At 34.9% G+C, this 72,089-nt stretch overlaps 5 protein-coding genes, 1 long non-coding RNA gene and 1 pseudogene across 6 annotated transcripts; 4 read left to right on the forward strand and 3 right to left on the reverse strand.

Annotated features, from left to right (window-relative positions):
• Window positions 1–2,742: 2,742 nt before the first annotated feature.
• On the reverse strand, window positions 2,743–5,792 carry LOC125216744 (uncharacterized). Its single transcript, XM_048118510.2, has 5 exons — window positions 5,567–5,792; window positions 5,414–5,491; window positions 5,216–5,298; window positions 4,709–4,911; window positions 2,743–2,928 (listed from the first exon to the last, which is right to left on the reverse strand). Exons 1-5 carry the CDS (start codon window positions 5,743–5,745, stop codon window positions 2,860–2,862), a joined length of 612 nt encoding a protein of 203 aa, XP_047974467.1. The 5' UTR covers window positions 5,746–5,792; the 3' UTR covers window positions 2,743–2,859.
• Window positions 5,793–13,245: 7,453 nt separating this feature from the next.
• On the forward strand, window positions 13,246–20,843 carry LOC148931172 (aspartic proteinase CDR1-like; annotated as a pseudogene).
• A 5,327-nt stretch (window positions 20,844–26,170) lies between these two features.
• Window positions 26,171–28,193, reverse strand: LOC125216145 (transcription factor bHLH94-like). Its single transcript, XM_048117779.1, has 3 exons — window positions 27,842–28,193; window positions 26,631–26,978; window positions 26,171–26,496 (listed from the first exon to the last, which is right to left on the reverse strand). Exons 1-3 carry the CDS (start codon window positions 28,172–28,174, stop codon window positions 26,407–26,409), a joined length of 771 nt encoding a protein of 256 aa, XP_047973736.1. The 5' UTR covers window positions 28,175–28,193; the 3' UTR covers window positions 26,171–26,406.
• An 8,851-nt stretch (window positions 28,194–37,044) lies between these two features.
• LOC125210185 (ENTH/ANTH/VHS superfamily protein) lies at window positions 37,045–38,363 on the reverse strand. Its single transcript, XM_048109756.1, has one exon. The coding sequence runs from the start codon at window positions 38,277–38,279 to the stop codon at window positions 37,233–37,235; it is 1,047 nt and encodes a 348-aa protein (XP_047965713.1). The 5' UTR covers window positions 38,280–38,363; the 3' UTR covers window positions 37,045–37,232.
• Window positions 38,364–43,745: 5,382 nt separating this feature from the next.
• On the forward strand, window positions 43,746–45,443 carry LOC148931173 (uncharacterized). The gene is made up of 2 exons (XR_016136501.1): window positions 43,746–43,873; window positions 44,907–45,443. It is a non-coding gene; the product is annotated as an uncharacterized LOC148931173 (long non-coding RNA).
• Window positions 45,444–56,514: 11,071 nt separating this feature from the next.
• LOC125211108 (salviol synthase-like) lies at window positions 56,515–58,961 on the forward strand. Its single transcript, XM_048110806.2, has 2 exons — window positions 56,515–57,399; window positions 58,335–58,961. The coding sequence occupies exons 1-2, from the start codon at window positions 56,515–56,517 to the stop codon at window positions 58,959–58,961; spliced, it is 1,512 nt and encodes a 503-aa protein (XP_047966763.2).
• A 7,149-nt stretch (window positions 58,962–66,110) lies between these two features.
• On the forward strand, window positions 66,111–66,877 carry LOC125210488 (protein MIZU-KUSSEI 1-like). The gene has a single exon (XM_048110038.2). It carries the CDS (start codon window positions 66,111–66,113, stop codon window positions 66,756–66,758), a length of 648 nt encoding a protein of 215 aa, XP_047965995.1. The 3' UTR covers window positions 66,759–66,877.
• Window positions 66,878–72,089: the final 5,212 nt, after the last annotated feature.

Here is a 72,089-nt window from a genome sequence, read left to right on the forward strand (position 1 = left end):
AGTATTTTTAATTTAAAAACTCGCAGTATTTCTTTTTTTTATGCCAAATAGTATATGATTTATTGTCAACTGATCAGGTGATAAAAAATTTGGAACGCTTTAAGAGTGTCCACAGTGGGAGGGCCGCGGCCCTTGGCCCGGAGTCGGCCCAGGCGCGGCCCCCCAACTACCGAGGCGAGAGATGGAGTCGGCCCGGGGGGGTGGATGAGAGAGAGCCGAGCTCTCGGCCAGGCCGAAGCCCTTGGGCGCGCGGCTCGGCTCGCCACTGCAGGGGCCGAGAGCCGCGGCCCTTGGACCTCCGATTTTTTTTTTTTTTTTAATTTCGAAAATTGTTTTATAAATATTACTTCCTCCCATTTTTTTTGTTTGTATATACTCTTTCCATCCATTTTTCACTTCACACTCATTTTTACACTCTAAATTTTATTCTCTCCAATTTTCATACTATAAAAAATGCAAATTAAGGCCAAAAACTAAAACAAGTTACAGCGAGACCCCCCGTTTGGCTAGCGGTAAACAATAATGATTCAAGGCATCCTAACAAGTGTTTTTTAAAACATATCGTTGTATAATTTTCCCCTACCTATAATACGACAATAATTTGATTTCAATTCACTCAATTTTAAAGTATGCATTTTTTAAAATTATTATAGGCATATAATTTTTATTCTAGCTAAATGAAAATATAACAAAAAATGTAAGAAAATAATTTTAATTGGTGGCCCGGAGGGCCACCATTGTGGTGGCCAAGTTTTCATGGGCAGGGCCAAGTTTGTTGGGCATGCCCAAGAAATGGTGGCTTGGGCATGCCCAAAAGGGCCACCACTGTGGACACTCTTAAGAAAATCACCTAATAAAATACTTCTTTCGTCTCATAAAAATATATTATGCACTTTCAATTTTTGTCAGTTCTATAAAAATATGGGCATTTCAATTTATGGAAAGTTATCCCAATTTATTATTCATATACATCAAGTTATTTACAACTTATATCACTGTTAAAACATTAATAATAATGGGGTCTCACTATCCACTAACACTATTTTAAGTTAACTACCCTTCTTCTCCTCTCTCACACTTCACCAATTTTATCTTAATTTCCATCTCATATCAAATGTCCATATTTTTATGGGACAAATATAGTACTAATTTAGTAAACTAAGGTATTATAGTAAAATCCACTCTCAGTTTTTTAGTCTAGCATCTTGGATTCAACTCTGCATTATTAATAAATAATTCATCTTAATTTGACATTTAGATGGTGTTTGGTTTTCTAGATAAAATATTTCTAAGATATAATCCAAGATTGAGCTGTGAGATTATTTATGTCACAAAAGGTTAGCTATCACATGATTATCCATCTAGGATTGAGTTGTGGGATTGAATCTCATGAACCAAACACACTACATATTTAATCGCATGATACAATCTTGCAAACCGAACACCCACTTAATTATTGCACAAATGCATTATATGCAGACATGATTTGCTTCCTTAGGGTCCATTCGTAACTTCGATGCACGAAATTGGAATTGAAATTAGAAATCTACGGAATGTAATTGGAAGATATTGAATTGTAATCCAATTCTAAATCATTTATTCGGTAAAAATGATATGTGATTGATATGAATTGTGTGTAGCGTGTGTTTATCCGTGCAATGTGTAGTGTATGTAGTGTGTTTAGTATGTGTAGTGTGTGTGCAATGTGTGTGTAAGCAGTGTGATATTATCTCCCATTCTTGCTTGAATTCGTGTCTACATCTAAATGCAACATCAAAAAATAAAAAAATATCTTTCATTAAAGTGTAATGGATTAGGTTGTCCAAACACAGGCATAATTAATCAGGCACAATCCCTACTTCTTTTTGTCTCCTCGTCCAACTCAAAAGTAAAACTAAAGAAATAAAGCTTTTAAAAAGATCTTAGCCTCAAATTCAATGCACGAATTTAGTGTCACCATATTTTCCAAAAATGAGCAAGAAGATGTCCTCTACTTTGATATAGTGTGTAGGGGCATGTCAAATAATTAGGCAACTAATATCTCTTGCCATGTGAAGGACTCTGCCATCACTTTCAACTTTGCTTAGTGTCGCCATTTCCACTATCAATGGTAGGTTGCAGAGCAAAGGATATTGATTTTTTAATTGTACAAAAATCTTAATCCCATGGACAAGGAAATTATAAAATAAGACAGACAATATGCACAAGATAATATAAGGTGAAAAGCCCCCCTCTCTTATCCCAATTATGCTATCAAGAAATAATTCTCAAAACATATAACATTATAATGTGAATTAATATCGTATTCTTAACTTGCCTAACTTAAAGATATTACTAAGCAGTCAAAAAGAAAATACTTAGATGGCATAAGTAAAATTCAACGGTCATGAATCCATAGTGTGAGTTTGGGCTCAAAGACTTGGGCCACATAAATTAAATGAAGTGGGCCGATAGAATATGGTGCATAATATCACACAATGGGAATTTCTAGTAACACATTGGGTTTATATTAGGATAAACATAAATCCCTTTTTTATATTTTAGTAGGTAGAGTCTTTTAAGTTTGAGGGAATAGTTAGTGTAAACTCACTATTAATGTCACTGTTCTTATAAAATGAGTTTGAATTTAGTATACATAGTTAAAAATGTTTTAAAATGTTAGGATGAAGACTATGAGGTTTAGGGAATTACATCCGGAAAGGAGGGAATTGGGATTTTGTTGTGATATTGCACAAGTTAAAATTGTTTCATACTATTGTTTAAAATTTGGAGAATAATTCACCATTATACCCAGTGATAACCATAAATAAAAAGGAAAAGAATTATCAAATCGTTTTATATATCGAACCGTTTTTGGGTCTATTCATTGGCTTGATCTTTACCGGCTTTTATCAAGCTTGCTTCCAACTCTTCTTCGACCAGTTTCACCTGCAAAATAATAAGTGCACAAAAATCTTTCATAAGATTCAACATTTTCCTTTATAATTTATCCAATAAAACATTTCACGGTTTTACAAAAGTTTCCTCTTATAATAAAGTATATTTATATTAGTGTAAGAGAGAACTTTTTTCAAAAAAGGAAATGTGATATTATTTGTGAGAAAATTAAAAAGGAAAGTGTGACATCTATAATGGGATTAAGAGAGTATATAAAAGTATATTTTCTTTATCAAAGTAATTCATAAAACATTACCTCTTAAATTCCACGACGCTACCCAAATATAACATCTAACTCGGAATGGAGGTAGTAGATGTGTATTAATATGTTGATTTAATAAACTAATCTAATCCCCATTTTGTGAGTGGCTGCGAATTACACTACAAACAAAAGTTTGACAAACATGTATACGTCCTCAAATTAAATTCGCACTAATTGGCATAACTAAATAGAACTACGTTGTGGTAAAACTATTTGAAGGAATAGGTAGTTGAGACTTGGGAGCCTTTAGTTATAACTCACTCACATAGTCCATGAAGACTCATATAATTGTTCGTTTTTTTATTTTACACTTAAAATGCGTGATATGCATGCTGTGTGGTACAAAGTATTACTCCCTCCATCTCACATTTGAAGTCACTTATTGTTATGGTTCGGGTTTTAAGAAAAAGTTGAAGTGTGTAATAAATAAAGTGAGATGGTGGAGTGTGTAATAAATGAAGTGAGATGATAGAGTTGGTTGAAGGTGGGTCTCTTTTGACTTTTGATTTTTGTTTTGGTTTATTTTAATGTAGACAATGACATTTTGATGTAATTTTGATGAAGGATGGGGTAAAATTGTATGACCAAATATGAAAAATTCTAAAAGTGACTTTTAAACTGGGACAGACTTTTATGGCAAAAAGTGACTCTTAATCTGGGAGGGGGTATATTATAAGTATACTCATTTCTTTTCCACGTTACTTGAGTCACTTCTGTTTTACACATGTTTGAAAAAAATTACTAAAAATAGTTAAAGTGAAGAGAGAGGGGAACACTCTTTTTTACATTATTCTTTCATGACTTTCTTTACTTTCTCTTCATTTTAACTACTTCATTTGTCCCAAGATAGTTGAGTCATTTACTTTTTTGGAAAATACTTTATTCCCTCTCTTACTTTACTTTCTCTTCATCCTTCTTACTTACTCTCTCCACTTTAATATTTAAAACATTAATTTCTTAAATTTCGTTCCCAAAAAAAATGCCCCAACTACCCTGGGAACAGATGAAATATTTTTATCACTTTTTCAAAACGAGTGTAAAAAGAAGTGACTCAAATAATATGTGAAAAATGAAGTATTACATAGTAAGTACTGTAGCAATTAAAAGCTGATCATGTTCAACAAATAATTTTAGTTGTGCAGATTTAGTGACAATTGCTTCGTCCATTCTCTTATAGTTGGGGCTAAAACTTTCAACATATAATTTTAGAAAAATGAATGTTTATTGTTTTTAGTAGATAGATAAACAGGTAAGAAAAAAAAATGAAATAGAAAAGAGTAGAGAGAATAGATTAGAAAGTGAATAACGTAGATAGAATAAAATAAAATAGAGTAAAGTAAGTGTGAGAAACATTGTAAATTATTACTACTATAGATGAAAATTACTCAACTATGAGAAAACTTTCTAAAATGAAAAACTGACTCAACTATAAAGGAACTGAAGGAATAATTAAATTGTGGAGTAATTAAATGAAGAAGTCAAGAACATGAGAAGTGATTTATATGATACCTTGTGTACAACATCTTCCGCCTTCTTAGCTTCATTGGCTGCCTTTTTAGCTAGTGCATCGAATGACTCTAGTGCCTCCCTCAGCTTCGAATCATCCGGAAGCTTCTCCTCCACCTCCTCCACGAGCTTCTCGGCCTGCTCTGCCACCTCCTCCACCACCTCCGCCACCTCTTCCACTACCTCCACAGCTTTGTCGATCTTACCTATTTATATATATCATCCATAGTGTTATTAATAATTATTGTACATAATTAAATAAATTAAAAATATACTATCTCCATCCTACGCTATTAGCACTTTTTTGTTTCGGCACGTCTCAAAGTTTTTGTACTATAAGTACTTTAAGTAAGAATTAAAATATTTAATTAAGATATTAGAGTCCATAAGTGTTTTCTTATTATACTTACTAATTTGGTTAAACTAACTACTCAATCCCAAAATGAAAAGTACGAATAGGATGGGACGGAGAGAGTAGTATATAAGATTGCCAGAAAAATATTGCCCAACTTTTAAGGAGTGCAAATAGCCCTCCTTTGTATCCTACAGCTGGTAGAATTACTGTGACTAGTAATCCAATCACCCATTTTGGCCTGCAAATTAACACATAAAAATAAAGAATAAAACAAATAGATGAAAAATTTTGGGTTTTGTTAGTTCAAACATACTAAGTAAATTTATAAAAATGAAATAGAGATGATGAAGCACCATGAAGACGAATTATTGTTTGGAGAAGCTGAAGCTTTGACATATACAGTACCGCGTGTGCTTGGCCTCAAAATAGCTCTGAATTTAATCCATAAATTACTATGTATGGTATATGTAAAATTATGAAGAAATTCAACAAGAATGACATCTTACGTTGAAATGATGCCATAATTAGCGGTAGACTTGAAGAAAACACGAGCGAGATCAAGTTTGTCGGCACGTTCGATTGAAGGGAGGGGATGAAAGTGTGATAGATTTCGAGTATTTCTGCGACTGCCTTGGCTGCTGAAGCAATAGTAGCTTGGTGATGAACATAAAATTTTTGATGACATTTTCTCTGTATTGTGTTGAATATGATTGATTCATCTCTTTATTCATTAGGTTTGTTGAATAGAAAATGTGATGAAATTATTGGTTATGGAGTTGGTTGTGCACATTAATTGACTGTCTAGCTATGATAGGGGACATATTAAATTCTGTCAATGCTCTTGGTTAGTTGAATGTTCATTTTATATCGATCTGAACGAATTGTTGTCAGTAATAACATGTTTTTTTGGTGGTGTGAATCTTGAATTAATTAATTAGTAATGGTTGGATCAATACTGAAATAAATATAATATATCATCCGTTCCTTAAAAATAGACAACATTTGAGACGATACGAATTTTAATGTATAATTGTTACAATAAGAGAGATAGAAAGAAAAAGTGATTGAAAAATTATTAGTGGAGAATGAATCACCTCATTAGACAGAAAAATGTATCCTTAAATAAAATTGATCTATTTTTAAGGGACATCCCAAAATAGCAAATGTGATCTATTTTAAGGGACGGAGGGATTAAAAAATATCTACTATTATGTAATTGTTGGCATACAAACATGTTATACATTATATGAGTGGGGATAGATGAAAGCTATATACATAGTGTTAGCTAACTTCAACTAGTTTGAGGCATTTTAAGAGTGACACAAAACAACTTTTTGTGGGCATGCTTGACCCAAAGTGGATAATATCAAATTAATGTGCATTTGAAGATCCTAACATGTGGTATTAGAGCCGAGATGGCTTGGGTCGGGTTTGGATACCCATGTTCGAGTTGGGCCGAAGACGACTCAAGTTCGAGTCGGGCCTGTAATGTTTCAATGTGTCGACTAAGTTCCCCATGTGGTCTCGGATTGAGGGAGACTTGTTGGATTACAAACCCATTCCACATCGGATGAGTGAGAGAAGTCGGAAGCAATTAGTTTGAGGTCTCTTAGGAGTGACCTAAAAATGAATCCATGCAGGCGGATTTAACCCATTTTCCCCTTACTCATTCCACTCACATGCTATTATAAAACTAATATAAAAAATATAAAACTAATATAAAAAAATGAATCGCACATTTCACTATCTTTTTTCACCCACTTTTCTTTATATTTCTTTAAACCTCGTGCTGAACTCAAATGAGACCTCTTATGGCAGACGAATGGAGTAATATTTTAAAAATCAAATCAATGTTTTGGGGTTACGCAATAGAAATACGCAAAAAGCAAATGGATCGTTAAGGATCTATGTAGCTTATAATGTGATTAAATCAATTTTTATACAAATTACATAGATTTGTGTTAAACACAGTAAAATCACAATAATGACATGAATTTAACGTATTTGGGATTTTTACCTTATGACCCTCCGAAGGATCAACTTGGCTTGCACCTTCTCCACCTATCGTGTCAGTTCTCGACCTTGAATCTTCCAATCTATTCTCAATCTCTATATTAGCCATCAGCGTGAGCAAATCCTAGCCAATCTCAATATATCTAAATAGAATCACATGAAGACAAGAAAGCTAAATGTGTCTCGTTAAACACAGAGAATTAGATCTAGATCTGCACGAGTGATACGCTCGAATTTTGTACAATTTTAATGCTTATATTTGGACTGTTTTAAGTGTCAAACTTAAAAATCATGTCCATTTATATTTTATTCATTCTGGTGTTTTGACGTTTTGTGAGTTATGTGCAAAATAGAGCTTAAAAAGGACAGAAAAAGGTCAAATTCTGGAAACTGAAGAAACTGCACCACCCAGCGGTCAGCTGAGTCATAGTTAGTGGCCACTGAGCAAACCAGCGGTCGGTTAAGAGCCAACAATCACTGAGAAGAGTGCCGAGAGTCCAGGAAGAAGTCAACGACTCGCTCATCAGCGGTCCGCTGAATTTATGTGGAGATGAACCAGTTCAAGCCCATTTTGTCGGTGAGTTTGAAAGAGCATCGTGTGGGTACCTTGAACATCTCAAATGCATTTATGAGGAGAAAGTTATGACCATTTTACAAACGCATTGCAGTGCAGTCAAAGCTTACAGAAATTTAGGCGGAAATTCAAGGAAGGGAAGAAAATATTACCATGTGAAGCCAAATCTTTTTCATTTTTTTTCAAGCCTATAAATACCTTATAAACTAACTCATATTATAACCATTCATAGCCTCTAAAATTGGGGAGCCTGCTCTTCCCTCTCTACTTCGTACCATAATTCTTCTATCATTCTTGGAGATTGAAGCAAGATAAGAGGAGACTAAAGACTTCAAGATTCAACCTTGGGTTTTGTTTATTATTTTATGTCTTGTGCTTTAATTATTGTTTTAGTTCGTTTGTCTATGGACAGATAAACAATAGTATAATTTTGAGGATCAATAATAATTGACTTTTATGTAATTCTTTTTGTGTATAATATTTAGAACTCGTTGCGCTTGATTATATCCTGAGCTTATGTTCAATTGATTGGATGTTACCTTGATTATTGTAAATCACTGATCGGTGATAGCTTTGATTGGTTTATCTTATGTGTTCGTACAAGATTTGTGACATGACTATTGATGCATGATAGGGAGATTGTAGTAAAACTTGAGTCGGATGAAGGTAGAGCTAATTAGAATAACTAAAGAGTTAGTGAAATCATTATCCTTGAAATTCCACTATTTGTCTAATTCTATCTTATTTGTTTTGTACTCTGTTTCTTTTACTTTATTTATTTCTATTTAGTGTCATAATTTTAATCCTAAAATTCTATGTCTCTATATAGTATATGACGCTTAGTACATTATAGTCAGTTGCAGTTCTATTCCATGTGTTCGATATCCCCGACCTTTAGCTATACTATTTCTTCCTTGTACAGTTAAAATGTATACTTACAAGTAGTTGTAATGCTAAATTAATTCTTTTGTCAGCTATAGACTTGAATTAAATTTATTATATTTTCCAAAAAGTTATCTAGTTTGAAATTCTATTTATTGTTCATGAAATTAAATTCCAACTGGCTAATTTACTAAATAATAAATCCTTTTTCCAAACACCTCTCGGAAATATTACCATACCATGCATGCACACAAATCAATGTAATAGCATTACCGATATATGCTACCCACTTATCATGTTTTTGAGTTACGAAAAACATGCACATAAGTCAAAGTAGCGTATGATGAAATTACATAAATTCTATGTTATATATACTAAACTTCCAAGATCATATCTTTCATTAAATAGCAAAACTGATATAGTGCTACTTTAGATCATATTCAAAGCTTTACCAGACCAGTGTCGTTAGTTTTCTGTAGAAGAAAAATTTATCGGAGTGACATTGCATCCTTTCACGATAGGTAGTCAAAACTTATCTAGATCGTGAAAAAGTTTTTCTTCTGCAAGGGACAAGTTGAGTCACGTAATGCGGACCTATTCTACTACTCAGCCAACAATGCAGAAGCCTTTGACCTATTTATTTAATGCATGAAATATTATTAAATAAGCCATTATATTGATATCCCAATTTAGGGATAGAAATGGATCTAGGGTATTGTATACACGCATTTGAGTGATTGTATCACTACACATATGCTTGAAGCTATTTTTAGTATTCAAACTCTAACAATCTTCACTTATATTTAAAGTATGATTTCGAGTATATCATATTGCTTGCTAACACCTAACCATTTCTTCCACTTATACTTAAAGCAGAATTTGGCCATCTTATACACCCAACTAGTATAATCCAAGAACAAAAAACGATCAAGAAAAATCAAAGAACATCCAAGTCGTAATCAGACAAGAACTGAAAAAAAAGTCAAGCATGTTTTAAAATGAACAAAAAACCAAGAACAACTTCTAAATCGAAAAACAACCAAGAACTTATAAAATTTAGCATGATAAAAAAGAAGAATTAAAAAATCAACCAAAAAAGAGAGATTTATATTTTTTGTTTGTGCGAGGTTTAGAAATCGATCAAATTAATTACCACATTAATCGCACATGAACGAGAACAGAGAAACCAAGATCAATCACATGCATATTTCAATCTCGAATGATACGATCATGGAGGCCGTGCGTCAAGGATTTCAGCTACAGCTGGATTCAATCGAAAACCGTCCTATCGAGATGATATCCGAAAGCTATGAAACTGCCACCATTGTCTTTGTCTTGGAAACGGCTTCGCGTGGGTATCTTGCACATCCCAATCGGAGTCCGAATGAGGGAGTTATGACGGTTTTACGGAAGTCGCGCAGAGAAGGCCGGGAGCTTCGGGAAATTTACTGTGCAAAACGCCCGGGCCGGGCATTTTGGCATGTGAAAAACGCCCGACCGGGCGATTATGCCGATTTTTAGATTTTGTTGGCCAACTTTCTATTTTTGGAACCATAGTATAAATACCTCTTGATGTCATCTCTTTTCCTTAGGTTTTTGCTGAATTATATGCTTGAGAGCTTTGTTTCCTCTTGGAGAGGGTTTCTATCCAATTCCTAGATTTAGATTGCTTGAATCCATCAATTGCTAGTTCAAGTATGGGATTTCCATCAATTGCTAGTTCAAGCATGGATCAAGTAGAGGTATGCTTTGAGGTTTGTGGTTCCCTTGAAGATCTAGCCACGGATGCATGTTAGTATGTTGTAAGTGTCTTAGCTTGCCTCATCACTGACTATGTATCACAATTTCCACTCTATCTTACTTCTTGTTTTGATCATCTTAGTTTCCTAAATTCTTGTTGGGTTGCCATTATTGATACAATAGAAAATCTACTTCACAAAAATATTAGATCAATCACCTACAAATTGGGTAAATCCTTGGGAAATGGATCACAAAATACATGGATCCACATCATTTGGTATCTAGAGCCTAGTACCCACTAGGTGTTTGATCTATTGTTGTTTTGGGTTGGGTTATTTTTTCTTTTGTCTTTTGTTTTTGCTCTGTTTTGTTGGGATGATCGGATTGATCAATCTATGTTATGTGACCTACGTACCTGCAAAATTTCATCAAAAAATTCGTTCGTTTGCCTAGTTAACCGTGGAGATTAACATCATTGCCCTGTTTTGGCATAGTTGGGGAAAACCATACAAAACATATCCAATCATCAAATCTGACTATATATGGCCATTTTAGCCTTGATCTAGACTTGTTTGAGAATCTATCCACCAAAATTCATCCAAATTGGGCGCGGGAATCTATACCAAAAAAAAATCATAAAGATCAGCCAAATTTCAGCAAAAGTGTCACCCCTTGTTTGTTTTTCTTTGACTTGCATCTTGCTAATATGTGTTTATGGCTTTGTCTTCTTGATTTTGTTGACCAAGGAGTATACCTTGATTGATCCACCTCAAACACTTAAATCTTGGAATTGGAGTTGTAAGTGTGAGTGAATCCACCTTTCTCACAATATTCTAAGCCTTTGACGAGAGTTATTGGGGAGTGATTTGAGGGGGGTTTGGGACATCAAGGTTGAGTTCATCTTCTTAAATTCTACTTTCTTTTATTACTAACCTCTAGGACTAGTTCCTAGTGTTTGTTTGATTTGTAGGTACTTACTCTATGCCTCCTCGCACCCGGTCCAACAAAATGGCGGGGACAAGTGCGGAAGGGGAGGAAACAAGCATGACTCACCCTATACCCGATGGGGACCTTGTGAGCATGATGACCCGCATGATGAAGGAATTCAAACAAGAGATGATGATCCAAATGGATGTGCGAGCAAAAGAATCCATTGCTCAATCAAAAGAATCCGAAGCCCGCATGCTTGCCGCCCAAAACACATTATTTGAGGAGTTCAACACCTTGAAGGGAGGCCGCACATCTAGGACTCCTACTTCTAGGGGTAACCATCTACCTAATGTTGCCCCGGAGGAGATGATGGAAGAAGTGGTGTATGAGGGATGGCAACGGGGGAATGATAGAAATAGAGTCAATCACATGGAGAATGACCGGTTTAGGGGAAGAAATGGTGCTCATGGCCATTTTAAAGGTGACTATGAATCAAGGTACCATGGAGATGGGCTTGATAGAGGATATAGTGGGAAACGAGCTCCCAAGTCTCATGGATAGTGGCATTCTAAAAGGGTGAGAGATCATGTTAGCCATAATGGGTTTGAGAGGCCAATTGAAGAAGAAGTCTCATATAAAGCTCGGTTGAGGCCTACCTACCCACATGGTGGAGGTAACTCATCAAGTAATTTGACTACATCCTCTTCTTTCCATATCTCACATAAGTCTCTTGATGTATATGAAAATATCTCCTCTTCGATGAGCTTAATCCAAATTAGTAGAGAAAAAGAACGAGAGAGAGAGAAAAGGCTTGAGATTGAATGTGAGTCTAAAAAGCCAAGAGAGCGTGACAAAAGACAAGAGTGTGAGGTGCAAAAGTCAAGAGAGAGTGGTGGGGGTGAGAGAAAAGAAAAATATCAAATGAGAGAAAAACCACAAGCACAAGTGAGTAAAGGGTGCTTGTTAGATTCTAAGGTCAACCTTGGGTGGGCACAAAATGATCCTTTGCCTCTTGCCCTTGGTGAGGAAACTAAACACTCACCCACTAACACTTCTTCTATGTCTTTTTGTGTTCATGAATTTGTAGGAAATTTAATTGAAGGCATGGAAGTGAGGCATCATGTTGTACATGGCTTGGAAACTACTCACCCGGAGAAGGAACAAGAGGAACGAGGGCAAGTGGATGAACTCCTTGCCCAAGGTTCAAGTGCACTATCCTTATCTCCTTGTGATGTTTCATTGAATGAGATTATATTAGAGAAGCCCCTTTGTGTTGATAAATTTGTTATTGATGTCTTGTGTAAAAAGTGGTCTCATGAGCTTGAAACTTTGAATGCTAAATCTACCTTTGCACCATATATTGATCCTTTCTTGGTAAAATCAAGCATTGAGAGACATGACATTTCTCTTGTGGCTTCTACCTTGAATGTTGGAGTGACTTCCTTGTATGCTAAGATGCCTAAGCTTTCATTTGTTGGTAATTTTGAGCTTCATGTGTATGTGGGTGAGGATAGTAAGACCAAGAAGAGTAACGTGGATAATGACTTTAGAACTTGGTGTTTGCTATGTCTTCATTGCAAAGTGGTTAAACCCTTCAATGGGATTGGAGTGTTCTATGGCCGTTTTGTGAAGGATTTTTCCACTCATATGTCTCTTGTGGATGGTGTTGTGATTAATGACATAAAGTTGCATCGTTCTCATGTTTGTGGTATTATTTTAAAATTGTTGGAGCATTTGTGTGGGGGTAATTTGGAAACATTTCTCTTGATACTTGATGTTGCTTCTCATAAGTTCCCCATGCATGATGTTGTTCTTACTCTACATGTTGTGCATGAAGGTATATGGATGCATTGCTCATATATTTTTGATCATTTCTTGAAATTGTTGGGACAATTGAGTGAGATCCCTTGTAATAAACTTGGTTTGTTGGTTGAGACACTTTCTTGCAAACTTAATGTGAATTATCATAAACCTCCTCTATATCCTGACCTAGAGTTTGTCAATTTATGGAAGAGAACTTCTTATTTGAGCAAGAATGGTGTGGTAATGATTGAAAATGATTGTTCGTTGCATGAGCGTGAGAATAAGATTTTTGTGCTCAGGCCTCTCTTGATAACTTTCCATTTTGCACCATATGAGGACCCTTTCTTGTATATGCCTTGTCTTGATGAGAATGCCAAATCTTTTGCGAAGATGTTGAAGGACATGGGTATAGATAATGTGGAAATGTTTGAGGGAAAAAGAGTCAAATTGTGTGAAGCTTGTGTCTGGCATAATACTTGTTTTCATTGCATGACAATCAAGCCGTTTAGTGGGGTTGGTATCTTTTATTGTCATTTTGTCAAAGACTATGCATCACATGGTTTTGTTTGGGACTTCAGTGCAAAAGATTGCCTGGGTATTTGTTTCAACATAGCTTATGTATTAGTTAAGCTTGTTAGAGTGTGTCCACCGTCGTGGTATGGTGACTTCTATTAGAGTCGTTAGTGGTCTTAATCTCAATCATCCTACATGGATATTTGATTTGATCTCGTGCTATTTTATAGGTGTACGGGATCCGGATTTGAGGGCAAATCCTTTCCAAGAAGGGGAGAATGATATGACCACGGGTGCTCGACGTCAAGGGTCCTCCCTTCGGCATGAACCATGGGTTGATTGGGGCCCAAGGATGAAAGAGAAGACATGCCAAGGATCCAATAAAGCTAGAGGGCCTCCCGAGGGTGCGAGGAATAGAGAAGACTCGGATTTGAGGACAAATCTTTTCCAAGAAGGGGAGGATGATACGATCATGGAGGCCGTGCGTCAAGGATTTCAGCTACAGCTGGATTCAACCGAAAACCGTCCTATCGAGATGATATCCGAAAGCTATGAAACTGCCACCATTGTCTTCGTCTTGGAAACGGCTTCGCGTGGGTATCTTGCACATCCCAATCGGAGTCCGTATGAGGGAGTTATGACGGTTTTACGGAAGTCGCGCAGAGAAGGCCGGGAGCTTCGGGAAAAACGCCCGGCCGGGCGTTTTTTACTGTGCAAAACGCCCGGGGACAGGGAAAACGCACGGGCCGGGCATTTTGGCATGTGAAAAACGCCCGACCGGGCGATTATGCCGATTTTTAGATTTTATGGGCCAACTTTCTATTTTTGGACCCATAGTATAAATACCTCTTGATGTCATTTCTTTTCCTTAGGTTTTTGCTGAATTATATGCTTGAGAGCTTTGTTTCCTCTTGGAGAGGGTTTCTATCCAATTCCTAGATTTAGGTTGCTTGAATCCATCAATTGCTAGTTCAAGCATGGGATTTCCATCAATTGCTAGTTCAAGCATGGATCAAGTAGAGGTATGCTTTGAGGTTTGTGGTTCCCTTGAAGATCTAGCCATGGATGCATGTTAGTATGTTGTAAGTGTCTTAGCTTGCCTCATCAATGACTATGTATCACAATTTCCACTATATCCAATGTTACTTCTTGTTTTGATCATCTTAGTTTCCTAAATTCTTGTTGGGTTGCCATTATTGATACAATAGAAAATCTACTTCACAAAAATATTAGCTCAATCACCTACAAATTGGGTAAATCCTTGGGAAATGGATCACAAAATACATGGATCCACATCATCGAAGAAAAAAAATCACCTAAACAACAGGTGCGTAGGAACGTTGTTAGAGCACATAGTACATACGAAAGCCCAATAATAAGAGCAAATTAAATTTGAAATCTAGAGCGAGGACTGGAATTAATACAAATTAAAATGAAAAGAAAACATTAAATGTGTCGCAATATGTACCAATTACCATCGTAAGAGCTTAGAGAAACATGATGATGTTCGCAATGGTGCATGCGCCGAGTCGGAGCAAGAAATTTTACGGTGGGGCCCAAACTACTATTAAAATTTATTGAGTATGTTCAATGTTAACGACACAAAAATAGCTTGGATGTGAGCAATATATAAAGCCACGCGTGAAAAGTGGATGATGAGAAAAATAATTACTGAATAAATTTTTTAGAGTATAGCACCAATTTTACTAATAATACCATATTTATTACATCAAAGAGTTATCTTCTATTCAATATATTTTGTAATAAGGGGCGTCACATTAAAATTGATTTTATTAATATCATATATTCCCTCCGTCCCACAAAGATTCTCTCATTTTTCCATTTCGGTCCCTTCCACAAAGTTTGTCTCATTTCACTTTTTACCATTTTTGGTAGTGGACCTCATATTCCACTAACTCATTCCTACTCACATTTTATTATAAAACTAATATATAAAAGCAGGACCCACATTTATTGTTAGTGGACCTCATATTCAACTCACTTTACATTACATTTCTTAAAACCCGTGCCCGGTCAAAGTGGGACAATCTTTATGGGACAGAGAGAGTAATATTTTAAATTCTTATGCAATCAAAAAATTATTGTCTATTCTTAAATTATAAAAATCATTTTTTATAATAAAAAGATTTATACTCCCTCCGTCCCATAAAAGTTGAGACAAAACTTTTGGGCACGGAGATTAAGAATTTATATTAAATAAATAGGAGAGATGAAAAAAGTAGGAAAGATAAGAGAGAGTAAAGTAAATGATGGAATAAAGTAAGAGTGATTAGATGTTTTGTCTTTTGTTAAAAAAGGAAATGACTCAACTTTGTTGGGACGGACTAAAAAGGAATACGACTCAACTTTTATGGGACGGAGGGAGTACAAAATTACTAGTAAAACAAAATCAATAGAAGTTTCTAATGTGAGAAAATCCATGAAATATAAACAAATATGAGAAAATAAAAAAAAAATTACTAATTTGAAAAGAAAAAATTAAGTAAATGAACTGCGAGACTAGCTTTAAAATCAATTTTACTAATATTATATATCTAATAAAATATAAATCTATAAAACATAAATAAATTCAAAATAGAAGGAACAAATTCCTAAATAATAGAATGCACCAAGAGGGGATCAAGCTCAGTACCTCATACACATGAGGCCGAAATTCATACCAACTGCACTAGCTCTTAACAAGTTCAAAATTGTATACATATAATATATATAGAAATTACGCAAACGGGTGAGGGACCCAAGGGGCTCCCTAGCCCCACCGTAGCTCCGCCAGTGGCGCCGATTGATCCTTAATGATTTTAGCTTTAGTTTTGGCGCTTGCCCCGACACATCGGCATATTAGGGAGTGGGAAACCATCCACGATAACTTTGACTGGGGAAGAGCACTATATGAATCAAACTATTGATCACTTTTCTCCCTACATAATTTCGATATCTATCTGTCTTCCAAATTGTTTAATTGTTGTGGTTGTTGACGCTTGAGATATAAAATGCGCTCAATTCTGATTGAAAAGATAATAATGTTTTGTTTTGTTTTTACTTAAGGTTTGTGTAAAGAAAATGGAAGAGAGATAAATGAGTCTAGGTGAATAGAAAAATTGTTTTGGGATTATTTTTTGTTTTTTATTTAATTATTTTTATTTTTAAGTTAGAATGATATTTACTCATTAATCGTCAAAATATGACTAACTGTCAATTTTTAGTGAAGCTGTTAATTATAGATTAAAACAAACTTATGCTCCCTCCGTCTCAGCATTTGAGACATTTTTATTTTGGCACGAGATTTTGAGGGGTATAACCAAATACTAACTAACTTTTGCTAATTAATCAACACATTATATTAAAAATATCAATACAATAATATGAGTATGTCAACACAAATTGTCTTCGTGTTGACATTTAAATATAAACATCAACACAAAAACAAAGTATGTCAATCTAAATTTCTGTAGACATACTTATGTAATTATATTTGATATTTTTATTAAAATGTGTTACTTATTTAATTAGCTAAGTTAGCAAATTAAACTTATTATTATAAGTGACACTTATATTCTAGTAATTTTGTTAATATTTCTTAAAATGTGCAAGTCAAAGTAGGATTATAAACTAGGGATGGAGGAAGTATAATTTTAATGAACAATTAAATATCCAAAATCTTGAAAATATTTTACAACTGAAAATATATATGTATTGCCCGACAATAATCTTCAAAAAGCCTTCAATATTTTATTACGAATATATACTGTCCAATTAAATACATTCTCCACGATATTAAATATATTAGAATTACAAATCATACAACCCTACGTACATCTCTAAGCTCTTTGTATGTATTATTATTAGAATTACAAATTTGTGACAGGCTGGCCCTTCTTCAATTGTTAATAGAGTGTGCAACACTTTCACTAATTCTATTTTGCTTTTATATGGAAATAAAAATACGTTTGGATAACTGCTTTCCTTTTTTTTTTTTTTTTTTTTGATAATATAAAGTTGTTATCTTCGACTAAAATGTAAAGCTTTTTTGCCAAATTCTATAAAAAAATCATAGGTCTTATCGGCTTATCCAATGTTATTTATCAATGTCTAAATGGCCTTATTTGTGGAGGAAAACTAAACAAATTTATTTCATCTTAGATATTGGTCTTATTAACTCGCTGAATCGCTGGCAATCGAAAAGAAAAAGAGTTTACCATATGACATAAAAATTCACAAATTTATTTGTTAAAAATATGAGTTTAACATTAAAATTACGTCGTATAAGTATGATCTACTGAGCAATGTGGCGCTTGAATTCTTTATTTTAAGGGCGTGTTTTATAGATGGGTTTAGGGTAGATTGGATTATTTAATCAACTTAAAACTAATGTTTTATAGTCTGGATTATTTTTTAAGAAGCCCGACGGGCCTTCCAAAATTATCCCGGCCCGACGCAAATAGTGCCCATTTTCACTGTTTGAGCTAGAGATATAGTCCAACAAAATTTGAGGGTTTATTTACTGTTTCTGCAGGATTTCCTTCATCGCTCTCGTTTCCATTCCCTTCCTTCTCTCTCTACGGGACTCCATCCTCTCTCTGCAACAATGCAACAAGCCATTCTGTATGCCATAGCCGCCGGCGATTTTGCCATGGATTTCGTCGTCCGGTAGCCGGCGATAATGGTGCCTCTATTCACAAACCTTCTATGCGCTCTCTCTCTCTCTATCTCCGAGCACCCTTCTCTGTCTAATTTCTGGCTCGTTCATGTCTCTCGCCAGTTACTCTCTTTGCACCATGACGGCCACCATTGTCGAAGTGGTAGTGGTGTCGCCCGAGATTTTTCAAAAATCGACATTGGCGAAGGGGATCTAAGTCGATTAGCACCACGGCCGCTGTCGATTTCTGGATTTAGGCATCAATTAGGGGTGATGAATTCAACCTCTTTGTTGTTTAGTTCAGTGGAATCGATTTCTCCACCGGCATTCTTCTTAATTTTGAACTCAAAATTCATCTTTGTTTAATTTGTGGAATCGATTCTATGTTTCATCCATTTTGGGATTCTTCAGTTTGGACTCAAATTTCATCTTTGTGTAATTTTTTGAATTTACTGGATCTGATTACTATGTTTCGTCCACTTTGAATCTTCTTCATTTCGGACTCATAATTCCAACTACATAATTTGGGATTCTTCGTTATTTGGGAATCAAAATTCATCTCAAACATATGCGAATGTGATACAATATCCTGATGAATTATTCAATCTATAAAACATCATCTTAAAATCTTTATCCATACACTATCCTACCTTTGGCCCGAAAATTTTATCCTAAGTTAACTATCATGTTATATCCTATCCACGTTATAAAACGGGTCCTAAGTAGATTAAAACGGGACAGTGATTTGAAAACTTGGTCCCAAACCTGAATATTTATGAGTGTACGTAACATGAAGGTAATAACGGCAAATTTCTCTTTCAAACTTAATTGATAACATAATTGCATTCGAAGCTCAACCTCACTAATTGTTCTTTGCACCAAGTAAGGAACAAAATCATACTTTGGTCATATTTTTTCAGTAATTCATTCAAGATTTGAAAGATTTTCCCTAATTAACCATGCATTTCATTTCTTCATGCAACGAACTAATGAATCATTGCAATAATTATTACTACCTTCATTCTCCAAATATTGACACACTTTGACCCGACACGGGTTTTAAGAAATGTAATGGAAAATGAGTTGAAAAAGTTGGTGGGATGTGAGTCCTATTTTTAAAGTATTAGTTTTATAATAAAATGAGAGTATGAATGAGTTAGTGGAATATGAGGTCCACTACAAAAAATAGTAAAAAGTGAAGTGTGTCAAACTTTCAGGGACGGTCCAAAATAGTAAACTGTGTCAAACTTTCAGGGATGGAGGTAGTATATTTAAAAAATATATATATATGCACATTTTAACCAAATATTTTCCTATAAATAGTGTTAATCACTCTTGCAATTCCATTATCACAAATTCTTTCAATTGCATTTACACAACACTCAAGTCCATGTCTGCATTTCTGCGCTCTCTTCTGATTTATTCCCTCTGCTTGACATACTAAGTTGAATCCTCTGGCAGCATCACCCTCGACTTCTTCCACCGCGACTCGATCCATTCGCCTTTGTACGACCCCTCCAACACGCGTTTCCAGCGCCTAAGAGACGAGGTCAACCGCTCCTTCTCAAGAAAATCCTCGTTGACGGCCTTGCATTCAACATCATCGATAGAGGCCATAGTCGCTCCGATCAGCCCTTCGAACTATGAGTACGTGATGAAGATAAATATCGGGACGCCCCCGGTCGAGCAGCTAGTTATCGCTGACATGGGAAGCGACCTAACATGGACCCAATGCAAACCGTGCACAGAGTGCTTCAACCAAACTCTCCCACTCTTCGACCCATCTCAGTCATCGTCTTACCGTCCGGTCCAGTGCGAGTCCCACCAATGCACCACACCCGAATTAAGACCGTCGTGCAGCAGCGACGAAAACGCGTTCCAATACGAGGTCTCTTACGGCGACGTTCATACGGCATAGGCGAACTTGCAATGGAAACCTTAACCTTCGATGGAGGCGTGTCCTTCCCTAACTTCGCCTTTGGCTGTGGCTTCAATAGCGGCGTCACTTTCAGCGACACCGCGTTGGGGATGGCCGGCCTTGGCGGCGGCCCGATCTCCATCATAAACCAGCTAAACAACTCCATAGGGGGCAAGTTCTCTTACTGCTTGACATTGCCAGATTCCAATGCCACCAGCAAGATCAGCTTCGGCAGCAGCCGGGCCTAAAGTCGTCTCCACACCACTAGTAAGGAAAGAACCAGACACATACTACTACCTCACATTGGAAGGACTCAGCGTTGGGATGGAGAGGATCGCCGCCAACGCTGAGTTGCTACCCTCGTTGGACTCCAACGAGGGAAACATGATCATTGACACAGGGACAACACTGTCGTTCGTCCCTGATGAGATGTACGACAGGGTGGACGCGATGCTCAATGGTGCGGTCAAGGGTGAGCGCGTAGAGGAAAGGCCGTTCAGGATGTGCTATAAGAAGGGGGATGGGTTCTGGTCACCAGCGATCACAGCTCATTTCAAGAATGCAGACTTGGTTTTGGAACAAGAGAGTATTTTTTTGGAGGTGGAGAAAGGGATTGTTTGTTTGACGCTGATGCCATCGGAGGGGTATTTGGGTATCTTTGGGAATTTGCATCAGGTGAATTATCGGATTGGGTATGATCTTGTCAAGGGACAAGTGAGCTTTCTGCCTACATATTGCACCAATCCACAATGAAATAGTAACTACAAAAATCTCGCGAAATAGTAGCGGAATTTAGCTGCGGATTAAAATCCGATACTGTCACTAGCGATCAGTAATGGAATGGCCGTTGCAAATTTTAGTAAGGCAATTAGTAGCGGATATTCAATAATTTTTGGCGATATAATAGTGCGCCATATATAGTGGCGGATTTAGTAACAGAACAACTCAACACTCAAATCTGTTGCTATTAAATAATTGTTTATTACAAAAACAAATTTATAAAAATAAATAAATTTAGCAATGTGTTCGTGTTCGCTTTTAAATAGTAGCAAAGATAATCCGTTACAAAATCTTATTTATAAACATAAAAAATGGAATATAGGAAAACAGTATTTATAGGAGACCAATCTATTACTAATCCATTGTTAGGGTTTAATGAGGTTATTAATTAATACAGTACTAAGTAATATTATTCGCTCCTCACGTATCACACACGATTACACTTAATATATAAATAATGATAAATAACTTTAGTAGCAAAATATATCTGCTGGAATTCTACTTTAATAAATTACTTTAATAAATTTCAGCTACTAATCATCTAGTATTAACAACGGATATATCTGTTGCTAAGTTTAATTATTTTTGTTTCTAATCTGATTTCAACATTTAGTAGCGTATTTACACTGTTGGAAATTCTTGGTATGATCAGTTAGGTTTACTTTCTTCCAATTATTGCTTTTGCACATTCCGTTTTGTTAGTTGAATTTGAAGAAAAATACTTCCTCCATCCCAACTTAAGTAATTGATTTCTTTTTGTCAGTTATTTTGGGCACATGATAATAAATAATTATAGTTGAGAGAAAGTAAAGTAAAAGAGAGAATAATATAGAAGATAGCTTCATCAACATTATTCTCTCTATTACTTTACTTTCTCTCCCCTTTAAGTATTTATTATCATTTTTTTCTCAAACACGTGACGAAAAGCAAGCAATCAACCATGCGATAGTATTTTCACGAATTAGGGAATAATTCCTTAGCATGAAATATGTGTTCTAGCATGCAATTTTTGTGTTTAACATGAGACTTATTAATCCTATAATTGGTCAAATAGATCTATATGTCTGATTTATTTATATTACAAGTCTTCAATTGTGCAAGGGGTACCAAAACCCTAACTTTATCATCCATGCTCTTAGTAGTGAGCCGACCCTTAACTATTCATGGGTCCCACACCAATTTTTTAAATTTATATTCCATCCCTTAAATATCCAAATATTATAGACAAATTAGGAGGCATTGGAGGGGGTGGAGCTTGGGGGCGTTTTGGCTTCGTTTGTCCTCGCCTTTGGCTATCTTTCGTTGCCTTCGTCTCAATTGGATAACGCCATGAACCAGCTCCGAACCCAGTCATACTAGAGTCGGAACCACCCAAATTAGCTCCAACGAGCTGGCCTACAACCCCGTCCTCGTCGTGATTGGCTTGTGATCTTGACCGTTTGGAGGTGGAGTGATGTGAATCCAGAAAGCGCCAAACCGAGAGAAGGAGAAGTAAAGACTCGACAAGGAGCCAAGTCAGAGCTGGGGTTTGTTTCTAGTGTTCTGCCTATCAAGATAACGTCCAAATTCTCTTATCCTACTACCATTATCTTTTTATGCAAAAGAGCTTCACTGGAGCACCTTGCATGCCTCAATCGGAGTCCGGATGGAAGAGATATGGCCGTTCTACGGAAACTGCATAGAGGCAGTGCAGAATCGGCGACTTGCTGAGTGGCAATTCTATGAGTAGCCGAGACCGATCAATTTTCCAGAACAGTTCTAGCAACCCAGCGACTGGCCAAGACGCCCGGGCGGGTTGTATTTGTGTTTTTCACCATTTTTGTGATATTTTTAGCCTCTGGTATAAATACTTGACTAGGGGTTGTGAGAAATCAGCTTTGAACATTGTAAAACTTCCAAGACTCCATTTGAGAGCATTCCACTTCATCTTTGAATATTTGTCCAAAATCCCTTATGGTTGCATTTTAATCTATTGTCGGGCTTAAATTGAATGTTAAAGTATACAATTCTAGTTCTTGTGTTGTTATTTTTGGGGAGCCATTAGATTCTTACTTTGGTAAAAGTTATCTTGAGTTGTCTTCATTATTTTGTAGAAGGTCCATAAGTTCCAAGCATCTATCTAAATCATAACACTTTTATCTTCTTCCTTTTCCACCATTTTTATTGTTTCAATTCTTGTTGGGTTATTTGGGTATTTGAAATATTTACAAGATCAAGTCCAAGGCAAACATATGTGTCTTGAATCCCTAAGATTTATATTATGGACCCCGAGGAGTATTAGGTGTCACCCGCCCAATTATCTAGATTTCGAACCTTCTTCCAAGTGGTGATATATTTGAAGGCTATGTGGATGTATTCTTAGAAGATAAGCATGGCCGAAGCCATAACGTTGGCTTCGCTCGATCCGCTACTGCTTCGCCTTATTTCATTGACACAGATGTCGCTGAACTTTTAGATATCTTTGCTTGCTCGTCTGAAATGATTGTGAAGCATCTTTAGCTTGAAGACAACAGTTCCATACGGCTAGGCCGCATTGTATCTTTCAGTGACCCGCTCCCAAAACCTCTTCGCGTTTTCATTAGTTCCCACAATCGGATCTTCCGAAGTGGCAACCCACAGTTCTAACAATTTATCCATCTCGCGACGGTTGCAGACATTGAACTCCGGAACATTGTCTGCTTGAGTGTTATTCTCTTGAAGTTGGGACAAAGACTGAGTCGGGATGTAGTTCAGCCTTGTGTCGACCATCCACCCGAATGGTGCGCTGGTATGCTGCATGTCTTCTCTGATTAATGTCGGTAGACAACAGGCCGCTATTTGCACATTTTGCGCGTCGTCGATCCTTGAGTACCCGATGTCGGGTAATCTGACATCGGCATGCTCCATTGGCTCCAGCTCTAGCTCGGGTTCGATAGTGGTTGATTGTCGAATATATTTGCACAATTGTTGATGAAAAATGTGGAGAGAAAATTAGAGAACAAAGACACAGATAACTCAGATAATGTAAAGAAGAAAGAGAAGAAAGTCAAAAGTGATATGGGCCTTTTACATAAATATATTAAGAAAATTAAAAGCGATATAAGCCTTATACATAACTAAATATATTTGGGCCATAATTTAAAACTTAACATGGGCCGCAAATTTACTGTCAATTAATTGGTTTAATGAACAATGCCGATTTGATTTTCCATCTCTAGCTATTTTGTTTAGAGATAATTATTAGTAATATTAATTCATTATTGCGTCTAGATTTTAGAAATAAAATAATTAGAACATATGAGGTTAATATAAATGGGGTTTCCCGAAAAATTTCGGTTATTTAGATTTGGGTTTAGTTGAATAAATTATTATTTTATCCTAGTTTTTATATAGAACTTAATCTGGTGGTAATAGGATTTACTTGTCGGCGACAGAACAATAGAATTGTAAATATTATAAATTGTAATAGATGTATAATAGTTGAAAAGTATAAAATATATAAGTACATAATTTGTTTTAAATAAAACATAATACTATATTATAGTACAATATATATATAATATAATGGCGAAATCATTATTTTGCTCATGATGATGAGCCCAAATCATTTTATAATGTGGGATACATGTTCCCAGCCGGATGGAGTATTACATATTTGCACTTTGAATAAATTTGGTACAATCGCAACACGAGAATAATAATCACAGGAATGTCTTCATAATTTTTCGCTGAAAACATTTTAAATCATAAAATTAAATATTAGTGGCAGAGTGATAATTCCAAAATATTCCAAAGCGCCAAGTTCGAAAATTTCCAGAAAAAGCCAAACAAGCTTGTCAAAACTCCGGCTAAATCGTTTATTAAATTAATTAAATCCCAATAATCAGTAATAGTTGGGACTGTTATTGTCACTGCCTTGATCCCACCAAGCACATTGCGAATTAAATATGCAAAATGTTTTAGAGACGTAACAGCATCGCCATAATGGGGATTAAATGGTAATTATACACTATAATTTTATTTTTAATTACCCTTACATTAAATGATGGATTAAAGACACCTATTTATGGACATAATTCTAACTTAGGCGTGTATTTTTGGCATCATAATCGTAGTAACCACAAATTTAAGATTAACAATTTTTTTCTCTCCCCTTTTTATTGCATCTATTTAATGACTTATCTTTAAAATTTTAAAATATTGTAATTTTATTAATTTTATATATTTGGTGCACATTTGTCTACAAATAAATAATGTTTATTAGCAAACAAATAACGATGGAATTTTCTTATTAAACTAGTCTTTTTAAATTTATATTTAAATGATGTAATATAAAAATAATTAGCTATATAAAGTATTAAAAATTTATTATCTATTTTTAATAAAATGTAGTAATAAGTAAGATTTACATAAAATATGGAAAAAAATTACTCTAATTGAATTGTAATTTTCAATATTGATAAACTTATTTATTTTGTCACTTTTGATTCACAAGATTCTTTATAAATATTAAGAGTTCTTAGTCCAATTCAATATTTATTTTCTTAGCTCAATTCAATATACTATCATGTGCTAACAGATAAAAATAAAATAAAATAAAATAATAATTAAAAAAATGCTTCATCATATAACTATATTATTTTATCATACAATTCAAATTTGAATAAGAAGAATATTTTATTTTTTTAGTATATTTTTTCATATTATATAAATGATATCATTGTTTTGTACTCCATTTTAAAATATTTGACAAAAATGAACAAGCTATGAAAGAATAATGCAAAAGAAAAAGGGAAAATTTAAACTTAAAATACCAAATAATTAAATAAAAATTTGTTTGAAAAAACACATAAGTTATCAAATTATTTTATAATTAAATATAATAATTTGGTTATATAGTGTATTAATTAATACTACTATAATAATATTTATAATCGAAAATTATGATTTTCTTAATTAAGTGTTACGTACATTACACTAAATTTTTTTGAAATACATTTATGACTTTGAACCATGATTCAAGTTTATCTCTAATTAATAAACATGCATTTAGGTATAGGTATTTAATTTGATTTAATTTTCCTAAACTAGATATATAGCCTTAATCTGATATTAGGATAAATTAGTTATAATATAAAATAAAATTATGGCAAAAAAACATAAGGGTGCTATGGCATAGAGACGTTATGTTTTTAAATCACTATTCATTAAATATTTGAATCCTTTAATAGAATAAGCCAACATTAGTAGTAATTATATATAGTTTGTAGATCTATATTAAATTAATCAAACATGTTCCCGGACAGGTTATAATTATCATATAAAAAAACAAAGGTTATAATTATCATATAATATAGTACAAAAATATTCCCACACAAAGTAACGTACACTTATATTTATTTAAAAGGTTAGTTGAACATAAATTTCTAAACTTTCATGCGAAAAAAGAGGCAGTGATTTGACCATACTTACTTTATTTAATTGGCCACTAGTTAAAATTCTTGGACTAGACTAACAATATGTCAAGGCAGTTTGTGTGGTAGGCTAGCTGTCTTAGTTACAAATTGCCTTCTTGAATCATTCCCAAAATATCATGCACAGTTGTGGCCATCTCATTTATTGTAGTAAGCTGACATTCAACCTCCACCTGAATTTAAACTACACATGATTAGATAAGACCAATTACAAAATTCAAACTATTGAGACATATAATCTTCTAATAGTTACTATATGTAATTATGTTCCTATAAATAATATAACAAGGAGAAAATTGTGGCGCACCTTAACACTGAAAGAGTAGAGCACGGTTTGATCAACGGTGGTTATGTTAAGATGGAGAATTGTGAGGCCTATTGACTGAAATGTGGAGACTAATTTAAGTAGTTGTTTTGGGTGTCTCTTTGTGGATACCTTGATGTTTGCATGGCAATCCGCCATCGTCACCTCGATGTCCGCGATGCCCGCCACCGCGTCCACAGCGGCGCTCGGACGAGTTGAGTATTGTGGGAAGGTGAAAAAATTGGAGAAGAGGTTTTGATTGGCCGGATTATTTGCTTCTAGGTTTTGTTGGAGTTGTTTGAGTTCCTTGACAAAATTTATTGCGCCTCCAACTATTGATGCTTGATCACCCTATACATACATGCATTCCAAAATAAAATCGAATTTGATATACATGCATTTCGAAATAAAATCGAATTTCATTACGTAGTACTCCTTCCGTCCCATTAAGTGGAGCATTTCATTTTTCGCACAGGGTTTTATATACTGTTGTTTTGTGAGTTAATAGACAGAGGATGAAGTAAGAGTGAGAAAAAGTAGACAAAGTGATGTTTCCATTTTAAGAAATGTGTTATTTAGGATAGAACATCCAAATAAGAATAATGTGTCACTTAGGGTGGGACGGAGCAAGTATAAATGAGTTTATAACCCTCTCCCCTTATAATTAAGGTCTTTTAAATTCGAACATGTACTCCTTTCGTCCGCCATTAAACGTCACACTGTGACTCAGCACGGATTTTAAGAAATGTAATAGAAAGGAGATTGAAAAAGTTAGTGGAATATGAGTTCTACTTTATATAATATACTTATTTATTGGTTTTATAATAAAATATGAAATAAATGAGTTAGTGGAATGTTTGGTCTATTACCAAAAGTAGTACTCCATCCGTCCCAAAATAAGTGACTTGTATTCCTTTTTGGGGTGTCCCATTATAAGTGACCTATTTTCATTTTTAGCAAAAAAGTATCTCTCTTATTTTATTTTCCACCTACTTTATTCTCTCTTCTCTCCTCTACTTTTCCCCCTCTCATACTTTACTCTCTCCACTTTAACTTATTTAAATATCATTCCTTAAATCTCGTGCCCAAAAGAAGTAGGTCACTTATCTTGGGACGGAGGGAGTAAAAAGTAAGTGTAACAAGTATTGACAGGACTGACCGAAGAGGAAACTAGTGACAAGTAATAGCGGAGAACAAGGGTGGAGGTAGCGTACCCTTTGCGTATAGGATGGGGGCATTATAGAGCGGAGGATGGCGAGGTAGTCGTTCATCTGTTTCCGGCGGTTCCTCTCCATCGCGATGTGAGTCATCCTCTGGCTCTCCATCTCCTCCTTATTCTTTGTGGACTTCACGCGCCGCCGCCTCTTCCCGGGAGGAGAAATGACAGCAGGAGAATCCCAATATCCCCCACTATTGGAGCCATAAATATGAAGATTTTGAGGGTTTGGTTTCTCTTCTTCAAAGGTGTGATGTGTGACATTGTAGCTGTAGTCTGTGTAGGCATAATGAAATGGATCTTGCTGAACAATAATCCCCTCTAGTGCCATCGCATGTGACCTAGCTAGAGTTGCATTTGAGATGTAGAAGCATCCTATGCGTTTTCAATGACTATATATAAAACGCCGGTGGCAAACCATAAGCGTGTGGACCTACGTGCCTAATTAACTACTCGGTGATTGTTATTTTTATTATCAAATAAACAAAAATTTTAAACGACATGTTAAGATGAACTCGAATCCGGGATATTTGGACTCAACTGCACTCTACTAATAATATGTCAACGCACACTTACATGAATGATTACTTTTAAAGCATGCGTCACAGTGGACTTAAACTGTGACCTTTGGCCTCTCGCACCAACAACATTACAACTAGACCAACACACACACTCACATAATTTGATGATTGCTTATTATGAAATAAATTTGTGATTAATTTATTTTGGAGCGGAAACATATTCGGTGCTAGTCGTGTAAATTTTATTATTAAGTCATTAAATTATTGAACTAGTTTTACATATTAATGTATAAGAGCAGACGTTATCGGTTCAAGTTATTAGAAAAATTGTCTTTTTGAAACAATATATGAGAAAACGTACCTTAAAATAAATCGCATATAATCGTAATTGATCCTCATTTATTTCTAGTTCTTATTCTTCAGTTGGAATACTAAAATTCTAGCCTGTTATGCTTAAAAAACAATGTATTGCATTTTATTTTTGTAAATAAATGAAGATGCAAAAAGAGGGAGCTAGCTAGAGTCGAAGTCGGTCAGTAAAATATGTGGCTGTGTTACTTGTGTGTGAAAGAATCATGTGACATAACAAAGAGACAAAGACACACAAATCTGCAAAACCTATTGTTTGTACTACTACTTGTTAAAGACCAATTGCATTTTCTAAAGACTTTGTCTGAGTATGATTTTTTTACTAACCGGTAACAAATAACATCAAAAACATACGTTAATATTAATCGGTTGATATTATGTTGATAATTGTGATTGAGTGGTTATTGAACTGTTTTCTATGATAAAATGAAATTTCACATTTGTTTGAAAGGAAATAATTAATATAAGCAAAATTAATTAATTAATATTTGCAATTAATTTGTTGAATATTTCAGATCTTTTAATGGTTCGATATAAACTTTTAAGCGATTATAGAAATTGACGCACAATACATGTAACTTTTTATTCATACTAATTTAAGAGGTGCATGATTAATTCTCTTTGTTCTTTTTTTCTTTTCATTTAATTACATTTATACTTATATTATCTCTTTTAAGTTCCTTCATTTTAATATAATAAACTTATAACTAACTATAATTGAAATTCAATTCTAAATCTTTTAATAGTCGCTGCAAATTATTGTGAAAAGCACTCTGATGATGACTAATATAAATAAAAAAACTGAAAGTGGCGATTTTTAGAGGTCTATTTGGTGATTTAGGTCAACATTTAGCTTCCAAATTGTAATATTAGAATTTTTTTCCCCTTCCTTGTCTTAACCTTTTTCGTGCTTCATCTAGAATTACATTCAATCTCTCGTTGAAATCTACTAGAACCTTTACATCAAATTATTGATGGATTAAGTTAATTCATTACTCGCTTTGATCATGAATTGATCAAGTTTAAACTTGTTTCGCCATCTTATCATTAAAATATACTCAAATATACTGATCTATGTATCGACACAAATAGTTAGCGGATATAATTGTGGAAGCATTAGTATAAATTACAAAATATAATTATCAACAGACAAGTTTTGACAAATTGGTTTATTCTATAATGAGCAATTCCGTTGATTGCGGGCTAAATATTCTCTTCTCAATTCTCCCGTTTTAAATTCTTTTTTCTTTTTTATATACTCCCTCCATCCGGCATTAAGAGTCCCGTTGACTTTTCTGCACTCGTTTTATAAAAATGATAATAAATAGTTAAAGTAGAGAATTGGTAAAGTAAGAGAGAAAATAATGTAGAGAATTCCTAATGGCGGAGGGAGTAGTAGTCTTGAAAAGAAAGCGAGTCTCAATTGACGTCGTGTTGACGTTATTTGTCATTTGTTAACAATCAAATCTTGAAATCTAATTCTTAAAATCTAATTATACTGATCATATTTTAAAGTTTGTACAATATATAGAGTTTGCATTTGATTTTTTGCATTTGATTACATCCCGTTTTAAGTAATACACAGAACACACATTTTTTGACAATACAATCAATTCATATGTATGAAAATTTGAAATTTCCAGCATGTATCAACGTGCATGATGGGCCTATATATTGTGGATCATACAGTAAAAGTCCTACAGTATAGTAAATAAGAGTCGATAATATGTCTCACTATTGTTTTTGTAATCTATCTATAATTAGTTATTACAAAGAAATATGGTTGTAATATATTATAAAGTTTATAACAAGCATATTATTGTGTAATTAAACAGAAGTGTAATGTGTAAATAGAAAAGTATAGTTCATATATAGTGAAAAAGTTCCAATATTTACTAAAGTAAAATATATACTCCACTTCTGTTTCAATGAATATACCAGTTTCATTCCATTCACATATAATGACTTTGATCTGCATTTGCATTTGAAATTGATAATTTACTAATTTTAGAGCACTAGGGTCCACAAAAATACATCATCATAAGATAAATATTCGACTTAAAGTATTTTAATATAAATTAACTAATTTAAAGTTCCATTTACCTATACATAGTACGTGCAATAATTATTGGCATTTGGCAACATGTTACATGTGGACAAATGTTAGATCACATGAAAACGTTTTGTTAACTTATTGTTGTTCTATAATTGATATACATACACGGAAATGACGCAAATGAAAGGAAATAAATTTGTTTTGAATAAAACATGCATGTATCAGTTCAGAAAACATCAGCTTTTGTGTTAAAAAAAAATAGTGCATTTGTTAAAATTGTGTGCTGAAATTAAAACCGTAAGTCTAGCGCCTTCGGTCTTTAAATTCTGTGAATATATCGAATCCATCTGGTTTTGTCTTTTCTTCAGATTGTCATAGAAAAATTACAAGACACAAGACAAAACAATTTAAGTTGTGGTTTGTGACAATATATGAATTATCACTTCACTTTGCATTATGTGGTCTCTAGATTTTAAAAATATCTTGATTGATATCTGAACTTTGATGTAATTATGTTTTTAGTCATTTATTTTTAATTAATTAATATTTATAAATTGTTTTTAGTGTAAAACATAAAAAAAGTTCAAACCTTTTTGAAAGAGATATTCAAACAACCTTTCGGTTACGGTTTCACGATGTAAAGATTACGTATATATATTCAATATCCAATACATAAAAGCATTAAAAATAGATATTGGGAATTGACTAATTAGGTTGGTCACATTCTCTTACAAGAAGTAGTGATTTGGGCTCTATCTCTTCTATGGTGTGTGATCAAATACTCACTAAGTTATAATAATAACAAATACTCTATCCGTCCACAAACAATAGATCTATTGTTGTTCGACACGGTTTTTAATGTAGAATTGGTAAAGTAAGAGAGATGGGGAGAAAAAGTAGGTAAAGTAAGAGAGATAGGGAGAAAAAGTAAGTAAAGTATGAGAGAAGGAAGAAAAAGTAGGAAAAGTATGAGAGATAAACTTTCCATTTTTAGAAACTGATCTATTTTTTGTGGACGTCCCAAAATGACAAAAGTGATCTATTTTTTGTGGACGGAGGAGGGAGTAACTAATATCAATTGTGTATGTTAAAAATATCAACATAAAGACATAAATTTATCAATCTTCTTGTGTTGATAAACTTATGTCTTTGTATTGATATAATTATGTCTTTGTGTTGATAATTTTAATACACAGAATTGAAAATTATTAGTTATTACTTTAAATTAGTTAGCACACTAACGCAACCCCTCTCTTCGCATATTTTTCAAATAATTTCACTTATGATCTCTAATTACGCGCGTATTATATATTATATCAAGATTGAGTACATTCGTGATTTTTTAATTAATAGTATATGATCAAATATCAATTTAAAACAGAAATGATATTGGTCTATATTTAGGGTACCTAAAATGATATTTGTCTATATTTTTGGGTACCAAAAGTGACTTACAAAAGTACACAAAGCCCTCTATGGCTAGAGGGTATTTGGTTTGAAAACATTTTTAAAAAGTTCAAAATGATAAATGGGATTACATGAAAGTCCAAGGATTAATCAAGATTTTTGTAAGGTCCAGATACCGCAGAGGTACAAACAGCAAAGTCCAGAGATTAAGAGACAATTTTTGTAGTTGAATCTTTTTATTAAAGATCTCCAACACTTTAAAGAACAAATTGAGCTTAACCAAAATAAATAAAAGGCCCAAACATTCTCAATTATCCTCTTAAAAATTGACGCAAAAGAATTTGAGACCCAACATCTTAATTAAACTGGCCCAAAAAGGAGCCCAAAACCCACTAAAATTGTGCCCAAGCAAGAAGACACCAAATCTGATTTTTGAAAAGAGAGGAGACTCAGGAAAGCCTCCATTAAATCGAAGCAATTCGCAAATCAAGGAAGAGATGTGCATTTATACGTACCATTTTTTTTTTGGATTGGGATCCGTGCAAAATGCCACAGCAGGGGATGTTGTGTAGATCTTCACCATTCATTGCTGAAAAAAAAAAACATAACTATGTAAAATTAATAAATGGTGTGGATCTGTACAACATCCCCTGCTGACTGCTGTGGCATTTTGCACAGCAGGGGATCCCAATCCTTTTATTATTATGTTAGACAATCATTAACTTGTACTCCTTCTATTTTTTTAAAAGTAGCAACTATCGTTCTTTAAAAATAGAAACTTTATAATCTTTCTATTTTAGGACATGGAACTCATAATCTACTAACTCTACTTTCACTACTTTTTCTCTTCATCTCTTTTACTTTACTCAATTTTCTTTTCCTCTCTCTTATTTTATCAATTTTTTTTCACTTACTTTACCAATTATGTATTAAAATCCGTGTCATTTCAAATGTTTCTATTTTTTAATCCGAAGGTAGTAGTACATAAAAAATAATTCCTATGAATTTTACTTTTAAAGGCACATCCTATTGGGTTGGATTTTGAATAAATTTATAATGACTTTGTAAAAATAGAGTAATAAAATTAAATGCAAGCAACTTAAGGTTGACAATTTTTGGAACGATGCGATAACCTGACAGATATCGTTGTACGAAATTAATTGGTTTCTATCAACGTTTATTGGATTCGTGTTCTTATTGGGTGGACCCATTAAGAACACGAAAGTTTTCATGTCGGAATCGGAACCGTTAAGAAATAATATTATAATAATATTAGCTTTTATTATTTTAAAATTTAAGTTAGTGGAACAATCAAGCAACCGAATTCTAAAGAAAAATCATTATCGAGTGTCCAAGACCATGCATATTGGTGGATAGAACTGCTAGGCGAATTACCCATTCAGTGACTTTGGCACTGGACGTTACCAAAACGGGTACTATCGGGTCGTTCCATATCATATACTAATATTACCGAAAATATTGTTAAAATACTTTTTCGAGAAGGTTTTATCAAAAACGTTAGAAAACATCGAGAAAAAAACAAAAAAAAAAGATTGTTTTAAATGAGACAGATGAATACTTATGGTAGAGAAAATGCGTTGAACCGATGTTCAAGCACGGTGCTGAAATAACCCATTCCATACTCCCAGGAAAAGCTCGAACGATAATTCATCATTTCATATTATCTGGATCTAAAGAACCAGTCAAGATATGGGAAGAGGATCAAGTTGGCCCTTGCGAACAGCTTGGTGCCCTATCTCCCTTCAACCTTTTGAGGGAAATGCGGGTTCGCAAAGTGAGTGGATTGCAAATTTTGATTTATGAAGCTTGAATTTGTTAATACTTAAATTACTTATCGTGTCATGTTGACCCAAGATAGTTCGTGTCTGTTCGGGTTTGAGGGTAGCAGGTCAGGTTTGTGTTCGAATTTGAGATTTCTTAACAGGTCGTGTTTATGTTCATTCTTATAGATCGAGTTATTAACAGGTTAGACCCAATATAACGACCCAACTTGCATGATTTTACCATCCTAAAGTAACTCATGTCATGTTACCCATCTTCAAATTTAGTTGGATAACATTGCGGGCTTCTTAAATTCTTAATCCAATCAAGCCCAAATTCAGTAATACTCCTAACCCAATCTCTGTGTGCAACATGTATAAAATATATAAAATGTGTTCCACCTTAATATTAAGTTAATAAATATGATAATAAATACCTATATCCTGTTAATAAGTATGATAATAAATACCTATATGGATATGAAAAATAAGTTTGATTATGTAATCTCATGCAATTTCAAAGAAAGATTACTGTCGAACTTAACATGAGTCGCAATTTGCAAATGTCTACAAGCATACGTCTAAAATTGCCGATTTAGCCTCGCATACAAAGAATACACGGTATACTACTATAATTTACGACTATTTTATGTTTTACAATTCATTTGAGTAGATTACCTATTTTCCTTTGTTTCTCCCAATTAAGATGATTGACTCATGCTAAATTTGTAATCAATATGTCACCCACAAGTGTATGGGGTATGTAGCACGTGGCAAGTTGAAATTACTGATCCTCGAAGAATAAATGTCGGCTTGAGTACCACGATGCAACTTTGAACACTATCTAGACTAATAGAAGGGGTTTTTGGTTTTCCTTAACTAAGATCAAAGAACAAGTAAGTAAATTAAGACAATTAACTAAGAAAAACAAGTAAAATGATGGTTTTCACTCAAATTGTGAAGGTAGGGATATGGATCCGTTGGTATGGATCACGGGTGTTCACCTAGGGATCATGCTCATCTATTGGGTGTCATGTGTGGCTAGGAAAGTCAGGATAATTGGCTAGACCCCCTCTCCGGTGCATCTAACTCGTTGGTCGGCCTCTAATGTCGGAGTCTCCTCCCTACAAGTCAAGGCCGACTCCTAAGACCTACGGACCCAAGCCCTCTCTCTAGCTATGCATCTCTCGATCACATAAAACACACGTAGATGTTGATTATTTAATAATCTAATCAAGCATCTCTCAATGACAATAATTAGAACAAGACATATCCAATTGATAGTTAAGCAATTAGATAATGAATAAGCCCAATAACCAACAAGACCAACATAAAAGAGATAGATAAGCACAAATCAAGGTTTAACCCATGGATTCCATACAAACTTCACCAATATTCCTAATAAAGACTTAGCTACTCATAATGGAAGCTAAAACAAAAATAAATACAAAAGCAACAAAGGAAAACATGAGGAAAATGGAAAATAGAACTCCCTAAGGTGGAATTGATGTTGGGGAGAGTCTTCTTCTTCAATCTCTTGAAGATGGAAGCCTTCTTGCCTTCAATCCTCTTGAATCTCTCGATTTCTCTTTTGATTTTGCACTGGGGAAAGTTAGGGCTTGAATATGTGAGAGCCCTTTTATACTCGGAGTGAAAAATGGACAAAAATAAGTATCAGTGTAAAACGCCGTATCAAGACTGTCCACCATTCTAGCCGATTCCTTGTTGTTCGCCAATCAAATGACGAGGATCGTATCACTTCCAGGCTTCAGCAAATTATAGAACGATTCCTCTTTCAGTTTCTTACAACATCATTCATTTTGCACGTATTAGTATCCGAAATTGTGACATTAATTCGAAACCTAAAATTAATTGAGATTCTTTGAAATTAATGTCTAAATTGTACTCAAATTCGTCGAGTTGAGTTGAGAATTAGGCATAACAAGTAAAATAAAATAATCCTCAGAAACCAAATTAGTCTGCGCATACTTTTCTCTTTTCTAAACGTGTGATTTAGTCGAACACGATTGTTAATTTAGTCCTTACATTCAAATTATAAATCAAGGTTTCAACCCTTGTAACGTCATTCATAGATTCTTGAATTCACAAATTCTAGTAACTTTTTTAATGTATAATCGTATTTTTATTAATCAGACTACGAAGAAATGGATTTACGGCGACCCTATTTAATGGGATGCCACGACGTGTCATTTTATTTGGTAAATTAGCTTTAAAAATGTCTACTTAAGTAATAGTACTATGTATACAAAATAGTTGTTTATTGTGTTTTGGGTCAATTGGGTTAATATAATAAATTTGATATCAACATCAATTTTTGTATGTATACCAAGACTTATAAACCATGAATATGAACTAAAAATGTTGTGGAGAGGAATGTCACGTACTTTTTACCTTCGAATGAGGAAATTAAGGGAAATCCAAGATGTTATCCAAAATCACAGATATTGACTTTCACTAATGTGAAAATATAAATTAATGGTACAAGTTTGGACTATCAATTTTCAATTCAAAATTTGATTAATTCGTCTAACAATTGCAAGGGAAAATAAATTAAACTGATGAAGCTAAAAATTCATACTGTTAAATTTTGAAAATGTGATTAGTTCGTAAACTATTATGAATAATTCAAATTTAAATAGTAAAGCTTTTTTTCATTTGATTAGATAGAATTTATGGCACCGAAAACCCATGCATGCACCCCCAAAACAAGTTGCTTTCTTCATTAATTTTGCTATACCTCAATACAACTAACACGAAAATGATGGGATACCAACATAGAATTAGTTTATTTTGAGAAAACAAAATTAATAAAAACAAGAGAATATTTTATTACCAAAAAAAAACAAGAGAATATGATTGCTAATCGCTAGTGGATTTCATATGAATTAGCACAACTAAAATCTAAAAATTGAAAACACAAAATGCAACAAGAGAATATTTTATTACCAAAAAAACACAAGAGAATATGATTGCTATAATTGCTAGTGGATTTCATTATTTTCATATCAATTAACATAACTAAAATCTTAAAATTGAAAACACAAAATGCAACAAGGTGAAATTATTCTAATTCGATCACAAAAACTGATGTTTAGTTAATGTTATACACACAAAAAAGACAGAAGAATTTACAAAATAGAAAATACTTAATTTATCATACTCTAAAATCACTCACCTATACTATACAATTATCCTATACTGTAAAATTTTCTCAAGAAAAAAAAATAAAAATATTCAAATTGATTTATCCAAAGCCAAATAACCAGAAAAGCCGTTCACACTAAACCTCCCCGACTTAAACTTCTTCATAGAATCAACCCCAATCAAAACTCGCTCCTCAAACCGAGCCGACTCAGTCCCACTCTCCCGAGTTCGCCAAGTGAGAAATTTCCCACCTTCTTTATTCACCATCTCTATCCGATCCTTCAACTCCTGAACCAGGCTCCACATCATCTCGATCGAAGGCTTCTCCACTGAATACAAATCCGATAACCTCTCCCTGCAATTCTGCAGCCTCTTCAATCCGCAAACGACCACGACCGAGTCTCCGAAACTCAGTGAGTCGACTCGCTCGCCCAACTCGGTGAGTCGCAGCAGCAACTCGTTCACGGAGGAAATATAGTCGTTGAGGAAGAGAGCGGTTATCTCCTTCACGATTACGCCGCCGCCTTCTTCCTCGGTGAAATTATCGGGAGATCTGGAGATCTCTTCGATTAGTAGGCTCAGCGAATCGATCTCCTTGATTAAATCGAGATTCAGTAGCGACGAAATTCGATTTTCCTGATTGAATCGAATTGAGCTGGAGAGGAAATATCCTAAAATTCGAGATGTGGAGAGGAGGGTTTCGAGGAATCTGGCGTACCAGCGGACCCAGGCGGAGAGGTGCCAGGCGGCGGCGTCGCGGAAATCGGAGAGATTGAGGTGATTGCGGCCGCCGGAGGAGGGGAAGACGGAGAGCTGGTCCTGGAGGATGAAGGGGCCGCGGCGGAGGATGTGGTGGAAGACGAGGAGGCATTTGAGGGCGACGATTGAGCTGCCGGTGCGGTGGAGGCGGAGCATGAGGGCGGCGATGATGGGGGAGGCGGCGGAGCGGGAGGATTCGCCGGAGAGGAGGAGCGCGGAGACGTGGCGGTCGTCGGCGGCGGCGGGAGGGGCGTGGGAGGTGGCGCGGAGGACGGCGAGGCGGATCGGGGCGGTGGAGAGGAGAGCGGCTTTGGAGAGGGAGGCTTTGTCTTTGATGATTCCGATCACTTCTCTCAGAGTTAGGATTTTTCTTCCCATTGGAAAGAGGAGAAGATGATGATGTGTATTTTTACTATCAATTTCTGTTTTATTTTATTATGTTGTTTAATTTTGTGATGTTATGCTTGTATATATAGTTGATTAACTTGAATGAGTCTAAGATATAAGTATGGTTACCTTTTCTGATAATTTTATATATTAACACCTACAATGTTAATGAATTAACATTAAGTTTTATTATTATGATAAGTTTTGGGTCTCTATTGGAGATTTTAGAACTGGTAATTTTTGATGTGACGCGTATAATACGAATACGTAAAAAATCTAATTTTTGACATGGCGCGTATAATACGAATACGTATAAAGCGATTACCGTATAAATTCAATAATACTATTGTTTCATTTTTGGGAAGAACGAAATCTCATAATGAAAATTGAAAATCATACCATATAATTTAATTAACATGTTGTTTTCACTGGCGTTGAGAAAATTCGCCTGTGGAAGTGATGATAATGATATTAGTAATATTCAATCGTCCATATTGGTACCATGGCCTCACACATAATATTCTGCTATCTTGATTTCTCTAAAGTGTTTATAATGATATAAAAGACATGTGTATCAAAATCATTAACATACTATAATAGAGTATAATATATAAAAGTAAATTATATCGTAATCGTAATATATATAGAAATAGTATAATTAAGAAATATAATTTGAAAGTTTGCATATATATGAATTACCTTAGTTACGAAAAGTATTTATATATTTGACATGGATTATACATAGATTAAGTTTATTAATAAATACAAGATATAAATTTCGATCATCAAAACTATATTTGTAAGTGCATTAATAAAATTATGTCTATAATAATTTATCATATATAGGCGCCTATGGACACCTATATCCAATAACCAATGAAGTGTAAAAAAATTGATCTATAACTCAAGGTCGTTACCCATCTGAAAACAATAATTTTCGCAAAATAGATGGTATATATATTTACAAGAATTAATTTTATGCTTTAGTCCTAACGCAATACGTAAAAATCTATGTCATGAAAAAGAGGAGAAATTATTCGAAGTTGGATTTGCTTGATAGTAAACTTGGTGAAAATGTTACTAACAGATTACAACTAAATAAAAATAAGAGTCAAAGGTTATATCGTCGATGTAATCATGTAATTGCATGGAAATTATAACATAAATTTATGTAAGCCAAATATAAATATTGCACCATGTATTTGTCAAATATAGACTTAAAAATAGGTATACCAATGTCATTACATTGTAAAATAGTTTATGATAAGAAAATGATTAGAACACTTTCTTTACTCTTCAACGGCCAAGAAATTTATCTAAAGAAGGCAAAGAAGAGACATAATAATTGAACGCAACTTTTACATATTCTCTTTCTCGGGCTTCAAATATACACATCTTTTGATACGTTACAACGGTCAACTTAAATTTATGAATTTAACATTTTACGAATATAATCACTCGATATTTTCATATATATATATATATATATATTCAGAAATAAAATTATTGTAATACATTTCTTGTTGGATGAAATTGTAACACTCGCGTAGACTTTGGGTAGAAATTATAATTAAAATAATCAATTAAAGGAGTAATGTCCACCTAATAACAATAATAGGAGTACTTGTACTAATTAAGATTTGCAATTTGTTCTTAGAAAACGTCAACTTGCAACAAAAAATGCATTAGATTATTCAACGAAATCATGACGATCGCGCAAAGAAACAAACTATAATTAATTTAACTGAATCCATTCTAGTAACTCTTTCTCTTTTTTAATTTGTCTCAATAAAAATAATTAATTTTAAAAATGAAAATATATTTTTCTCTATTTTATTATTTCTACTACTTAGTTATCTCATCAACTAATACAAATAACATAACTACATAAAATTTTGTGCAGCCCAAAAATGTGTTAATGTATACCACACAATAAGTGGGTCTAAACTATTGGGCAGCTTTGTCCTTGAAGTGGAACATTAATAAAGCCTTAATTTCAGCTATGGTTTTTTTAATAGAGTCCTACTATATAATATACCACGAGCAATATAGTTAAGTATTCCACTAGCTATGGTATATACCACTAGTATATGGGTTCAATAATATTTTAGAATGGCCAATAATGATGTTCCATTAGAGTATAAGACGACTCAAATCTAATTGACTAATTCTATATTGGTACATACCAGTCATATCAGTAATTCTCCTTTTGTATGGTTTGCTGGTTAAATATACCGAGAACATTTTTTTTGTCTACGAATATTTTTAAAGTATCAATGGTTCGTAATATTTCGGAAATATCTTATAAGATCCACTAACTTTAATAAAATATTGAATTACTTTTTTACTATTTAAAATTTTTATGGATAAGATACCTTCAAGACCATGAAAATATTTTAATCTATTTAAACATTATTTTTTTTAAAAAATATTTAATTTATAGTATCTTTTAAAAGAGACCCGAATTTGAGGCAGAGTTTAAAAAGTACTCCCTCATTATAAGAAATGGTCCAATTTATCACATTCCCAGTCTAGGCCCACAACATTTGTTGGGCTTCAGACAAATTGCCAATGGTTCCATACTTCCATTCCATTTGCTTCCGATTCAAGCTTTGAACCAAATATATTTCATAGATATTTTTGCAGAAAATATATTTAATTAGGTTGATTTTCAAGTATAAGGATAAAGCGGACTTATCATAATTAATACTTTGCTCAGTCTTAAATAATTTATTGTACGTGCTTAAAAGATTAATAGAATATAATTATTTAAAATAGGTAATTTATAATTAAGAGAGTTCATGATTTAGAGTTTAGATTATAAAATTACATTTTCCTCTAATTAATACTCTCTTCGTTCGCGAATAGGAGTCCTGTTTTTCTATTTTAATCCTTTGTGAATAGGAGTTCCGGTTCACTTTTACTATAAATAGTAATAGAATCTCACATTTCACTGACTTATTCCACTCACATTTAATTTAAAAATAATATATTTAAGTGGGACCCTTATTCCGCTTTACCTTTTTCCATTCACCTTTTTAATATTTCTTAAAATCCGTGCCACCAAAAATGAGAATCCTAAAGGCAGACGGAGTGAGTATTCCACAAATATAAAGGTGTTGATTTCCCCGGTGTTTAGTATTTCAAGACTCTCTAGTGTCATGTTATAAGGTTAATTAATAATGATGAAGGGTGTTAAATATAATCTGATTACTCCCTCCGTCCCTGAAAATTTATCACATATTTCTTTTTTCATCCGTCCCTAAAAATTTATCACCTTTCACTTTTACCATTTTGGTAGTGGATCCTACATTTACTAACTCATTCACACTCACATTTTATTATAAAACTAATATATAAAAGTAGAACCCACATGCCATCAACTTTTTCAACACACTTTTTATTACATTTCTTAAAATCCGTGTCGAGTCAAATGATGACGAATTATTAGGTATGGAGGGAGTAATTTCTAGTGGATAAAGAAGCACAGTCACTACTAAAAAAATTGCATATTACAACATCTTACTTAGTTGCTATTATACATTATCAGTCAGTGCATCAAACTTTTAATATTGTTGCCTATTGTTTTTGTTAGGATATTATGGAAATGAGGACCATAAATCCAATGTCGTGTGTGTTGCATTATGCCAGTGTATCCTTTCATACGTATTTCTTATTTGACTAGGAATATGTATAATTTGGAGTGCTAATATTATTATTTGTTTTGTTCTTTTGACAGGTAGAGGAGGATCACATATTTAAGGAAACAAACAATATACCTACAAATGTTATGTTCTTTTGGAGAGATTAGGATTTAAATTTATGTACGTCTGAACTGTGGCCCAATCCAATCCTCTACAGATCTTTGGTCTGACCCAAAATAATTAACTTAATATAAAAGGGAGAAGAAGAGAAGACAAAAATTAGTTCTACCAATAATTTTCAATCTCTGCGTTTTGAGAGAAGAGAAAAATATCGATATATTCAAATATTAGGGTTCCAAATTTCTGTCTTCAATTCTTCTCCAGCTTTTGAGGATTTGACAAGCTTTGCCCAAACAAAGGTCAATTCCGAGTTAAAGGGAACAAATTAGAAGATCCGTGGTAGAGATCGATTGAAGAAGGTGTTCGAATTGAATTCATAAGGTAAATCGTTGTATTTAATACGATATGTGATTATATGCATGTTTGAACATTATTATAAGTTTACAATCTGAAAAATCATGTTTAGATGTAAATCAATTAATTAAACTAAATAAATTTTCGCTACAAAACCAACAAGGTTACGGCTGTAGAAGGCAGCAAAAGAGTAGATGCAAAGGGGGAAACCTAAAAACATGGAAGTCTAGGTTAAAGGCTGTCAAAATTTAGACAAGTTCACCCCAGATGAAGAAAAGGTCAGAAATTTATCAACACTTAAAAGGTCTTCCATTAGAAAAATGACAAGTAAATTGTCTGTAAGCAAGAACACACTTGGTCAGTGGATTAAGAAGAAACAACTCAAGCCACATACAAATGCTATAAAACTTGCACTAATTGAAATTAATAAGTTAGCTAGGTTCAAATGGTGCCTTAGTCAACTTCAGCCAGGCATAACTGATGGTAGAGTTCAGTGTCAATGCACGACCGATATAGTTAATATAGATGAATAATGGTTCTATATGACCAAGACATCAGACAGGTATTACCTCTTGCTGGATAAAGATGAGCCATATATGGCATGCTAGTCAAAGAGGTACATCACCAAAGTAATGTTCATGTGTGTAGTATGTAGGCAAGAATTTGGCTTGGATGGCCAGACCAATTTTAAAAGTTGGGTATTTTTCCTTTTATTGAAGTGGTACCAGCAAAAAGGAAATCAAAGAACAGGCCTAAAGGCACCCTTGAGACTAAACCAATTCAAACAGTCAATAAGAATGTAATGAGGGATTGCCTTATCGAAAAGGTATGCTATTTTTCCCCAACCTATCAGATCTTACCTGTTTATAAAGATCAGCATCTAGGAACTTTTTTGTGGTTTACATATTGTACCAGCAATTAAGGCCAAGTGGCCAGATTGGGCAAACAAAGAAATTTTCATCTAGGAACTTTTTTGTGGTTTACATATTGTACCAGCAATTAAGGTCAAGTGGCCAGATTGGGCAAACAAAGAAATTTTCATCTTGGAACTTTTTTGTGGTTTACATATTGTACCAGCAATTAAGGCCAAGTGGCCAGATTGGGCAAACAAAGAAATTTACATCCAGCAAGACAATCTCACTCTCCACATAAATAGCAGTGTGGATCATGAATTTGAGAATGTAGCCAATTTAGATGGATTTAAAATCCAACTAATATGTCAACCAACCAATTCACCTGACACCAACATATTAGACCTAGGGTATTTTTAGGCTATTCAAACACTGGTTTTCCTATCATTGCAGGCTTACCTTACTCAGATTTTGATATTCAGGGGTGGAACAACTACAAAGTCCCTCACATTAACAAGGACATGTTGGAAAGAAGCTTGTGAGTGATGTGTTGGATAGGGCTGGCAATTTTTGGCACGACATGATAACACGACACGAAGCTGCACGAAATTTATGGGTATGTGTCAAAGCTTATTGGGTTCGTGTCCGTATCGTGTCGACACGATAACGACACGAAAATTTCGTGTCGTGTTCGTGTTACACGTTAAGAAATAATATTTATATATTATAATATTATTATCTTTTTATTTATTTAAAATTCTAAAATTTAAAATTAAAATTTAAAATTTAATATTAGCAATAATATTAATGTATTATAATATTATTATTTTAGTGTCGTTATTGTGTCGTGTCATATATGTGTTGTTATCGTGTCGTGTTGACCTGAAGTGGTTCGTGTCGTTAATGGGTTCATGTCGTGTTCGTGTCTGAGGGTAGCTGGTCGTGCTCGTGTTTGGAGTTTTCTTAACGGGTTGTGTTCGTGTTTGTTGTTATCGTGTCGACATGATAACGACTCAACATGCACGATTTGCGACCCCTAGTGTTGGAGTACTATAGCAACCAGAGAACAATGCATGTTGTGCATATGACGTTGGACCTTTGTCTGCTGCTTTTGGGTACTAGATAGATAGAGGGATGCAGGGATGTGTTTTGGAAATCATGCCTTTGTATTTTTGGTTAGTAGGTTCTAAACTTTTTGTGTTTTGTATGTAGAAATAGTGCAAAGAACATGCAATGCACATATTCACTAATTTTTAATATCAAGCGCTTAGAAAAGCTTCATAATAGGGGAGGGATAACCTCCAAACCTCTAAAGGGGTGGCTAGACGTTGCGTAATTTACCGTATGACAGAGATAATTAATTGAAGCATTACCCACAATTTAACAACAAGACAAGCACAAATCAAACATCACTAAATCAAACTACAAGGCAACACCAACAGAACCATCAAAGCAACCCCAACCAAGACCTCATAAAAGCTTCATCATAGGACAAGGACAGCTTCCGAACCTCTAAAGGGGTGGCTTATCATTGCAAAGTTACCATAGCGCAAGGACAATTGAAGCAACATGATAAGGCTCGTTTCATGCATACGTTCCATAGTAAAACTGCACCGAAATCCATGAACTAACGTCTGATTTTGAGCCAGGTGTGTGTAAAATTCGCCAAATTCAGAAGATAGCACAAATCAGGTGGGCGAAAGAAAGAATCAAGGAAAGAAGGTGAAAATTGCGGCATTGAGTTGATAAGTCAACAATTTAATGGAGCCAGCTGGAGTTCTACATTGGAAGAGAAAGCAAGAGACCCCACCTACATAATGTGAAGGCAGTATCGATATTTCAGAGAGGATGATATCCTAGGGATCAGAGCCCTACGCCTCTCTATATAAAGGAAGTCCAACACATGAACAAAGGGGAGCCTCAGCCAGTAGTTTAGGGGGTCTCCATGCTTTCTTAGAGTAGATTAGGGTCTCAGCTCTGTTCTAGGGCTGAAATCAGAACTTATTTTTCTTCTTGTTCTTGATTCCTTGCACACACGCACTTGGTCTTAGTTTAGTTCAGTTTCAATTGGTGTTCGGTGATGAAACAATCTACTGTTTTCTGTGTTTGTTTCCTGTATGCTTTTGATATTATTGACATTCTGATGTTTTGATGTAGTTAAATCTGAAGTTATGTTTTCTTTTCCAGCTTTGGTGTTCTGTTTGTGCATGATATTTCAGATCTGCTTTCATTTTCCCTTTTATGTTTCGTGTCTAAGCTTAGAAATGTTTTGTTCTATTTTGATTTACTTTTATCTGATGTTTCCTGGTTGAAAGTCTTTAATATGTTTATATCTAGTAGTTTCTGTTTCGTTCATGCATGAGTGTGGGTTAGTTTTCTATTATACGTAGTCGTAGCTTAGGTCTTAGGAGTAGATTAAGTTTTATTGTGTTTTTCTGATGTTTCATTTTTCTTAGCTTTTTCAGATCTGTTCTTTGTTTTGTTTTCTATGTTGATTACGTAGTCGTAGTCGTGCTTTTTGCAGGGGACTGACAGTCTCCGTTTATTCTGTTTGTCCATTTATGGAAAGTTTAGTTTAGTTGATCAAGTAGTTTAGTTAAGTTGGTCAATTCAGTTTAGTTTATTTTCCAAAGTCTAATAGTTAAATTAATCCACCCTCAGAAAGTGTGGCAGCAGCCAAGCCCCAATGTCATGTCTCGCAAACATTAAGCACATCATCTCTGTGGATCGATCTTTACTTCCCTATATTAGTTAAATAGTATTAGTGAGTTAAGGTTTTGAGAACGCACTTTTGAGCTCTTCGTTTCTTCTCACTCAAGTCGGAGTAAGCCAAGTTGATTAACCTGAGCTTTTATTGGTTCCACTCACTTGCAGTTTGCAGGTAGCAGGCGTATATAGGCTGGCCGGATCAGTTTGACAATCCAACTTGAGTAAACAACAACGATAGACACAAAGAAGATGAAAACAAGAGAGTTGAAAAGAGAAGTTCCTTCACATCACCCACAATTTAACAACAAGGCTGACATAAATCAAGCACCATCAAATCAATCCACAAGGCAACACCAACACATCCATGAAAGCAACCCCAATACAACAACATTATAACCCTAAAAAAAATTTCATCATATGGTAGTACACATCAAACAACAGATTTAATGCAATTAAACCTCCTAACCAAAATTGGGGGTGGCTCAAACACAAGATGTAATATCCCAATTTTGTGAATGATAAAAGTTAGAATTAGAATTTGAAATTATGTTATAGTAGGTTATTTATTTTGTTTTCAGGAGTTTTATATTAGAAATGGAAAAAAAATAGATAATATGAAGAGAACTGAAATAAAGAAAACGAAAAAGAAAAAAAGAATTGATTATGGTGACTCAAAGTTGGAAAAAAACGTGTCCTTATGGGAATTAATAGAATAAGAAAAAGGAATTAGAAAAAGGTTTGGGGATAGAAATCAAAGAAGAACCCATCTATCTCTTTCTCCCTACGGCTCTGTCTATACTCAACCGCTGTCCCTCTATGTCTCTCTCTCCGTTCAGCCGTACACTGCAGCCCGAAAGTCGCAGGCGAATTCGCTGTGTCTCCGGCAGCCCATGTCATCAACCTCAAGTCATAATTTCCATTGGTCCTTCTCAATGTTAGAAGTTGAACTTTCACACCCACTTTCAATATAGTTGAAATTAGAGGTGATCCGAGTGCAAGCTCAAGTCATAGGGGAAAAAGACGGAGCCAGGGTTGAGTAAGCAAGTAGAAAGTTTTTGTGTGACGTGTACAGGTAGTGTACGCGTATTCGTGAATTTAATGCATTTAATTTTGATAAAATTTCTACGTGTTTATGTGGTTTATGTGTTTGTGCAATGAAGCTTAAATATAATAGTAGGATATATGAGATTCTTTAATTATATGTGATAACGTGATTCGAATAGTGATCAAAGCTAATGTGGACTATATACTTCAATATGATATGACAAGGATGACGATATTATAAGGTAAGATTGCTTCATTTTTATATTGAAACTATGAATATGCATGTGATATGCAAAGTGAATTAAAGGCATGTTTATGTTAAGCAATGCGGAAAGAGATACAAAATATGTGTTACGCCTCATTGTTTAGTGAATCACAGGATATAGTTGGCATGTCATAGGACAGCAGTACTGCACATATGTTTGATCATTCGTCTTCTGGATAACCAAAGCGATGAACCATATGGTATTTTGATAGTTGATATGAGCCCTATACGGGTAATGTTGGGGTTTGAAGCCCCTTGCACAGCGGAAGACTTGTACTAAACAAATAAATCAGATACGGATCTATTTGACCGATTATGCGATTAATCAATTCACATGTTAAACAGATAATTGCATGCTAGAACGCAAATAATTCATGCTTAGAAAATATAAATCCTAAACATGATTTCTACGGTTTAGAGTTACCGATTTGATTCTCCAAAGAATCGTCGATTGCTCGCGCCTTCTCCACGTGATGATCTTCAATACTAGACCATGGATCTTCTCTCTGGTTCCCGAACTGTATCTCAATATCAGGATGGACTGATCTCATCAAAATACTAGGACTCGAATAAAGAAGACAGAAGAAATCCTTTTGGGAAAAGGAGTGGAATTCGAAAATTCCTACAGCTGGGGAGCTGAAATTTTTGAAAATTACAAATAATGAAATTGTGATTCTTCTGTCTCCTTTATTCTCCTATTTATATTAAGTTCCTTATGGGCCCAGACAGGGATCTATGGAAGGTTTTGGATATGGGCTCGCCCAATTAGCTTTTTACTAATTAAATTGAACCCACAATTTAATACAAGCTTATATTGGAATATTACGAGCAGCCACTACAGAAGTAATATTGAACTCTCCCCATCCAAATCCGAAATTACAAGTAATCCGGGTTTCAACTTTTATTATTTATTTCCCGCGCTTAAGATATAAATGTCCATTAATTAATTAATGTCTGCTATGGACTTAATTAATTAATATCTTATTAATTCCAAGAGTGGACTTAGCAAGAAACATTTATTCATTATTCATAGAGTAATAAAACTCCAACTGGCCAGTTTTCCGAATAATAAAACCTTGTTCGAGCTCCTCTTGAGGACATTATCAAACGAGACTCTCCTCGTGCATGATTCAACATAATAGTAATCCTAGCACCGCTAGATATTAATCACCACTACCCAATATATCAGGATCATTGGGTTGCGAAAAACCCGCACCATTTGATAAGTCAAAGTAGTGCATAATCAATACCGTATGCTCAATACTAACATATGTAGATTAAGAAATAGTATTTTATCAAGACCTAGTCTTTCAGTAGATAGCATAAAGACACGTCTTGCTGTTAGATCCGTTCAGTGCTATACCACACCAATGTCATCTTATTTCAGTAAGGCTTAGAAATAATCGGACTGACATTGCAACCTTTCACGATAGGTAGCCAAAGCCTATCTAGGTTGTGAAATTCTTCTTTTTCTTTTGCAAAGCATTGCATAGATCTGACCGTGTTACCTTAAAGTGGACGACGCCCACAACCGGTCTACTAAGCAAAAGACTTAGACTTTGTTTACTTCTTATGCATTTAAATGTTTGTAAAACATCTTATAAATGCACAAGCAAACACAATGTAATAATAATAGTGATTCTATTCGTGCGGAACTGCTCGAATAATACTGAATCGGGTTAAAAGTGGATTGTAGAGTTTTACGTATACAAGCAAGATTCTATTCGCGCGAAACTTGCTCGAAACATGCTTTTCAGTATACCAAACCTAACAGGTAATATGTGACAGATGCCTTATATAGGCTATATGAAAGATATACAACATCTGACCAAGATGTATATATGACAGAGGCCCTCATCGGGCTACTTATTGTGTTCGTGTACTCGTGTCCACCACTAAGCATAACTAGGGGCTATATGTGTTACTATTTGAGAAATGACAGTTGTTCTTTAACATAATGAAATGGATATGATTATCTTGTAATATGTATATTGCGTTGACTGATGAAAGAAAGTGACATAGATGATGTGATGTGTTATATTGTGCTGTATGTGTTATTTATATAAGATTCAAAGAAGATATATGTGCTTAAAATGATCTAAAGTGGGGTGATTATCTCAAAAGCTATATATTGTGCTGATTGGTATATAAAGTGAAAAGCTGTTAGAATGATATGTTATATTTGTGCTATAGCTGCGGCATGTATTATTTTGATTTACATGTGGCATATCACAATTGAAAATAAATCGTTATTTATAAATGAATGTATAGGTTGTTTGATCTGATGGAATTGTTGGGGGTTGAAAGTGTGATCTACTTGAAAATGATGTGTGTGCTTTAAAGGCTATGATGCCTCAAACTATATATTGGGTTGGTTGATGAAATAAAGTGATAAAGTTGATAGAATAAATTGCTATACTTGCACTATATTGAGATAAGATTATTTTGGTTGACAAGTATCATATTATTATTTGAAAGTGCAACTTGTTTATATAATTATGCTTGTTCTATCACTTCTATGATTCGACAGATTTATTTGGTTGCGAATATGATTTGGTTGACGGGTTGCTAATATACTAACGTTGAAAGTACAATTTTATTTATACAATTATGTTTGTTATATGATTTGACAGAATTGGTATTATGCGAATGTTATATTAATTGATAACAGATTGGGAGATGTAATATAAATAGATATTGTACGACTTTCCAGGTAACAAAGTTATTACTTTGTGATAGTGTTATCGATAGAAATCTTAGGTATTATATTCGAATGTGGTTACACTACGAGCTTAAGCTCACCTCCCTTTCTCTTCCCTTTTGCAGAGTATATTGGCGAGAGGTCTCGCTAGATGGACAACTGCGCGTGTCAAGTCACTGTTTCTTTTGTCGAGAAAGTTAGAGTGATGTGTACGTGACATGTTTAACTGAGGATTTATAGATAAGTATAGTTGTTAGTTTTTTTTTTGTTGTAGCGGGTTGCTAATTATGTAATGGTGGGTGTCTGTGTCATGTTAAAAAAAAAGTACACAGTAGAAAGACTTATTTGTAATAAGAGGTTAAGCGTATCGAAATGAAACACCAATTATTCGGTTTGCATAAATCGAGTAAGGGGTGTTACACAAGACAACCATAGCCCATAGAAACCCCAAAGTACCAAACCATAAGAACCTCCAAACCTTAGATAGAGGGTGGTTCTCAGTAAACTCACAAATTTAGAGAAAATCTGTCATGCCGGACAAGAGCATCACTAAGAAAACTCTTGAACCACTCCTCCTCCTCTACTAGATGCCTTCTCCGTTGCTTGGTGGCCGGAGTTTCAGGGACCACAACTGAGAAGGGATCGAGCTCCGTCAACAGAGTTTCAGGGACAATGGTGGAGACGGAATTGGTCTCCCACCAATAGTCCAGTATATAGTTCGGTGTGTCAGGCACAATCAACGAATCGGTCTCCATCAGATCCTCTATATCCGACGTTTCTAGGAGAAGATCCATGGATTCGGACTTCTCCAACGAGTATTTGAGTATTGGAGAGAAATGGGTCGCCGTTGGGATATCGTACTGATTTGGGGAAATTAAAGATGATTATGGCTCGATGAGGGAGGGATGAGTAAAAAGCGAGACGACGTGGAATCCATTTTAGTGGGAGGATGAGAAGGCGGTGGCGATTTGGGTGAGAGATGGAAGCGGCGACGATTAGGGCTCCAAGAGAGAGAGGGCAGTAGAATGAGAAATGAATCGACGAATTGAGGATGAGGTGTGTGAATATTAAATTCGTGGATTTAATTTTGGGTTTGAAATTACATTCTATTTTATAAATTAAGTGAATAGGTAAGGGTGTTTATTTTGTCCAAATATGGAAACGAGAACTGAGACTCTTATTTGCGGACAAACGAAAATGGAAAAACGTAACTCTTATTCGCGGACAAAGGGAGTAGAAGAGTAAAAAAAAAATTGTTACTTGAGTGAACTTTTATTTGCATTATTATTAATTAAAATTATAAAATTTTAATATTAAAAATGGGGTATTTTGGGATTATAAGGTATACCCGATCCCACCCCGTTTAATGTTTCTAATAGGTTGCAAGTACTCCATACCCGTTAAATCGAGTACTTTGGGATTATCAGGTACGCGATACCCGCGAAACCCAAATCCCAATACCTGATTCCACCTTGGGTATCGGGTATCGGGTCAGGTAGAAAATTACCCGATACCAGCTATCCGTTTCGACACCCATATCTACAAATAGGACTCTGATATCCGGATTAATCCAAAATTTAAAGATAATCACAATATTTCAATCTTATCAGAATATTATCGACTATGAGTCATTGGTTAATGGGCTAACTTTAATTAATCATCTTGAATAGATAAATTTATATACTCTCTCGGTCCCATGAAAATATAGGTAATGAGTATGGCTCGAGAATTAAGATAAAATTGGTAAAGTAGGAGAGAGGAGTAGAAATGTATGGTAGAGTAAGAGAAAAGAGAATAATGGTAGTTAAAATAGTGTTAGTGGATAGTGGAACCAACATTATTAAATTGATATAACTTTCCAAAAATGGAATGCACATATTTTTGTGGGACGGACGAAAATGGGAAGTGCTGATACGCTCAGATTTTGCACTATTTTAAAGCCATTATTTTGTCCGTTTTTTATGTCAAAGTCACTCTACACGTCCATTATTTGCATATTTTGTCTATTTTGGTATTTTGACGTGTTTTGTGAGAGACGTGCATAATTGAACCGATAAAGGGAGCCAAAACGCAGAATCTGGAAATCTGGAGTCAGACGGCGACCGCCGACCGTCGGCGCCCGTTGGGCAGATCAATGCAGCGGTCCGCCTCGGAAAATACGCTTGGAAAAGAAGTCTCGTCCGGGGACCGCTGGAAGTCGTGCGGCGGTCCGCCGCTGAGGGAACAGACTCTCTGGAGTCCAACGCGGCGACCGCCGGCCAAGGTGCGGCGGCCCGCCGGAGAAAGACGACGAATCCGAGAAGCCCTAGATTTGCGCCCAGATTTACCATATTTTGGAGGTCTTTTCCTTCTACAACAAGGATTGGCTTTCCCCTATAAATACGACCTCAAGCTTCATCAAAAAGAGAGAGCTTCTACTTGCAAAATACTTCATAGAGATCAAGAGCATAGAGTACTTCACTTGTGCAAGGAGTTGGAGAAGGGTTTCAAGAACATCAAGAACGACAAGGATTCAACCTACGGGTTCTATTTACTTTAGTTTTATGTTCAAATTGTCTTCCCTTCAATCTATGTTTTTAGCTTATTCAGTTATTTGTAACTAAACTCATAGGATTCTAGGGATGTGTTAGTAACGACTTTGGTTATACAAATTCCTTTTTCTATTTGATATCCGTTTTGTTTTTACTTTGTTTCTTCCCTAAGTACTCTTGATGCTGCATGATTGAGTGACACAACCGTGTATGATTTAATATAACTTGCTTCATAACTGTGACCGAGTTCTAGCTAGTTAGATCCACATAGTAGACACTACAGTTAGCTTCCCTTAAAACGACACTGTTAATTGAGAGTGAGGACTTTTCAAGGGTCTTAGGAGCTTTTTGGAGTTACGTGTTAGGATTGACAACCCTAACTTTGTAATCAACGTTTGTATCGCATGAGCATAAGCAAGGTGACTCGTCCTTTCAAAGTATAAACTGTGCTAGGGTATTGTAGTTGGAATTTTGTATAACCATAACTGTTAACGCACATCCATGGGATTCCCTTATCTCTATCGTCTTTCTCCGTGTTTTATTTGCTCTTAGTTGTTCTATGCTTTTATTGTTTTTAGTTTTCAAAAGTTTTCCACAATCTTTTTCGTTTTTCCAGATAGTAATTGAGTCTTAGTAGAGGATAGACACTTTGTGTTTGCCTTTCCCGTGTTCAATATCGGGTACTAACGTTTAGCTATACTATATATACTTTGTATACTTGCAGGTTTATTTAGTGCTAATAAAAAGTGCATAGGCGGTAGTCGGCAACCGCTTCAAGGATAAGCGTTGGGCCGCCACCTTTGTGGCCGCTTAAGTATGGCCCCCTCCAAGCAGTCGGGCAATTCTTCCACTTCCAATGCATGCAGTCAATGCTGCCAAGCATACCGGGAAAATCGTGGACTATTACGTGAAGATGAAGCAGAACGAACGCCATCCCAAAAATTTTAGGGCCATAGGATTCCAGTTGACTTACCCACATGCAAATACTCATCGAAGAGGTAAGCCGTTTTCCCAGTAGAAAGCTGTCGAATGGCACAAGTACAATTCTGCAACGCTGAGAGACTTTGCCGACCATTTGTTTCTCTACGCGATTGAAAATATTCAACACGGACGGACAATGTGTTGACAATACGAATAAACAACCGTTTTGACATGCGAAAACGGCGCCGAAAGTAATCTTCCGAAAACTGCGGATGGACAAAAATAGTCGGCAACAAGCCTTTCGTTGGCTCCCTCCCGGTCACGAGGGATGTAGCGGCGAATTGATCTGGTTGGCAGAGATGGAGGGGTGGGGGTAGTGGCGGCGACATAGGCTTCATATGCAGCACGATATTGTTCATAGTATTCTTGTTATTCGTTCTCCGCTTCCGAAATGATATCGATGAAATCCATTTTTGAATTTTTAAGAGAGGGTTTGGGTGAGAGAGGAAGATGTAGATGAGTTATATGAAAAAATAAGAATGAGAGATAGTTTGATACGAAAAATGGATGATGAATGTATGAATTTTTGGATGATTTTGGGATTAAAAAAAGTTTAAAAAAATTAAAGAAAAAGGTAATAAAATGGCTATATTTTTGGGAATCTGAAAATATATATTTTTTAAAATTTTGCTATTATTTTTTATTTTTTAAAAAGAAAATCCAACGGATAATCCGTTGGCGAATAGAAATGCGCCACGTCGCCTGCTCAGTGGCACGGACGTGCTCGATGCATCGAGCAGCGCCAGGCCAGCGACGAGAGCGCAGCAGCGGAAAGCGCGTTGCCGCGCCAGCGGAACGGACAACGTCCGTCCTAGCGAACACCGGTGCGGATGCTGTTAGTGGAATATGAAGCCCACTTTTTTATATTGATTTTGTAATAAAATGTGAGCGAAGTGAGTTAGTGGAATGTGGAAACTATTTACCATTTATGGTAAAAGTGTAATATGCACTTATTGTGGAGCAGACTGAAATGACAAAATGTGACTCATATTGTGTATCGGGGGAGTAGCCCATTTCAATTATCTCCCAGTGCTGAAATTGATTAATTAATTATGAATTGACTTTCAAAAATAAATAAGATGAGTAATTAGTTTCTACTCTCTCAGGTCCACGGTAAGTGAGATACTTCAGAGTACGAGTTTTAGAAAAAATGATACTTAAATTATTAAAGTGAATAAAAAATAAAATAAAAGACTAATGTAACATAATAAAAAAATCTTAGATATTACTAATATTTCAGTAGATATGTAATCATATAATGAACAAAAATTCAAATCAATTTTGAATAATTCATTTTTTTGAATCAGAAGCTATATGGAAATCCTCTTGTTCATGCATTATCCTTTTAGCTGACATAATTTATTATTCACTATAATAGTTCAAGACAACTGATTTGAGAAATGGTACTTCTACAATTTCCGAAGGGAGCTCCTACAGTGTACTAATGAACAAAGTGTAAGTTCCTGAAGAAGTGGAAAGTGGGAGCTATCAGACACAGTCCAATGTTCTAAATCGTTGCCGTCTAGCAATGCTAGCGACTTGACACTGGGGAATTGCCCTTACTCGTTTCCCACTTGCGACTTGAGACTTGGTATTGTTCGACTAATCGTTTGTGCTACGTTCTCGTGGCGTAGTCATTGGGAGGGGCGACGATGGTGTTACATGATCGGAGCCCATATCAAAATGTTAGTAAGGAAAATATCAAACACATAGCCAGGTACGTTAAGATTGAGTGATTAATGTGTAAAAAAATAGTTTATTTACTTTCAGTGGATAGGAGATTTATTTGATTACATAATTTACCTCCTATTTAAAGGAGATCAATTACATGAAGTAAATCATCCGGTTGAATACAATTTCTCTTCACTAATCTTTTTCCGCCTTAGCCATGTCAGTGTCACCTACTCCTTTGAACACGAAGTGCCCATCAAATTTAATTTAGAAAAAAAATCGAACTCATGGTAAATTCGATACAAGGTGTAAGTTTGTAGAGTTATTTTCCTAGTCAAACTAAAATAGGAGTACGTTTTATGGCTTGTGTATTCTCTTCTAGATTTTAACAGATATGATGCAGGCCGCCGGCGTTTAAAAAGATAAATTTCTTCGGCAATTACTGATTACTTTTATATTCAAAATGAGACATGCAGAAAATGTCAACTAACATAGAAAAATTATTACCTACCTAGTTTGATGACTGATTCATGAAGATGACGGTTTGATGCTTAACTGCGAAATAAACAACCACCACGATCCAATTCACAGTTACAACATCACTAATTACGTTGCAAAATAAATTAGAAAAATTACACAACTTGGTAACACAAGTTAATATTTAACTATTAAAATGAACTCTATTTAAATAACCATTTTACTTACTTTATTCTATTTTTAGCACGTGAACTCCACGTTGCACCAAATTTTTACAGTTACAATCCAATATAATCTCAAATTCTATTTCACATTCTCGTTTTACTCTTTTTCACAAAGTCAAATAATTTCTTAAAATCCAAGCCGAGTCAAAAGGAATCTTTAAATGATCGACGAAGGGAGTAATTGAAAATTTATTAAAGAGATTTAATTATATTTCTTCATTCATTAATTTTTATCAAAAACTCCACACATCTTTTGAATATAAAATAGTACTCCATCGTCACTCTGTAGCTGAGTCGTATTCCTTTTTTAGTTGTGTCATTGTAGCTGAGTCGTATTTCCTTAGTGTAAAAAGCACCAATTTTTCTTCTCTCTTACTTTACTCTTATACTTAATTCTTTTTTCATCTCTTTATCTTTATCCTTTCATACTTTATTCTTCCTTCACTTAACTCACTTTAACATAATTTCTTAAATCTCGTGCCGAAAAGAAACGCTTCTATTACAGAGAGACGGAGGTAGTACTAGTCCTTTCTTATACTATAAAAATAAATCATATCAAATCAAATCAAGTCTCATAACATTCGATTGTCTTAATATATACTTAGATGAACAACACAAGACTTACCTAACCAAGTTACACACAAGTAAAACATAATGGAGTTTAACATAGTATCAACAATCATAGCTCTACTCTCCTTTTTAGTGTTTGTGTTCATGTTTCTCAAATCTCAAACAATTTCAAAATATGCAAAGACTTACTCACATATCCCTGGTCCCAAAACCCTCCCTCTCATCGGAAACCTCCACCTCATGCTCCGCGCAGACTCGCCCCCACACATGTTCCGACAACTTGCCGCCAAACACGGCCCGTTGATGCATCTCCAGCTCGGCGAAGTCCACTTCGTCATCATCTCCTCCGTCGACTTCGCCAAACAAGTCACGAGAACTCACGACATCAACTTCGCCAACCGGCCCCCGGGGCTGATGATGGAGAAACTCACCTACAATTACTCCGACATCGTCACGGCCTCCTACGGGGACCAGTGGCGCCATCTGCGGAGGATCTGCACGCTCGAGCTCCTGAGCGCGAGGCGCGTGCAATCCTTCCGCCGCATAAGAGAGGAGGAGAGTTTGAGTCTTTGCAAACAGATGGCTTCTTGTGAAGGATCTCCGGCTGATCTGTCGGGGAGCCTTTGCTTGATGTCGTACGATGTTACAACGAGGGTGGTGGTCGGGGCCAAGACGAGAGAACGGGCCACGGTGACCTCGATAATCCAAGAGAGCATCCGGTTGGGGGCAGGATTCATGTTGGCCGATCTCTATCCATCCATCAAGTTGCTGCCGTTGATCACCGGAGCCCGGTTCAAGGCCCAACGGATGTATCGAAAATTAGACAAGCTGTTCGATAGCATCGTCGAGCAGCATAAAGCTGCCGGTGATGGTGGTGACTTGGAAGATCTGGTGGATGTTCTGCTCAGAATTCAACAAGATGGAACTGAATTCCCTCTTACAACTGATAATATTAAAGCAGTGGTTCTGGTTAGTGCTTCTTCATTCTCAATTTTCTCAACTTTCTAATTTGAATTAATTAGTGAAATACTACCTCTCTATTTTAAAAATAAAAATCTTTCGAACGACACGAGTTTTAATGCATAATTAGTACAGTAAGAGAGAAAGAGAAAAATTGATAAAGTAAGAAAGGAAAAGAGAAAAAGTAATGAAATTGATGTCAGTGAATTATGGGGTCCACTTAATAGTAGAGGTATAAGTGGTAAATAAATTAATATAAAGGGGTTTAAAGGTTTCCTAAAATAGAAAATTTGAAAGTTTCTATTTTTAAGAGACGGACTAAAATGCAAAGAATTGCAAATTTTAAAATATGGAGGTAGTATGTATTTGAGTAAAAAATGCTTTTATATACTTCTCCCGTTTCATGTTAATTGAGTCAATTTTATATTTTGGAAAGTTTGAGTCATTTCTATTTGGGACGAAGGGAACACTTTATTTCCTTTTCATCGCTCTTACTTTATTCTCTTATTTTATTAACTATCCATTTAACACACTATTCGTAATTTTCACTGAAAAAAGATTGTTTCTATTAATAAGTAACAGAGGGAGTACTTAACTCATTGTGAAATGGGAGGGTTTGGACCAAGTTAATGAAACATGGACTTACTTAAAACTAGTATTGAGATTCTTAAGTTGGAACTAAGATGAAACATATTTTCAGAATAAAAGGTCTCCGTGCTTTATTCTTTAATTCATTAGTGTTTTACCTTATAATGCATTATATGACTCGGTTACTTTATAATGGGAATTAATTATGGAATGATTTCAAATCTATTCACTGGAAAATAATTTGAATTTCTCTTGGTCCCTAAAATAGCTCCAAAATAACATAGTTTCGAATCAATACGAAAGACGAGAATTGTGGGGTTGAAAACTCATCCTTGAGTACTTCTTGTCCGGTTTAGAATATGTTCGTAGCTGGAACCGACACAGCAACTGTCACTGTGGAATGGGCAATGTCAGAGATGATGAGAAACCCTAGTGTCCTCAACAAGGCACAAAAAGAAGTAAGGAAGGTTTTTGACGACAAGGGATACGTAGATGAAGCCAGGTTTGATGAGCTAAAATACATGAAATTAATCATCAAAGAGACATTGAGGTTGCACCCTGCATTGCCGCTTTTAATTCCCAGAATGAACGTACAAAGATGTGAAATTGATGGATATGAAATCCCAGCAAAAACCAGTGTGATAGTGAATGCATGGGCACTGGGAAGAGAGCCCAAGTATTGGAACGATGCTGACAAGTTTATACCAGAAAGATTTGAGGAGAGTTCTGTTGATTTCAAGGGGAATAATCTAGAATACATACCCTTCGGAGCAGGAAGGAGAATGTGCCCTGGAATGTCATTCGGACTGGCAAACGTAGAGCTTCTGCTTGCTATGCTTCTCTATCATTTTGATTGGAAAATGCCGTACGGGAAGAAACAAGAAGATTTGGATATGACAGAGACCTTTGGAAGCGCTTTTAGAAGGAAACACCCTTTGCATTTGGTTCCCATCGTTAAACGACCTTTGTCTGCAAGTGCTTGACTGAGTAATAGTACTATATGACTTTTGTATTCTTGTGTGATTGGAGTGATGGTGTGCAATTTAGATCACTATCTTCGATTATGACTTTTGTATTCTCGTGTGATTGGAGTGATGGTGTGCAATTTAGATCACTATCTTCGATTGTGACTTTTGTATTCTCGTGTGATTGGAGTGATGATGTGCAATTTAGATCACTATCTTCGATTGTGAAAAAAGCAAACTAAATTTACTTTATTATTCTTATAAATACTAGTACTAGAATACAGGTTCGTTACTAATAAGTACTCCTTCCGTTCCATAATAATGGAATTATTTTTTTTCGGCATGGAGATTAAAAAAAATTATGTTAGGTGAATTAAGTGAAGGGATAATAAAGTGGAAAATGAAAAAGGTTGAGAGATGAAGAGAGAAAAAAGTAAGAGAGAGTAAAATAGGTGTGGAAAAATGTTTTGACTTTTACTAAAAAAAGAATTGACTCTATTACTATGGAACGTACCAAAATGGCAAAATGACTCTATTACTATGGAACGGAGGGAGTAGTAAAACACAAATTGAGACACACCTTTGGAAGTTAATAATGTTGGACATCTGATTTATGTTGTTATGGTTTTTCTACGGGATAAAGAAAAGCATGGTGGTAAAAATGAGACTGTGTTAGTGAACTGTGTATTATAGTGTGACGTTTCCTATAATAATTCCATCATTAGTCGATTAGCATGACAGTTTGATACTCCCTCCGTCCCATAAAAATAAGAATATTTAAGATGACAAGAGAATTAATGCTTAAACTATTCATTTAAGAAAGTTAGCAATGAATCACACATCTGCTCGGGATATATCTAATTCCCGCTATTAGCAAACCTCCATTGATTAAAATGGTGTGAGCTTGCTACGTATGAAAATTCCTAAACATGTCATAATAGTGAAATTAAGCTAAATAGAAGAGAAAAAAAGGGCTAAAAAATAAACGCTAGCCATGTGCAAAGCCCAATTAGGGACTCACAAAATAAACAAGCCAATAATTTATTATTTGCATCATATTCAAGCTAATAAACAAGGCAACTGGTACCAACAAAATGGATCATATGGTAATTAGGAATTGCGGTGCTCAACGCCGGAAGCGTCACGAAACGAGAACAGGGGTTGTTGAAAAGAATTACAGAAAAGAGAGGGGTGAGGAAGAAGTGGAGCTAGATCTTGTTGTGTCACCTTTCTTTTAAGTTGGGCCAAGTGGTTATGTTTGGGCTAGAAGGATTTAAAAGATTGGGCTGGCATATATATGTGTGGAGTATATATTTTAATTCTATGCTTAAATGTTATTTAAAAAGGAAGCTCACATCGCTATCTAAAACAGAACGCCCATATTAATACATAGGTTAGAAAATCTCACCGTGTTCGCTTAACACAATAAATAAACTTTTCGTTCCGATCTTTAAATAGCGTGCGTGAACAACCTTGGCCCAACTTTAGGAATTAATCCTCAGCAGCACCATGGCATTCAACCTAAACGGTTTCAACTTCAACCAATCTGTAGTTGATAGTCAAGGTCGTGTAATTATTACTTGGGCTGATATCATCAACCGTGCTAACCTTGGTATGGAAGTTCTGCATGAACGTAATGCTTATAACTTCCCTCTAGACGTAGCTGCTATCGAAGCTCCAACAAATGGCTAAGACTTGTTTTTAGTGTGTAGGAGTTTTTGAAAATAGAATAGATAAACATAAGGAGCAATAAACCCAAGTACGATTTAAGTATGATTGCTTTTATATAAATTGCAAAGAAGATGATGTGACTTATGTGTTTAAAGTGAAAGTGATGATAAATATGTGTGTTAAAGTGAAAGTGATGTTACGTACTCCCTTCGTCCCAGATAATTCGACCCAGTATTCCATTTCGGGCCGTCCCACATAATTTGTCCCACTTCACTTTTACCATTTTTGGTAGTGGACCCCATATTCCACTAATTCATTCCTACTCATATTTTATTATAAAACTAATACTTTAAAAGTAGGACTCACATCCCACCAACTTTTTCAACTCACTTTCCATTAGATTTCTTAAAATCCGTGCCGGGTCAAAGTGTCCCAAATTATCTGGGACGAGGGAGTATATTATATGATAAGGTAAATTTCCTTAAAAGTCACAAACTTTGGGGAAAGTTTGATTTTTTCCACAAACTATAAAAGTTGGCAAGCCGGAGGCGTGACTTGGCAATATTTCTTAACTCAGGTAATATAACCTCTTTTTGACTGATTTCGAAAGCGCAACCCCAATTCAATTGACGGAAAACGTAATCGACAAGAGTGAAATCGTCGACAAACGGTTTAGGGATGAAATCAACGACGTGTAAAGAAGATTCAATAAAAAAAAAAGCATAAACCGATGTCGTTTTGTGCCCAGTCAGAAATTTTGTCAAGTCACGCCTCCGGTATGCCACGTGGAATAAGTTTTTAACGAAAATATGTCGTCAAGTAAGGTAGTTTGGGAAATTTGCACGATCCGATAAAGTTCGTGACTTTAGGCGCAGCTTTTATAGTTTGTGGGAAAAACCAAACTTTTCCCAAAGTTTGTGACCTTTTAGGCAATTTGCCCTATATGATACTGTGTTGCTCGGGCCATGGAGAAAAATGTCGAGGAGGTTAGAAACAAGGTTGACAAGGCTAGGGTCGACTTCGCCAACCTCACCGTCCACGTCAAGACGACTATGAAAATACTGAGGTCACTTTTCCTCTCCTCCCATCTTTTATCACTTTCATTTCTTTTTCGTTTTCATTCATATATCTGAAATTGCAAAGCAACATTATTAATCTCTTCACTTAGGAGAAATATTGGAACATGGCCTTGAAAATTTTAATTACGGTGTGTCTGGTCAAACAAGACTTATTTTGAGTGTATATTATTAATTGAATAGTCGTGATTGGGAGTTGCTTTGGGACATAATGACGAAGCAAAGTATTAAGCATATTTATATTATCAATAATAGACAAAACGATGTAGGTTTAGTTGTGATGTTCTAAAAGTTATTCTCTTTTTATAACATTGGACTAATTAAGTACCCGCCTATTTAACTATATTTTAAGCTCTGTATATTCCAAAGGCTATATTTTGTTAATATAATACTGAATGACGTTCTATAATGTATTCGTTCATTTTATAATTCTCCGTACTTCGTGCATATAGCTTCACCTCTTCAAAAAAAATATTAAGGACTACTTGATAATGATAGAATGGAATGAAAGAAATAAATCGTATTTTTACATTAATTCCATTTCTTTGTTTGGTTTTTATTTTCTCGGAAATCACCGTTCCATTCCTAATGAAAATAGCCAATTTTTTTATTTAGCTAAGTTATGTTCATTCCATTCTAATTCATTACTTCTTCTTATTTTAGATTTTAACAAAATTATGCAATAAATTTTATTATATTAAATTTAATATCATCACAATTTTATAATTTTTAATTTTAATAATTAAACTAAAATTTTAGAACTTTTCATGATTGAAAAAAAAATTCACACTACACACAACACACACACCACAAACGCTACACACACTGCACACTAAACTAAGTATACACACTACACACTGCACACACAATACATACGCTACACATAATGCACATATTAATAAACACTATACACACATTACACACTTTACATACACACTACACACTTTGCACACACTATACTTACACTACACACACGTACTACAAAAAACTCGCTATTTAGTAACGGATAATTATGTCACTAATTAGCAAAATTTGTTCACTAAACAGTGACAGATGAAGTATTGGCAGATCCGTCAATACAAAGCTTGTCACGAAAAAACGTTAGTGACAGTCACTAAAGTTACTAATCCACCCAATGACAGAAAACATATACGGTTGTCATGGTAAGTTTGTATTAGTGACGGACTAATTTGTCACTAATCAGTGACTGAGGCTTTTTAGTCATTTATCTGTCACTAATTGAAGAGCTATCGGCCGCCGTCACTAATTCTGTCACTAATTAGCATTTTTTTTGTAGTACACTATACTTACACTGCACACACACACTGAAGGGGTTGGCAGCGTAAGCGTTCTCATAAATCGATTAGATAATAATCCTGATCTATTTAGCATATTATTTAGACAAATTCTATTCGCGCAATTATCACATGTATCATGCTCATAACTCAAATAAATCATGCTTTAAATTAATTAAAACCTAAAACATGCTTTTCTACGGTTTAGTTATTTTACCTTGATGATTCTCCAAGAATCGAAGATAGCTAGCGCCTTCTCCACGTGAAGATCTTCAGTACTAGACCACGGATCTTCTGTCTAGTTCCCGGACTGTAAACTGATATCAGGGTGGGCTGATCTCACCAGTATACTAGGACTTAAATAAGGAAGACGGAAAACATTTCCCTCGGAGGAGAGAAAATCGTCCCTCTTCTATGTAGAGAGGGGGACGAAAATTTTTGATGGAAAACAAGTGTGTTTTCTGTCTCCTTTATTCTCCTATTTAAATGAAGTCACATATTGGGCCCAAACAGGGATCTATGGAAGGTTTTGGATATAGACTCCTCCAATTAGCTTTTTACTAATTAAATTGAACCTCAATTTAATATAAAATTTTAATTGGAATATTACGAGCAGCCACTACAGAAGTAATATTGCACTCCCCATCCAAATCCGAAATTATAAGTAATCCGGGTTTCCATTGCTTGATATTTATTTCCCGCGCTTAAGATAGAAACATCCATTAATTAATTATTGTCTGCTATGAACTTAATTAATTAATATCTTATTAATTCCAAGAGTGGATTCAGCAAGAAATTCTTATTTATTATTTATAGAGTAATTAAACTCCAACTAGCTAGGTTCCGAATAATAAAACCTTATTTCAAGCTCCTCTTGAGGATGTTATCTAACGAGACTCACCTCGCGCACGATTCAACATAATAGCAATCCTAGCACCACTAGATATTAATCACCACTACCCAATATACCAGACTTATTTTGCGAAAAAACCGCACCATTTGGTAAGTCAAAGTAGTGCATAATCAACACCGTATGCTCAATGCTAACGTATATTGATTAAGAAACAATAATTTACAAGACCCCGTCTTTCAGTAGATAGCATAAAGACATGTCTCGCTGTTAGATCCAATTCAGTGCTATACCACACCAACGTCATCTTATTTCAGTAAGGCTTAGAAATAATCGGACTGACATTGCAACCTTTCACGATAGGTAGTCTAAGCCTATCTAGGTTGTGAAATTCTTCTTTTTCTTTGTTCAGAACTGACCGTGTTACCTTAAAGTGAACGACGCCCACAACCGATCTACTAAAACAAAGACTTAGACTTTGTTAAGTTACTTATACATTTAAACATGTAATAAACATTCATTAAATGTAAAACATAACAACATTATGACAAAAATAATCTGTTTATTCCTTTGAAAAATAAAATAAGAGTTCTAACAGTATTCAATCAATCGAAAGGTGACTTCTAGTATACAAACTCTAACAAACACTGCAGACATTGTACCCTCACGGCACACACTATAAACGCATTGCACACACACTAAATACACAATACACACACTATGTGCTTTACACACACTATACACACACTACACACTCTGCACACACTATACTCTCTGCACATAATGCTCACACTATACATTATACACATACCACACACTTTACACAAACTTTACGCACACTACATACACAATACACACATTACACAATATAGTTTGCTTTTAGGCAAAATAATTATATAATACTCCATGTGTCCCATTAAAAATGAAACGTTTTTCTTTTTGGGATATTTCGTTAAAATTGATACATTTCTAAAAATGAAATAACACCCTCTGTACGTTTTCCTCTCTCTTACTTTACTCTCTCTTTATTAACTAACAAAATAAAACTATATAAAATCTCATGCCGAAAATCAAATGTTTTATATTTAATAGGACGGAGGGAGTATAATATTTAAAAAATTCATTATTTTTTATGTTTATACAATCAACCGAACCAAACCAAACAAAAAATTAAAATTAAAATTTGCCAAAAATTTTAATTTAACCGAACCGAAAATAAAATCGAATAGAATTGTAAATTTCGATTTTGTTCAGATTGGATATTCAGTTTTTTATTATTTTGCTCACTCCTAGTGTGAAGCGTGTGTGTAGTGTGTGTCATGTATGTATTGTGTGTGCAGTGCATATAGTGTATGCAGTGTATGCAATGCGTGTATAGTGTGTGCAATGTGTGTATAATATGTGCAGTGTGTGTAGTGTACAATTGTTTGTATTTCATTTCATTCCTATATTATTTGTAGTTACTGAGAATATGAATGAAATCAGTCAAGGAATAATAATTTCATTTCCGTTGTATTCCTTATGCTTACCAAGCACAATACAGAATGGAATTGTCATTACAATCGTTCTTGTTCCGTTCCATCATACCAAGAAGCATCTAAATATATTCTTTTTATTTTCCTTCCTTAGCCATCAATTTGCCGCAATTACTAGTATGCAATAACATTTTCATACAAAAAAAAAAATACTCCCTTTGTCTTATCAAAATAGGGACATTTTATTTTTCCGTACATCTTTTAAAATTAGCTCATTTCCATTTATACAAGTTCTCCCTAATCCATTTCTCATATACATTAGAGCTCACTTTTAAACACAAATAATAATGGGGTCCCATAATCCACTAACATTATTTTAATTATTCTTCTTCTCGTCTTTCTTATTTTACCAACTATGCATTAATTTCTATGTCATCCCAAATGTATCTATTTTTACTGAGACGGAGGGTGTATAAACAATTTGTCATACCATAACCGGAGGAATAAACTTTACTGGAATTTAGAATTTAAGATTTTTTCAATATTCACAAAGAAACAATATATCGACACTATGCTCCCACCATTATTGTTTTTATCTATCTTTTCCCCCTTTTTTTTCCAGCCCAAAAGGCTAACAATTATTAGTTGCATCATTTTTTTCCCACTTTATACTTCTTTGTCCGCATGCTAAGTGCACAAACAACCGCTATTTTAATCACATATCTTAAGTATTTTTCAAATAAATCCAATCAATATAAATAACACCCCATATATGTAGCATAAACTAAACATCCTATATCATGGCGACCTGCGGCGTCACCTCCGTCGACTGCGAGAAGCAAGTCCGGTCGTGGCGCCTCCTCCGCTCCATGGCCGAGCTCCTCCTCCCCACGTGCAACTGCATCATCACTCAAGAAAACGAGCCACATTCGCATCCGCCACAAATCAAACAATTCCGCCACAAGCGAGCCTCCTCCGCCTCCGGCCCCACCACCGTCTCCGGCACCCTCTACGGCCACCGCCGCAGCAAAGTCACATTGTGCATCCAATCAAGTCCGATCTCAACTTCCCCAATTCTCCTCCTCGAGCTCGCCATCCCTACCAACGTTCTAGCGAAGGAAATGAAGGGCGGATCAATCCGGTTCGCCTTTGAGTCGGGCGCGGGTGCGGGTCCCTTGTTGTCCATGCCAGCGTGGACAATGTATTGCAATGGGAGGAAATTAGGGTTTGCGGTGAAGAGGAAACCCTCGAGGGCTGACGTGGAGCTTCTAGAAAAGATGCAAAACGTCGTCGTCGGGGCCGGCCTAGCCGACGACGACGTGATGTATCTTCGCGGGAAATTTGAAAGATATCATGGCTCTTCGAATTCGGATTCTTTCCATTTGGTAGACCCGGATGCGGCTAGGAATGGGCAGGAGTTGAGTTTTTATTTTCTTCGATCGTGTTGATCTATTTTTGTTGTAATTTTTTGTTTTGTTTTTATTTTTTGGATCGGCCACCCATTTTTTGAGCCTTGCATATTTTGCATGGCTTTGGCATATGTTCATGTGGGTTGGATGATGGTGGAAATTGGAAAATCACTTTTTTTTTTGTTACGAATCCATACACTACTACTACTACATAATTTCAGCAAATACTATTGGTAGAACGTTACGTAAAATGTATAGTACGTAAATTTATTGAATTAATGTGCTCATCAACAATTTGTTTTAATATAATGGAAGTTCAGCCAATATATTATGAGAAATGTCACCTAATTTGGCTTTAAACTATCCACATTTGTTTCTTTGGTAGGGTTTGGAAAACCTCAAACATTGTCAAATGTCTATTTAATTGCCATAATTACAGGGTTTCTACCCTAAATTTGGTATGTTAAATCAATTTAAAAAATTGTTTCATTGCACCAATTTTATTATTATTTTTAAAAAATTGCAACATATTACCACTTTTTAACTGAAATGTTGATTTAGGGAGAACGAAGTTTATTGAAAAGATGTTGCAATTTCTAACAAGATTAAAATTAAATATGATTGATAATATCAATATAGAACTTTAAGCCTTAATGTGAAATTGATAATGGAATGAATGTTGTTTTCTAACAATTAACTCAATGTTAAATTTGAACTCATTACTGAAACTTGAAATCATAATACTATAGCAAATCAACTAACTCAACGGCCTACGCAACAATATAATTAGCCAGATATTATTCATAAATTGTAGAACAAAATCTAGGAGAGCCAGAAACTACTAATGACATATAGCAGGTTTTACTTTTTTGGTATTATATTGCTAGGATCATTGTGTATTTGTTGTGTGAGCTGTTGTTGATCCCTTTTGTCGTTGTAACTTGCAATGCAAAAGAGCCTTTTGAGAATAGGTGGATACTTTTAGAAATAATAGTATAAAGAGAAGCATCATTACATATTTTTGGTCGACTAGAGCTTGTGGTAGGATATACTGACTTGTGTGATGATTGAAATCCACATCTAGCTTCCAAATAAATTTTTTAAATATAGGAAAAAAGCATAAAAAACAAAACACTCACTTTGCTCTTTTCCGGTCTGTATAATTAAGTAATGAGCTAGCATAATAAATAATTATAGTTGCCTTGCGCTTTTTTCATGGCAAAGAGTATCTAAAGTAGAGTAAGCGAAAGCTATTTCTTTGTGATATTATAGGAGTATATATTAAATACATACTTAGTAAATTAGTTTGTTTAGAAATAATCGCAATCGGCATTCATGCATAAAAAAGTTTGGAAAACCTACTATTTTGTCGCTTCAATCTCAGCCAAATACGAAGGAAAATAATATAACCGATCGATTACGTTTTTATTTGTTCGGAATTTTCTTTTTCTCTTTTTCGGAAAGAGAAATATTAAATGTATACATTATTTACATACAAAAATACCCGATGTGATATATGCAGATAGAAAATTTTGTTGCATGTCACGACCGTCCTTTCTAAGGATAGAGAGTTCGGTTAAAATACGTTTAGTGGGGGATTTAAGAAACAAGGAAGAAATAGTGGGAACAATCAACTACTCTAAACATGAATAAACGTGAAAAATCAATCATTCAAATCAGAGTGTCAAATCTTAGTAGTGAGACAATTGAAAGAAACACTATTCGACGGTATCAAAAAGACAAATGAAATAACGTTCAGCGGAAGCATTCGAGAGAAGAATAATGTCATATATGAAGACATAACATATTAAGAACTTTTTACTAGACAACTTCATATTGATCTTGCTCAACACCCACCACGCTCACCACAACTCAACTTTCACATAGGGAAAACACATACAAGATTTGAGTACTTGATGCACTCAGTGAACTTACGCCGAAAACATTTTCATAAAAATATTTATTATGCCATCATTGAGTGACCTCGGGTTTTAACTTTGAAAAAGGCCCAAGATACTACCATATCTGCTCTTTCTGCCGTGAAAGGTGGCCACCTTCCACCAACACAGAACTGGTTCAGTGACTCACGGTCCACCTCATGTAGGGTCGTGAAAGGTGGCCACCTTATCACGCACCCTTGCTGGGACCTGAATTCAATTACTATCATCCGGCATTGTAGGGTCGTTCCCCTTCCTAGACCATCATCCATCAACATCCATCATCATCATATCATATCTGAACATACAAGACAAGGAATGTGGCCACATTCCAAGTCACTGGACCAGCCAAATTGAAGATGGCACATGATCCCCATTAGTGTACACTGCCTGAGTAGGGACTCACTAACCCGAATTCGATTGCATCAGGTCTAGTAGGGACGCTCCACTTACTAGACAAACATATAGGCATTTCTCAAAACAAAAAGTCATATGACATATCCTTCACAACCTCATTTTCTCATAAACATATTTGAAACATAAAACATACTTCTGTCAAGGTCGAACACCATATCACATCATATCAACAAAGTCGAGCAATTTATAATATCACTTAATAAGTCAACACATAGTGTCACATAACATCACTTTAACTTTAAACACATGCATCACATCATCCTTGGAAATTAAATAATTGCAATTACACTAAAAATACATTTCGTCACATAAAATGAAGCTCAAACCAATATATTAATCGAAAGCTCATAGAAATACTTTAGTTCGAATAGCCCACAATAATACTTTAGATAGAAAATCCCACCTTTTTCACATAAAACCTTAACCTGTGTACCATATTGTTCTCGAAAAGCATGCGTGAAGTCAGCCAATAAACTCCGGCCCAAACTTTAAATAATTTCTTTAGCCCAATCATATATATACATGCAGCCCAACAAGAAATTGCCCAATCTCAAAACACGTCTTCTTTCCTCCCAACATAGTTCTGTCTCTCTTCGACCTTCCACCCCAAAATCAGAAAAAACCAGAAACTATTGATGCTGCCTTGTTTTCTCTCTCTTTTCTCCTATCTCCAATTCACGACCTCTAATCTCTCTACTGAGAGTTTGATTGCTCCAACTCTTTGCTCACTGTACTCTCTTCATGCTCTCGGTTTCTCTAAATCTTGATTGTGAGATTGCAATTGATGGTGAAGTTGAGAATTTGCACTTGAAAAGTTTTCCAAATTCTATGTTCTCGGTTCCTCAATTTTGATTGGAAAAGAAATGTGAGAATATGGGGATTTGGATGATATGCATATATCTGTTAGCTGTAACGGAACAATTGTTGGGATTTCTCCTACCATTCATTTCTGAATTTAATTTCCAGTTAATGGAAAGGTTGTAAACAAGTAAATGGGACGGAAATTTGAGAAGATGAGGAATCTGCCCTTTAATCTGCTTGGGCCACATCGAAGAGAAAATTAGAATCACAAGAATTTATTTGCGAAATGGGCTATATCCAAAGAATATTGTGCTCAAATAAATGGCTTCCTCCAGAAAAGAATTGGGCTAGAGGACAATAAAATAAAAATAATTGTTAGCCTAGAAGATTGTTATTTGATTTGAACAAGCCCAAATACAAAAGAAACTCCTTTTGCTCGTTCTTAAAATTTTAGTCATCAAAAAAAAAAAAAAAAGGATTTAACAACAAAAATCGGCTTAAAAATTCGACGTCCTTTCTAGAACAATTAAAAAGGTAGCAAAGAGTTGGAGTGTTACATGGCATGAGCATGAGCGGACGTAGAAAAAGCTGATGGTAAGGGCTGTAAGTAGGAATTTGCTCTTCAGTAATAGTGGCTTAGTATGGACTAACATAGTTTTTCAAATTTTTTAAAATTTTTAGAGTAAAAAAAGAAAAAAAAGAATTTGAGTAAGGGCTTAAGCCATATCCACTTACCAAGTGTGTCCGCCCCTATTTCGTGGTGCATGTCAATGTACGTTACGCGGGCATTTGTAGATGTCACGGTTGTCATATCTGATCTTTTATTCTTTAAATTTTATTTTATTATTCTATATGTTAGCCATTAAATGTCTTACTTCATTCGTCCCATAAAAATATGAGCATTTGAAATAACATGGGAATTAATACACAATCGGTAAAGTAAGAGAAATGAGGAGAAAAGTAATTTAAATAGTGTTAGTGGATAGTGAGACCCACATTATTATTAGTGTTTAATGAGTTGTAATGTAGATTATAGTGATATAAGTTGTAAAAATATTGATATATATATGGGTAATGAGTTAGGGACAACTTTCCATAAAGGAAATGCTCATATTTTATAGGACGCACGAAAATGGAAAGTGCAAATGTTTTTATGGGACGAAGGGAGTATTTCATTTTTACTATATTTTGTAAGTGGACCTTACATTCCACTAACTTATTTCACTCACGTCTTATTAATATCTTGACTAACATACTTTAATAACTTTGTCTATTTAGTTGTCTCATACTTTGTCAATTATGCATTAAATTCGGGTTCGTAAAAGACCCGACCCAGCGGCACGCCGAAATTACGCATTGCTCAACGCTATCTTCATCAAAACAGCGATATTATTTTTCTTAATTTCAATAGAGAGCAAAATTTATGAATTGGATGTAATAATAACCAGATGAAGATCAAGTCTAACAAGTGTTGCCCGTTGTCATCGTTCTCGGCCTACCAAACGATGATACACAAACCATTAAAGCATATCACGACGTGGAAGATGGTTCGTCATACGTGATAAGGATCTTTGTGATTTGATCCATGTGATTTACCCAAGGATTTTGCCTCAAGTGTTGGTCAAACAAAACAAATCTAAAACAAACAAAAATAGAGTGGGTCTAGCCACAAAAACTAGTTCCAAACTTGAATGGGATGGAAGATTGGAAATGAAAGAATGTGTAAATGATGAATAACTAGGATTAAAACCATAGGATCTTAACGAAAAATATGAAGACAGCCCTAGGCAACTTTCATTAATCCTAATCACCATTTGGCTTCACAACTCAATACTTACACTACCATTGATGCATACCTGCTTTAATCAAATAAAGAAAATAAACAACCTACGAAGTAGGAATTGGATAAACCCTTCCAAAATTAAAAAACTCACAGAGGAGATACAATATCAATTCATCAAAGTCTCTCTTTTAATGTTTCACAAATGAGCACATATAGGAGGTGTTAAAAAATCAATGAAAAAGCCTTACAAATAGAGAAAATCACCAACACAGTGCAAAACGACCGACCGGGCGTTCCCACGGCTCATTTTACCCTCCCGGGCAAACTTTCTGCCTCAACTGGCTAAAATCGGACAAACGCCCAACCAGGCATTTTTTGCCCAGCCGCGGGTTCTCTCTGGAGTCACTCGCTCTTCAATGCGTGACTTTCATA

Source organism: Salvia hispanica, chromosome 3, assembly GCF_029641045.1.
Source record: "Salvia hispanica isolate PSC_SH4W2 chromosome 3, Shi_PSC_v1, whole genome shotgun sequence".
NCBI lineage: Eukaryota > Viridiplantae > Streptophyta > Magnoliopsida > Lamiales > Lamiaceae > Salvia > Salvia hispanica.

What these genes read in the sequence shown, in the direction of transcription:
- LOC125216744 (XM_048118510.2), bottom strand. Translation starts at nt 5,745, where the DNA reads ATGTCATCAAAAATTTTATGTTCATCACCAAGCTACTATTGCTTCAGC. An exon ending in AACAATAATTCGTCTTCATG is followed by an intron (nt 5,299 to 5,413) that starts GTGCTTCATCAT and finishes GTTAATTTGCAG; the next exon opens with GCCAAAATGGGTGATTGGAT. An exon ending in GCTATTTGCACTCCTTAAAA is followed by an intron (nt 4,912 to 5,215) that starts GTTGGGCAATAT and finishes ATATATAAATAG; the next exon opens with GTAAGATCGACAAAGCTGTG.
- LOC125216145 (XM_048117779.1), bottom strand. Translation starts at nt 28,174, where the DNA reads ATGGCACTAGAGGGGATTATTGTTCAGCAAGATCCATTTCATTATGCC. An exon ending in CCCCATCCTATACGCAAAGG is followed by an intron (nt 26,979 to 27,841) that starts GTACGCTACCTC and finishes ATGTATGTATAG; the next exon opens with GGTGATCAAGCATCAATAGT. An exon ending in TCTACTCTTTCAGTGTTAAG is followed by an intron (nt 26,497 to 26,630) that starts GTGCGCCACAAT and finishes GTTTAAATTCAG; the next exon opens with GTGGAGGTTGAATGTCAGCT.
- LOC125210185 (XM_048109756.1), bottom strand. Translation starts at nt 38,279, where the DNA reads ATGGGAAGAAAAATCCTAACTCTGAGAGAAGTGATCGGAATCATCAAA.
- LOC125211108 (XM_048110806.2), top strand. Translation starts at nt 56,515, where the DNA reads ATGGAGTTTAACATAGTATCAACAATCATAGCTCTACTCTCCTTTTTA. An exon ending in ATATTAAAGCAGTGGTTCTG is followed by an intron (nt 57,400 to 58,334) that starts GTTAGTGCTTCT and finishes TGTCCGGTTTAG; the next exon opens with AATATGTTCGTAGCTGGAAC.
- LOC125210488 (XM_048110038.2), top strand. Translation starts at nt 66,111, where the DNA reads ATGGCGACCTGCGGCGTCACCTCCGTCGACTGCGAGAAGCAAGTCCGG.